This window comes from Python bivittatus, unplaced genomic scaffold (assembly GCF_059951505.1).
Source record: "Python bivittatus isolate LINGU-HERP-01145 unplaced genomic scaffold, Pbiv_v1 ctg000430_np1212, whole genome shotgun sequence".
NCBI lineage: Eukaryota > Metazoa > Chordata > Lepidosauria > Squamata > Pythonidae > Python > Python bivittatus.
In genome coordinates this window covers 512,409-582,179 of record NW_028277071.1, presented here as the reverse complement: position 1 = coordinate 582,179, position 69,771 = coordinate 512,409, and the positions used below count along the sequence as shown (strand labels likewise).

At 40.8% G+C, this 69,771-nt stretch overlaps 11 protein-coding genes across 12 annotated transcripts in view; 1 reads left to right on the top strand and 10 right to left on the bottom strand.

Moving 5' to 3' along the window:
• The window catches only part of LOC103054063 (olfactory receptor 6E1-like), an 8,307-nt gene extending 2,263 nt beyond the window's left edge, over positions 1 to 6,044 (bottom strand). Inside the window, exons 1-2 of one of the 2 annotated variants that reach the window (XM_088144171.1) lie at positions 5,554 to 6,044; positions 356 to 482 (exon numbers count right to left, since the gene is read on the bottom strand). In XM_088144171.1, the coding sequence (XP_088000297.1) occupies positions 356 to 405 (50 nt within the window). In that variant the 5' untranslated portion in view covers positions 406 to 482; positions 5,554 to 6,044. The remainder of the gene's footprint in view (positions 1 to 355; positions 483 to 5,553) is intronic. The other variant, XM_088144172.1, reaches the window with a different exon arrangement.
• A 4,552-nt stretch (positions 6,045 to 10,596) lies between these two features.
• Positions 10,597 to 11,987, bottom strand: LOC107326765 (olfactory receptor 6E1-like). The gene has a single exon (XM_088143908.1). It carries the CDS (start codon positions 11,539 to 11,541, stop codon positions 10,597 to 10,599), a length of 945 nt encoding a protein of 314 aa, XP_088000034.1. The 5' UTR covers positions 11,542 to 11,987.
• A 4,041-nt stretch (positions 11,988 to 16,028) lies between these two features.
• LOC148215219 (olfactory receptor 6M1-like) lies at positions 16,029 to 21,318 on the bottom strand. Its single transcript, XM_088143907.1, has 2 exons — positions 21,150 to 21,318; positions 16,029 to 16,849 (listed from the first exon to the last, which is right to left on the bottom strand). Exons 1-2 carry the CDS (start codon positions 21,316 to 21,318, stop codon positions 16,029 to 16,031), a joined length of 990 nt encoding a protein of 329 aa, XP_088000033.1.
• A 1,736-nt stretch (positions 21,319 to 23,054) lies between these two features.
• LOC148215218 (olfactory receptor 6C65-like) lies at positions 23,055 to 23,993 on the bottom strand. The gene has a single exon (XM_088143906.1). The coding sequence runs from the start codon at positions 23,991 to 23,993 to the stop codon at positions 23,055 to 23,057; it is 939 nt and encodes a 312-aa protein (XP_088000032.1).
• A 4,231-nt stretch (positions 23,994 to 28,224) lies between these two features.
• On the bottom strand, positions 28,225 to 29,178 carry LOC103054634 (olfactory receptor 6E1-like). The gene has a single exon (XM_007444826.2). It carries the CDS (start codon positions 29,176 to 29,178, stop codon positions 28,225 to 28,227), a length of 954 nt encoding a protein of 317 aa, XP_007444888.2.
• Positions 29,179 to 32,017: 2,839 nt separating this feature from the next.
• Positions 32,018 to 32,971, bottom strand: LOC103054871 (olfactory receptor 6C3-like). Its single transcript, XM_007444827.2, has one exon. It carries the CDS (start codon positions 32,969 to 32,971, stop codon positions 32,018 to 32,020), a length of 954 nt encoding a protein of 317 aa, XP_007444889.2.
• A 7,662-nt stretch (positions 32,972 to 40,633) lies between these two features.
• Positions 40,634 to 41,608, top strand: LOC148215217 (olfactory receptor 6J1-like). Its single transcript, XM_088143904.1, has one exon. The coding sequence runs from the start codon at positions 40,634 to 40,636 to the stop codon at positions 41,606 to 41,608; it is 975 nt and encodes a 324-aa protein (XP_088000030.1).
• A 556-nt stretch (positions 41,609 to 42,164) lies between these two features.
• LOC107326375 (olfactory receptor 6E1-like) lies at positions 42,165 to 47,080 on the bottom strand. Its single transcript, XM_088143903.1, has 3 exons — positions 46,151 to 47,080; positions 43,852 to 43,923; positions 42,165 to 42,224 (listed from the first exon to the last, which is right to left on the bottom strand). The coding sequence occupies exons 1-3, from the start codon at positions 47,078 to 47,080 to the stop codon at positions 42,165 to 42,167; spliced, it is 1,062 nt and encodes a 353-aa protein (XP_088000029.1).
• A 2,586-nt stretch (positions 47,081 to 49,666) lies between these two features.
• On the bottom strand, positions 49,667 to 50,611 carry LOC148215216 (olfactory receptor 6E1-like). The gene has a single exon (XM_088143902.1). The coding sequence runs from the start codon at positions 50,609 to 50,611 to the stop codon at positions 49,667 to 49,669; it is 945 nt and encodes a 314-aa protein (XP_088000028.1).
• A 5,729-nt stretch (positions 50,612 to 56,340) lies between these two features.
• Positions 56,341 to 57,288, bottom strand: LOC148215215 (olfactory receptor 6M1-like). Its single transcript, XM_088143901.1, has one exon. The coding sequence runs from the start codon at positions 57,286 to 57,288 to the stop codon at positions 56,341 to 56,343; it is 948 nt and encodes a 315-aa protein (XP_088000027.1).
• Positions 57,289 to 62,971: 5,683 nt separating this feature from the next.
• LOC148215214 (olfactory receptor 6E1-like) lies at positions 62,972 to 65,354 on the bottom strand. The gene is made up of 2 exons (XM_088143900.1): positions 64,459 to 65,354; positions 62,972 to 63,002 (listed from the first exon to the last, which is right to left on the bottom strand). Exons 1-2 carry the CDS (start codon positions 65,352 to 65,354, stop codon positions 62,972 to 62,974), a joined length of 927 nt encoding a protein of 308 aa, XP_088000026.1.
• Positions 65,355 to 69,771: the final 4,417 nt, after the last annotated feature.

Sequence of the window (69,771 nt, the reverse complement as noted above, 5' to 3'; positions counted from 1 at the left end):
TTCACACAACATAGCTGGGTGACTCAGCAGCTTCTCTGGGTTTAAGACTTATCCTGCTGCACCAGCAGAATAGGATTAGTCTCAGTTGAAAAGGAATAATTCTTGATAGCTTCCTTGAACAGGCTGACACTTCCAGCTGCTATTTTTGGTACTTTTGAACAAGGGAAAAATATGGAAAGAAATATAAGAAAAAGAATCTGTGTGGCCAGATTGGAAATGTCTGTACTATAAATAGATTGATTGATTCTGTGCCATCAAGCCATTTTCAACTCCTAGCAACCACATAGATAGATTTTGTTTATGATGTTCTGTCCCTAAACTGGTCCCTCACTCTCTTCCAACTGAGCCCATCTACCTTGCTTCTGGTCGTCCTCTTCTTCTCTTTCCTTCCACCTTTCCCAGCATTAGATCCTTCTCCACGTCTTCACATAATATGTCTCTCCTTTGTTTCCTTTCTTCCCTATGGATCTCTTTTCTTGTGTCTGCAATGGGATAATGTACTTAGAGTGACCCCAATATTTGCAGGGCCACTCTATGACAATACCTTCATGCTGGTTAACCCCTCCCTAGCATCTTGCCATGAGGACAAAGAGCGGAGATGAATTCAACACAACGCTAATCCAGAGTAATTTCGGACTAATGAAATCTCCAACAAAGTATGCATAATCCAGGTATGTTGGTCATGCAAGTACAACCCATGTGCTTACAAACTATGATCCAAAGAAACTTGATTCAGAAGTAAGTTGTCATATTAGAAATCCTTCACTTAAGGATTAACAGACATTAATTAATTAATTAATTAATTAATTAATGATTTACACACATTAGAAATCCTCTACTTAATCTACAGATCTGGAACTCTGCAACAGTTTCTTGGTTTTACAGAGCAGAATTAAGGCTCGATACTCTTGACTCAAGCATTAAAACATTTTTAAAATCCTGACCATTTGCAATTTACATTAAAAATATTCATGCCATTTTCATGAACCCTATGTTATGTCATCATCTTCTTTCTGCCAGTGAAACTGTCTTGTACTTTATTAGACTAGGTTGAATATGTTACAAATCCAAAACAAGGCGAAAACATCTATCGAAGTTTTACCCTCTCATTCAAATTCTGGGAAACATAATCTTCACCATCCAGAATGCCTTTGAGAAGACTCTTGGCTTATAGATGTACCCTGGGCAATTTTGCTGCACATACCTGTACATACCTTCCATATCTTTTCACAGCAGTGAACATAGAAGTAACCTCTTATAAGCAGTGGGGCTAGTTACTGTTTTGAAGCATATGGTGCAAGAGGTGTTAGATATTTCCCTGTGAAGATACCCCAAGGAATTCTCAAGGAAAAAAAAAATGTACTGTGAATTGCAGAAAATGTCCTTTACACATTCTCTCTCTGCTTTCTCTATTGATGTAGAATCCAAACACTGAGACCATCGCAGTGCACATTTTTCCCATGTATTGTGCTTCATATTGGCCTCAATCATGCAATACACCACCCTTGGTCTGCAATAAACCTAGTTTTGGAACTTGGTGTATTGCAAAAAAAAAGTGGGTTTTTTTGTGTTAATATGTGTGAAGTCTACCTGTGTGATTTGTACTCAATGGTTTATTTTTGGAGATTTTGGGTGAGGTTAGGCAACTATAACTTTCCAACATTCTATCTTAATCCAAGATAAGTGGAAAGTTTAATTTTAGTGAAACTGTCCAAGAGAATTTGACACACCAAGCCTATTTGATTACCATTTTAAATTTGCACATGTAAACTACTTCTCCTTCTCCTTCTCCTCCTCTCTCATTCTAACATCTTTCCTTTCCTTTCCTTTCCTTTCCTTTCCTTTCCTTTCCTTTCCTTTCCTTTCCTTTCCTTTCCTTTCCTTTCCTTTCCTTTCCTTTCCTTTCCTTTCCTTTCCTTTCCTTTCCTTTCCTTTCCTTTCCTTTCCTTTCAATACATAATTAACTGAGGGCTGCTTTGGACTAATTAAATCTCTGATAAAGTATTCTTACTCATCACCTAGGTATGTTGGTTGTGCAGATACAACCTGTATGCTTATAAACTCTGATCACAAGGAACTTTATTCAGAAGTAAGTTGAAAGAGTTCTGTAGGGTGCATTCCCATGTAATGAGTTACAGTGACAGAATTGCAAAATATGAGGAAAAGCCAAGAAGGTGAAAAGTTAGAATAAGAGAGGTCCATCTCTTGTTCTTTTGCAAGAGTACAAAATTATTCTTTCACTGGGAGCTTCTGGGATCTATTTTAGAGTTCCTACTCTAAGCTAGAGGAGAAGGTGATGGTTCTCTCATCCACATATCGACTATTTAGATTTGGCTGAGAATAGTCAGATCAACCAATGTTCGCTAACTGTTTCCAATGGTTTCCTTGTCATGAGATACATTTCCCCCTCCACAAATAGTCTTGGAAAGCCTCCCTGACCTTCTCATTCCTTAGAGTGTAATAAAAGGATTCAGTAATGGGGTAACCATAACAGTAAGAACTGCCACTGCTTTCTGGACACCCCAAGACTGGCCCTTGCTGGGCAAAGAGTACATGAAGATGGTGCTGCCATAGGAAGCAATTGTGAGATGAGAGACTCAGGTTTCCAGAACCGGGAAAGTATCTATATCATTGCAAGAAAGCTTTACCATTGGAGCCTAGTCAGAGAAGAAATGATAAATTATTTCTTAGAGGCCTAGAAGGACAGTTGGCACAAGAGAAAACTTGGCCCCAAAGTACTAATGAAAGCACCAGTCCAGCAGCCCAACATCAAACTCATACAAACACAGCAGTTCAGGATGATGGCATAGCCCAGTGGGTGACAAATAGCAAAGGCCATCATGGCAATCAGGACGATTTCATAGGTACCAAGGAAGGAATAAGAACAGCACTGAAAGAAAGGGATAGTTTTGTTTAGGGAAACCAGGTTCACCAGCATCTTGGGAATGACTACAAGGACAAAGAAGATCTCCAAACAGTTTCTGCAGAGGAAGAAGTATTTGGGGGTATGGATAAATTTCTTGAGATTGTACTTCTTTTTCTTTCTTCTGCCACAGGGACTTTGGGAAGTGTTTCCCTGGATCCCTTCTGACAATCATCTCATTCTTCTGCACTTAAAAATGTTTCAGCCCCTTTTGCCTAGGTAATGGTTCCTGCATATTTCCGTCCAGGCCATCTACAATCCCTTTACTTTGCTGATCGTGGTTTGCAGTTCTCACTAGTGCAGTTCTCTTGGCCCCATGATCAACAGGGTGTCAAGGAAAGGAGGGAGGGAAGGAGGGAGGGAAGGAGGGAGGAAGGGAGGCAATTTTTTTTGTTTTTGTTTTTGTATACATATATACCTTTTGTTAACCAAAATACAGAGCGGATGGTTTATTAACTGGTTATAATATAAAGGTTATATTTTAGAGGAATCTGTCTTTAAAGAAGCAACAATTAAAATGTTTTGCTAATCATATTCCATTAACCTTTGCTTTGCACTTTTTTTTTAAATAGAAGCGATCCTTGTATTAATACAGGATCATTTTTAAATACATTTTTAATACAACCAATTTTAATGCTTTTTTAACGCAGGAGATCAGTTTGAAAACAATATTTTGACATCTCTGTTGCTGTCTCATGTTATGATCTTCTGTCTCGTAGCCATAATCTGCTAAGTGAGTAGGACAATCCAATTTCATTGCTCTCCATGCAGGCCTGGGTACAGCCCAGCAACTGGACAGGTATTTTCCCCTCCTTCTCTTCTAGGGAGATTTATTCCATTGCAAGCAACAGGAAGACATTCATACAGATCAGATTTCTGCTTTGGGAGTGTGATGGAAGGTTGAAGAGCCTCGTACATCCAAATCTTATGTTTTCCACCCTTCCCAGATTCAGAATATGTCACATTTTTTATCTTTGGAGTTTGAAAGTTTCGAATACAACAGTGAGTCACTAGCCAAAGTCTACAAGATCTATTTCCCTACTTTCTTCTTACGGGGGGGGGGGGGGGCATATGAGCCCACCAACGTCTTCACAGAGTCATTTTAGTAAAAGAAGGCAACCACCAGATTTCCTGAAGTATGGAAATCTCCTCCCATGACATTCAGGGAGCGCAGCCAAGTGCGAAGCTTAACTAGTATCTCAGGCTTCCTGCTTCTGATGTAAGGATTTAGAGCAGATGTAAATTCTATCAAGAATGAAGAATTCATTAAAGCTTTAATTTTAGATCAGACCCACTGGCATTAATGGCTATTCCTGAATAGTCATTCCTTCTGTCCCCTTGATTTGGCTTCCTGATATCTAAGCATTAGAGCTGGAACCAACCTTGTGAGGATTGTTACAGGTACTCAACCTGTGGATAGGATGGCCGTCTTAGTATGGAATCCCAAATCTGTTAGCTTCCACGGAGGTCCATGTGAATTCAGTGGCACTTAATGTTTGTAAGTAGATATAAACGCCACCATTCTTGGAATAGAATCCGAATCAAAAGGGTTCTACCATGCTGGATGTGGTACCAGAAGCAGAGCAGATTCTTCATACCAGCTCTGCATATTCCAAAACTTCTCTGCAGACCCAGGAAGGAAGGAAGGGCTGGGAAAACTAATCTCTCAAGGCAAAGTGCTTCCCATTGATGTCAGATGAAGTCCATTTTAATGTTCTTTATTACTTACATTTGTGTGTTCTTTGGTTGCCATTCATGGAGAAGGTGGCAATGTCATTAGGACATTCTGAATGCCAAACTAAGGGCATACCTAAAAATGCAAATCCTATTTCATATATACTATGCACACACAATTTATTTTTCAATCAATTTGGGCAACCCTAGGCACAAAGATGAAAGTCCCTAAATGCAGATGCATGCCAATGGTGCTATTCTTCTCAATGTGGAAATGAGTTCCTCAGGCAGTCCTTGAAGGCCTCCTTGACCTTCTCATTTCTCAGAGAATAAATAAAAGGATTCAATAGTGGGATACTAGCTGTGGTGAAAACTGCAACTGCTTTTTGGACACCTCGTGAACGTCCTTTGCTGGGTATAGAATACATGAAGATTGTACTGCCATAGAAAATGCTAGCTACTGTAACGTGAGAAGCACAGGTGGAAAAGGCTTTCTTTTGACCTTTAGTGGAGTCTATCCGTAGGATGGTAGAAATAATATAGAGATATGAAAAGCCATTGACAGATAAGGAGCTGAGCAACATGACTGAGGAGAGAAATGTCTCAAAGTCCAAGAGCAAGTGCACATTCTTGCTGCAGGAAAGCTTTATAATTAGGGCATAATCACAGAAAAAATGGTCAATGAGATTAGAGCCACAGAAGGAGAGATGGAAAAGGAAGGACATTGGAACAAAAAGGAGAAGGAATCCCCCAACCCAGCAGCCCAGGACCAAGAAGAAACAGAGACGTTTGCTCATGATGATGGTGTAGCGCAGTGGGTAGCAGATAGCAACATAGCGATCAAACGCCATCACAGCAATCAGACTATTCTCACAGATACCAAAGGAGAAGTAGAAATAGCATTGGGCAATACATCCCCCAAAGGAAATAGCTTTGTTCAAAGAAATCAGACTTACTAGCATCTTTGGGCTGACTGTCAGGACAAAGAGGGTCTCCACAAGAGAGAGGTTGCAGAGGAAGAAGTACATAGGGGTTTGGAGATGCTGATCAAGGCATACCAGTGCAATGATGGTGAGGTTCCCAGTTAGCGTGAGCAGAAAAACAATCAGCAGCACCCCAAAAAGGAAACATTCCAAGGGCTTAGAAAGTTGGAAACCAACTAAGATGAACTCCATCACCTCCTCTGTGATGTTGGGAGAACTCAGTTCCATTGCCAATGTGAGTCTGAAGGGTCTTGTAGCATCAATTCCTGTAATTTCGATATCATCCCCATGGAAAGTTCAGAACAGATTGTCAGAAGTCAAGACTTTTTCAGGATATAAACTTGCAACTGGCCACATTTGGAAGGACATTAATTTCTGTGCAATTTTTAGCCCGTGTCTTGTCATACTTTTCCATATGATGAAACGCCACCTACAGTCACATGCTGGTGATTTGGGAGATGATATAAATTGTCTAAATAAAATACATTAATAAATAAATACAATCACCGTTTCCAATAAATTGTATTGTTTAAAAAAAGTCCCAAAATGTATAGCTGACTTATCATTTTTTCCCCCCAAAAAAACTATTTCCATATGAAGTGTACCTAACCAGCACATTATTTCTTTTCTTAGGTAATTGTCCTTATTTTTTGACACAACAGGTTCCTTTCATGGTTTTAAAATTCAAGTTCCCAAATATATGCTCTTTCTACACCCTGCTTCAAACTGTTTTTTAGTTCTCTACCTCACTGAAAGTGTTGATGGCAGTAGACTTCATTCATTTTTACTATTTGTATTTGAAGGGTTTTGTCAGACGTCAAAATGCTGTCAGCATATAAGCTTGTTACTGGCCACCTTTAGAACATGAAGGACATCAATTTCTCTGCAGTTTTTAGCCCAGGTCTTGACATGCTTTCCCATATGATGCAACGCCGCCCAGGGTCACTTGCTGGTGAGGTGGGCAGCTACATACGTTTTTTCAATAAATAAATATTTTTTTTTCATTGGTTTTATCTCTTTTAATGTAATTATTGACTGTTTTAGCCTTGTTGAGCTCCATCCAGAGTCACTTGCCAGTGGGTTGGGTGGCTATATAAATTGCATAAATTGCATGAATTAATTAAATAAATAAATAAATGTGATCACAGTTCCCAGGCAGTAGACTTCATTCATTTTTACTTTTTATGTCCTCATTTTCAGCCACCTGCATTTTGATCTTCTCTGTAAAATATCAAAAACAGAGAGAAAAATTAAACATGCTTTCTGTTTGGTTGCTGCTTGGCATCCACTGATCTTATCGGCTGGATATCCTGCCTTTATCCTCTTTACAAAATGGAAGTTGAGGCTTGGTGTATATTGATATATCCAAGGATCAAGTAGTCTGAATGTCCTTTTAATTACATCCTTTGGGAATAATCGTCCATCAAGTAGGAGACCTTCTTATGATTGGGTGCCCTCTACTGGCTTCTGCTAGAAGGGCAGTCTGCAGTGTTACATATTTTAGAAGAAGCCTTCGGTAGACCAGCAAGTGTGAGCACCTAGCTGACCATGTCTGGGGTTTGAATTGAAGTAGGGTCACATCTGGTTCAACCAGGGAATCCCCAAGGGTGGTGTCAAAAATACATTCTGGAAAAAGTAGCGGTATGCCACTTCCGGAATGGTGCTGAGACCCTACAGGAAGTCAGTAGAGGGCATCCGATCACAAGAACATCTCCTACATGGTGGACAATTATTCCTGAGGGATGGTGTTAAAGTCAGTTCACCCTACTCAACATAGACCAAGCACAGCTCAGCCTTCATTTTGTAGACAGAATGAAGGCAGGATATCCAACCAATGCAGTGAACAACTGCAAAACAAATCTACAAGCAAGGGGGAAAAACATGCCTTCAGTGGGCCAGCAAGCATGAGCACCTGGCTGACCATGTCTGGGGTGTGAAATGAAGTGGGGTCAGACCTGGTAAGTTGTTGGGGAGCAACCAGGGAATCCCCAAGGGCAAAGTCAAAAATGCATTCTGGAAAAAGCAGTGGTGTGCCAGTTCTGGAATGGTGCTGAGATACTACAGGGACATCTGATCACAAGAACTTCTCCCAACCATGCAGAATAATTCCTAAAAGATGCTGTTAAAGCCAGTTCAGCCTACCTCATCTTCAGATATCTCAGTATAAACCAAGCAGAGCTCAGCCTTCATTTTGTAAGCAGGATGGAGGCAGGATATCCAACCAATGCAGTCAACAGAGGCAAGAGAAATCTACAAGCCAAGGTGAGGCATGGGGAGCCTGTCTCATTTTCTCCACGTTCTTGATATTTCACTGAGAAGATCATGAAAATGCAGCCGGCTCAAGATGGTGGCACAAACAGCATCAATGAATGAAGGCAACCGCCATCGACTCTTTCAGGTAGATAAAAACCGAAGCAGTGCGTAAAATGAGCATTAGGTTTGGGAAGTGGAATTTGGAAAAGAAGATGGGAAACAGGTCAAAAGATAAAGATAATTACCGAGGAAAAGAAAAAATGTACAAGTTACTAGATATTCTAAGAAAATGCTTGTTTGGGGGAAATATGGGAAAAAGTGATAGATCACGTATTTTTGGAATGATTTTTAAAACCATAAAAATAATTTATTTCTGGTCATCTTTATTTAGGAAGCCATTGTTCAGCAGGCAAAATGTTGCCACCGTTGTGGTTATTTAATGAACAAGAGTTGAACAAACAATATCATAGTAGGATGTGTGAGCCCCATCACTGAATGAATGAACTTGTTTAACATAGAATCTCGATATAATACCACATTATTTCTAGGTAATATGGTTGGAACTCAACTGACTTTCAAAGGCCTCTTCCCAGAAATATTCTCCTTATATCACTATTTAGGACTTTGTGACTAGGCAACAAATTTGTCTATGAAGCATGTACCTTCTGGTTTCATACTCTGGAATAAATAGGAATAGTGCTCTGGATATGTTTGCTCTCCCCTCACAGTCCTCAGGAGAGCTCCGGTGAAGCTGCTGCCACCTCCTCCTCCTCCTCCTCCCCCTCAGCTGACCTGCAGAACAGCCTGCCACTTTGCTGGTGGGAGGTGGAACAAAGAGAGCTGCAGACCATGTGGAAAACTGCACCCCCGTTCCCCATTCTGGCATGCCCTCAAGAGTCCCTCCCTCAAGGGAGGAAGAGGGGATGCCCATTGACCACAGATGCCCATTGACCACCAGCCAGCCCTACCTTGCCAGCAGGCATCCAAGTCACTCCCTCATCCTTCCCTCAGTGCCACCGCCATTAAAAGATTTCAGATTTCTACCTGATTTCCAAAGCAGCCAATCACCACTCTCCTGTTGGGCCTTGCCGCCAGCCAATTGGGTGCAGGGGACAAAGAGAATTGGGAAAGAGGTCAGGGATATGCCTATGATGATCACATGACCTGGTCTGACCGTGGCAGCATAATAGTGGAACAGTGCTGAAGCGGCCACAAATTTCCCAAATTTCAATCCCATGGGAGAAATGGGTCCCAGATTTGGGACACATTCTGTAAGTTAGCCCTTGGTTCAAAAATTGTTGCCCTATGATGCACCATTTCTCCCAGGTGAAGGTTACAGACACAAGAGTTTTAGTAATATATAGATGTGAACAACAAAAAAAGACATTTTATCATGTTGGTGGATATGTAAAAAAGCTAGAAAATTCTGAATTAAAATACCTACACTGATTAAGAGGATTTTAAAGATTAATATATAATTGAGACCAGATGTTTTTCTTTTGGGATTGATGGAGAAACAGTTGGAAAAAAGTCATGGAACTTTGTTTTTGTATATGAACACTAGCAAGATTAATTTATGCCCAAAGATGGAAAGATTTGGCACTACCCACAATGGAGGAATGGTTGGTGAAGATGATTGAACTTGTTGAGATGGCTAAATACTCTTCTAAATCTTGGGTGGTTCTTCTCAAACAAATTAGGAGATACTGAAAAATATCATTTGAACTTCTGTATGGAAACTAAATGCCAGTATTTACCTTAAAGAGAAGATGAAAACAACTGCACAATTTTCTCTAATGTGCTTCTTAATTCAACCTAGAGACACAAGGAATCCAAAACTCTTTGCATTGTTAGTCATTTCAGCAACTTCCCTCTTCTTCCAAGCTATCCCATTTATTGGGATACCAAAAGGGGTCTAATAGTGACAACTGCAAATCATGATGAGCAAAGAAGGGAGGGAGGTCTTCCCTACCATCTTTCCCCAATATGTCAAAAATAACACTGGACAAGTTATAGACAGTTCCTGGGAAAATAGATGCCTTGATTAAACAGTGAGAACTCTCACAAGTTGGTATGAATAAACCAGAAATTCAAACCAGCCAGAATTTCCACATCAGCAACATTTTCCAGCCCTGGATGTCTTGTTTTATACCTTCACCTTGGATTCTCCCTTATCTTCAGGTTCATCATTGAGGATCATTTCCTAGTGATTTGCCATAACCAAAGAGCCCCATCCTTCACATCTCTCCTTTTGATTGGAATAGTAAGAATGATCCCTATATTCATTACAATTCACATCAAGAGTAAAAAATAACATTCGGTTTTATGGTATTGAGTTGCAAACGTTACACACACAGGGCCAGTATATGAAACACCTTCAGGCAGAAAAAATAAAGTCAGGAAATGATGGCTGTATGTTCCATTCAGAAGAAGAGAAGAGCTCTGAGGCTGCATTAGGTGAAGGGCTCATGCATGCTGGGTCACAGTGTGCAACCAGATGTGATTGGTAAACTCGCCCAGGAGGGGGTGATTGTCTCCTTCCATTGTTCTTCACTAGCAACCAGTATTTCAGGCATTCTGTCTTTGATAGCAATCAGACATTTCAGGCCCTGATCATCCCATTCTCTATGTATTCTCAAGTCCCTTTGTAAAACCATCTCACCTGGTGATCATTACTTCTGACATCAGCACATGGCATAGCTTCAAAATGCAGTGTAAGAAGTTAAACCTGAACATCTACTTCAGAACCATAGCAATAACAAATCATCTGAATTTCTTGCAGAACCCAATCCATTGTCTCAGTTCAGCCCTCAAAGCACCCTGCATCTCTCTGTTCCTCAAACAGTATATAAATGGAACCAGAAAAGGAGCCACAACAGTATTCAGAAGAGCCAGTATTTTGCCGAAGTCTAATTCACTGGTGCCTTTTGGCATGATATACATGAAAATGCAACTGCTGTAACCAATGGAGACCACAGTTATGTGAGATGCACAAGTGGAGAAGGTCTTCTTCCTCCCTGTAGCTGATGGGATGTGCAGAATTGTGCAAATGATTTTGACATAAGACACAATGTTGACACTTAAGGTCCCAAGCAGAGAGAATGTGGCAGTCACAAAACAAATCAGTTCTAGGAGCCTGGTGTCAACACATGCTAGTTTGATTAGTGGTCCAGAGTCACAAAAGAAATGGTTGATGATGTTAGGGCCACAAAATGGCATCTGAAATAAAACAGTGGAAGGAACTAGGATTAGCGATAACCCCCCAGCCCAGCAAGAAAGTACCAATAATGAGCAGATTTGTCCATTCATGATGGTTGAGTAGTGAAGAGGGTTACAGATTGCTACGTATCGGTCAACAGACATTGCAGCCACTAGAAGAAACTCAGTGGTGCCAAGGACAAAATAAAGAAAAAACTGTATGAAACAGCCAACGAAAGAGATGCTCTTACTGCCAGTGGCTATGTTGGCCAGTGCTTTGGGAATGATGGTACTCATATACCCAATCTCTACCCATGCCACATGTCGGAGGAAGAAATACATTGGGCTATGGAGTTGGGCATTCAACAGTGTGATAATAATAATCAGCATGTTTCCTATTAATGTCAAGAGATAAATCCCAGACAGGAGGAGAAAAAGGCCAACTTCAAATTGGTTGTTGTCAGTCAGCCCCAACAGTATGAATTCCCTTATTATGGTCCTATTTGCCATTAACTCATTCCTAAAAAAGAGTGAAAGGAAAATTAATTCCAGGGATCCAGTTTTTTAGTAAAATATTTCAAATGGGCATTATTTCATTAGTTTTCATTCTTTGCATTAAAATCAAACAGAAGGTTAAATAATTATGGTTTGAATCAAACCAAGATACTTCTAATATGATGTTCTACGTAGGGTAATTCTTGTATGTACTCTAATTCCAGTTGTGGTTAATCCAAGAGGAGCTAAGAGATGATCCCCCATGTTTTAACTAGCCCAAAACAATTCATCCTTGTGAACGTGCAAAGTTCTTTTCCTGCATGAAGATTGTCTGATTATTTCACCTTTGCCCAGTGTTCTCCAGACACTTCACCTTAAATGGCTTCACATTCCCTTTCAATATCTTTAGATTAATCCAGTGTTAACTGGCAGATTGAAGGACATTCCTAAAGCGTTTTCACTGATCTCATGGAAGCTCTACAGAACAGAGCAAATTTAGAGTAAGAAGAGGTTTTGGAAAATTTCTAGTCCATCCACCTTCTCACTGTAGCTGTTAGTAGGCAGGATACAATAATAGCATTTTTGACTCTCCATGTCTCTGGAGCCTTCTCATTTTGCTAAAGAGAAATCCATGAATCTACAAACGCCATTAGAACTACATTTCAATATCCAGTTTAGTGTAACAGCTAATGAGTATTCACCAGCTTTCCTTCCTTGCAACTGTGCTAATGGATATTAAGAAAAAAAATTGGTACTTCAAATTCACAAAGTTTAATGCCCCCCTCAGAAAAGGTAACTCCACCACTGTTAACAAAGTAGTTGCATTTAACACAGCACAGCTAGTCAAATGTGTAGCTACTCCTCAGTCCAGATACATCCTGCTGCAAGAATGGTAGATCAGCTGCATCCTTGGATAGCTTCCTTCGACACACTATGGATTCTAGTCCCTTTTGGGAATTTTTGAACCAAAAAAGTGCAGAAAAAGAGCTGAGGAGGCAGATAAAGTTGGTTTCTATACTAGACACAATCAGAAGAACCCTTCTTCCTGTAGCTTCTCTGTCCTATGTCCCCACCTCCCACTTGTAGCTGGAAAGGCATTAAAAGAAGGATGATGGTCCTAGAGTGACATCAGTTTTGGGGGGCCACTCTATGACATCATCTCTGTGTTGGCAGCATGAAAGAAAAATTAACCTTCTCTTCAACCTCTTGTCCTGTTTGGACAACCCATCAGAGAAGGAAGATTGGTTTAACCCAGTAGTAATCCAGGGCTGCTTGAGAGTAAAACTGATCTTCCTTCTGATCCCAGTGTTGACCAAGTTGTAGCTGCTCTAATGACACATTATTCTCACAATAGAGGGGATTTTTCCCAGCCTGGTTTTGGGTCATTTCTCCTTCTGTCATTTTATCAGGTGCTTCCAAGGAGTCAGCATGAGGGCAATCTGTCCTGCGAAGAAGTGCATTTGATTTTCATTGATTTCTAAGGGTCTGTCAGTGCCGTGGGACCGAAGGAACAGTGTAATTCAGGAGGAAGCTTTCTTTCAGAGGTGCATCTCTGCCCAAGCTGCTTCTCTCGATGCTCTTCCCTTGCCGGATTGGATCAGGGCAACTGAACAATGGATCAGCCACACTGTGCCTTTCGGGGTTCAATTCAGGAACCAAACTTAATTATAAATGGGAGAGTGGTGAAAAGACAACAGAAAGACAACTGCCCGATTTTCAATCAGCCAATTTCTAAACATGACCTTTCATAAAGTGTTCTTCCAAAATAAGGCTGAATAAGAGATATAAGTTAGACATTCAGATTTCCCCAACCATTTACAGTCAAAATCTGCATTTCTGAACTGCATCTGGAAATAAACATGAAAATAATTCTGGTGTTTTCATCTCTACAATATATGTTCATCAAAGAAATCTAGCCCAAGGGTTTCTTTAAAAAATAATAGTGATTATTCTAAATAATACCAAGTGCCATTGCACCTAGTTTTAATGTGGTTTATATGTGGCATGGAGTAGGCATTTATGGTTTATGGAATAGTGTAAAGGGGAACTTCTGCCAATTGTGGCTTAATTTAAAAACGATTAAAGCAAACATCATTTGGAAGTAATTTCTACTGAGTCCTGTAGTGTATTCCCATATAAATGATTGGAACCAAATTTAATTTATTTTTACTTCTAAACCAGTCCTAAGCATTACACATAAGAAAGTGCCTGACTTAATCAACCCCTTTTGGACTCTGCAAACCATTTCTTAGTTTTACAGAGCAATTTTACAGCCCACCACTCTTGAGGACCACAGGCATGAAAAATTGGCAAAAATACTCACCCCTTGCTAACTGCACTAAAAAATTATTCATAAAATTTTCTAGATCTCTTTCTAAGTCAGTTTTTGGGAAGCATCACATTCTCCATTCTCAATGCTTTGAGAAGACGCCTTGCCTGCTTGGCTCAGAGGTGTGTCCTCTGTGCAATTTGGCTGCCTTCTTCCTCCGTATCTTTTCATGGCAATGAACCTGGAAGCAACCTCTTATAAACAATGGAGTTAGTTCCTGTTTGGAAGCATATGATGCCAGAGGTACTTGAGGTTGGCTTCTGAAGATACCCCAAGGATTTTTCAAGGAGCAAAGAAACGTATTGTGATTTGCAGGAAATGTCTATCATGCATTCTCTGTCGGCTTCCTCTACTGAGGTCGAACCCAAAGGCAGAGAAAACCATTGTGTGCATGTTCCCAATGTATTGTACTCTATATTGGCCTCTCTCGTGCAATACACCAAGTTTTGTTGTGGGTTGCTTTTGCCTTAACATGTGTGAACTCAACCTTTGTGATCTGTACTCCATGGTATAGAGCTTGTTACTTTTTGAAACATAAAGTGTAAAAGGTGTTAGCTCTTTGGGGGTGATAATTCCCAAAGGGTGATATCTTTGCTTTCTCACAGAACAGAGAAACGGAGGAGGAGGAGGAGGAGGAGGAGGAGGAGGAGGAGGAGGATTCCTAGCATTTTTCCTGCATGTGCAAGGTCTACTTTTTTCTGATCAACCAAATCTTGAGACTTCGGCTGCGACAGGAATTGACCAACTGGCTTGTCTTCTGAGCCTGACATTGGGGCCTGAGAGGGAATGACTGGCCCAACGTAACCCAGGGGGCTTTCATGCCTAAGGAGGGACTAGAACTCCTGGTTTCTGGACTAGACCAAACTGGGTCTCTATTATGCACTGTATTATGCCATATAGAAAATACCTGTGTGGTATAAGAAAGTCATCTGCACCATGGTTCCTCTATCTGCTTCCTGAATGGCTACTCTTTTGGAATCCAGACACCCAAGGAACCCTAGTGTGCATTTTTTCCCCACACAATGCCCTCTATATTGAACATCAGATGCAATTAAATATTAAATAACAATTTTTTCCTCTAGTGGTATCTTGGAGTGATGGGAAAGACCTCATTGGTGGTTTGGAATGTCTAAGGTGACAACTTTTGGGAGAAATAACTATATCAAAGATTTTCATACAGTACGTCTAGGAATGGACTGACCACTTCACAACAGTGGTAGGTAAACTCCCCTAGGTTTCAGCTGTTTGTTTACATTTGTTGAATATAAATGCCATCTTCCTGCAATAGAAAAGTCAGGATTGGCTGGATTTTTAATCGCACTAAATCAGTTTTCTAGTTGAACACAAAATTTCATCTTGACCGTTAATGATTCCCAATTTTTCCACCTGTTTCTTTCATCCTGTCCATCCATGTGGCTGATGTTCCTTTTCCTACACAGCTAGGAATAGTGGAAGGAGCAGCCCTCCCAGGAAGCATTGAGACACCGGTGTTGTGGGCTTCAGGATTGGAGAAAGAGTGAAAAGTGGGGTTGTGTTGAACTATTGGGGGTGTATGACCCAGCTGGCATTTCACAACATATATAGGAATGGATTTATATCACTTTCCTTCCATTGCAGCCCTACTACGATGAGCCAACAGTAATTGATCTGTGTTTGGACATGTCTTTTCCTCCCAACCACCATATTCACATACCTCTAAATATCCATGACTATTTTTCACCCCTATTTTTGCTCTATTCTCCATTTGCAGGTGTTTCTCATACAACTCAAATAACAATTGGGAACAAATCAGATTATTAAAATCTATATCAACTAAATGTTTCTTTTAAGTGTTTTAAACAGCATTGGTACTGTGACACAAAAGGGCATTTTTCAAAAGGGTGTTGTGACAGTCTCACATCACCTGGGTGAAAATAATTTCTTTCCTTGCATACTTACACACGCCTTTGAAACTCCATCACCAGATACATTCCTCTAATAGAGACTTAGAAAGTCAGATAAAAGCCAAGGAGAGTGAAAGGTTAAACAAGAGATGCTGAGATATAAGGAACAGTCAAACAAGAATTTCAGTCCCAATACAGGAGAATTCCAGTATTGGTCCTCAAAATCCAACTCTATTTAGATTTGTTTGAGATCAGCCAAGGTTGGCTAAGTGCTTCCAATGCCTTCCTTCTCACGAGTTATGTTTTTGCCTCCGCAGACACTCTTGGAAAGCCTCCTTGATCTTCTCGTTCCTCAGAGTGTAAATAAAAGGGTTCAGTAATGGGATAACTACAGCAGTAAGAACTGCCACTGCTTTCTGGACATCCCGAGACCGACCCTCACTGGGGAAAGAGTACATGAAGATGGTACTGCCATAGAAGATGGAAGCAACTGTGAGATGAGAGGCGCAGGTTGAGAAAGTCTTCCTATGGCTTCCACTGGTCTGCATGCTCAAAACAGTGACAATTATGTAGAGGTAAGAGACAACAGTTACACACAAGGAACTGAGCAACACCAGAGCAGAGAGGATAGATTCCAGAGCCAGGAGAGTATCTACATCATTGCAAGAAAGCTTTATCATCGGAGCATAGTCACAGAAGAAATGGTCAATAACATTAGAGCTGCAGAAGGACAGTTGGCTCAGGAGAATCACAGGCCCAAAATTATTAATGAAAGCACCAATCCAGCACCCCGATATCAAATTCACACAGACACGGCCATTCATGATGATGATGTAGCGCAGAGGATGACAAACAGCAATGTAGCGATCAAAGGCCATCACAGCAATCAGGATGATTTCACAGGTACCAAGAAAGAAATAAGAATAGCACTGAATCATGCAGGCTAAGAAAGAGATGGATTTATTCAGGGAAACCAGATCCATCATCATCTTTGGTGTGATTGTCAGAACAAAAAGTATCTCCAGGTAGGAGAGGTTGCAGAGGAAGAGGTACATGGGGGTTTGGAGGCATTGGTCCATGACCACCAGAGGGATAATCATGAGGTTCCCAGCTAAGGTGAAGAAAAACACAATCAGAAGCAATGAAAGAAGAAAGAGTTCCATGTTCCTTGGAAGTTGGAAACCAATTAAGATGAACTCTGTCACTTGTGCCGTGCTGTTCTGATTCCTAGATCCCATCGTGAATTTGCTGGTGGAGAAGGATGGAGCGGAGGAACAACCCAGTGAAGAATGGTACAATTAAAAAAATTTTTTTTTTTCTCCTCCCAAGTTCAAATCTGAAGACTTCTTGCAGAAGAGCACGAGAAACAGCCTCCTGAAGGCCATAGAGCTTGACATAGTTCATCATGCCTCTTCTCATAGAAACATACCAGCGTTGAAATCTCTTCTCCCAAGCAGGAGAAATTGAGAACTTTTCCTCACAATGTGACTCTGCAAAGGAAGTCAGTTTAGTTTGATCACTGCTTCTTAGGCACTAAATACAGGTGTGGTTTTTAATATACAAGGAGTTCTGTTGAGAAGGAAGGATGGAAGGATGGAAGGATGGAAGGATGGAAGGATGGAAGGAAGGAAGGAAGGAAGGAAGGAAGGAAGGAAGGAAGGAAGGAAGGAAGGAAGGAAAGAAGGAAGGAAGGAAGGAGGGAAGGTTTACTTACTTCTATAATTTATTTGTGTGTATATTAAAATGTTAATATATTGTATATCAAGCACAGCATAAATTCATTGGAAGTGTATTCATTTCTAATTTCATATTTTCTAAAAAATCAAACAATCTCAATCTTCCAACTAAACTTAAAAGAAACACTTCAAATTTCAAACTTTATTAACAGTGCAACATCAAACTCATACAAACACAGCAGTTTGGGATGATGGCATATGATGAGAGACTCAGGTTTCCAGAACTGGGAAAGTATCTATATCATTGCAAGAAAGCTTTACCATTGGAGCCTAGTCAGAGAAGAAATGATAAATTATTTCTTAGAGGCCTAGAAGGACAGTTGGCACAAGAGAAAACTTGGCCCCAAAGTGCTAATGAAAGCACCAGTCCAGCAGCCCAATATCAAACTCATACAAACACAGCAGTTCAGGATGATGGCATAGCCCAGTGGGTGACAAACAGCAAAGGCCATCAGGGCAATCAGGACGATTTCATAGGTACCAAGGAAAGAATAAGAACAGCACTGAAAGAAAGGGATAGTTTTGTCCAGGGAAACCAGGGTCGCCAGCATCTTGGGAATGACTACAAGGACAAAGAAGATCTCCAAACAGTTTCTTCAGAGGAAGAAGTACCTTCTTAAGAGTGCAGTAATATGCACTACAGTATAAATTCCATCAAATATTGTAAGATCTATTTCTGGAGAGCTTTTACAATCTAGTGCGGAAGAATGGAAGTAGGTAGATCCTATTTTCACTCCACATCCTAAACTTTCAGCAGAAAGATCTCGTGTGTGAACTTCCAATTCACTACTGTTTAGACTGGCATTCTGTTGGCTGTGCCTACACAAAGGATAATTATTTCTCTATAACACGAACTTCAAACCCTTAGCAGTTGATTAATTCCGAGGCTACAAAACCTTTTCTTCACAACCAGATAAACAGAACATTAAAAAAAAATCTAATTTGAGATACTTCCTTGGAGATGTATCAGTGCCTTAATAGGTTTCCGAGGGACTAAAATCTATAAATTAATGTATTAATCCTGATGGCTTGAAACTTTAATGACATTGGGCCTGAGAGGCAATTTTTCCTAGCTTGCAGTGCATAATTTCAGCCCCATAAGAGTAACAAAACATAAACACACACACAAATGAATGAGGGTCAATTGAGCAAGAATGCTAAAACCCATCGTAACATAAGAAGACACCAAGGGAAGAAGTTATTTCACCTGATGCTGTGAAGAGAAGGAAGATAGAGCCAGGCATATTTCTGTAGGGAGGAATTTCCATGGACACTCTTCTTCGACCCAAAAGCCCTGTTATGGCCTTCAGAGATCTGATGCAGAAGTCAGGGATCCTAGTCCTAAACCAAATAATTCCTGATAAATAGGGTGTCCGGAAAGAATAGGGAGCCGATGAGATCAGTTTGTATATAGGGGGTTCAGGATCTTCTTTCTCCATGTTGGTTTAAGATGCAAACCAGAGAAGCATTTTGGAGTTACTGTTTTCATCTTCTCTCTAAAGCAAACATTTTAATCTCCTGAAATTCAAGTATACATATCTAGAATATGAACAGAACATCAATACTGGGATACTGGCCATATACACTTCCTCAATAAATAAATAATTAATGCATTTAAAAAATCCATGTTAATATTATGTAAGTAAGAAAGAAAAAATAGAAGATAACAGGTCAGAACTATATATCTCAATAGTCAATCATTACCTATCATCATGATCATGATCATGATTATCATCATCACTTTAATAGTCTTTCCAGATTGATCAAGATATGTTTCATCCTCTGAGAACACAGTATTTGAATTTAATCAGTAACCTTTTCCATAAGTGCAGTAGACCATAACTTGGCAAAGTGTTTAATAATAGGTTATCTAAAACATCCCATTTCTGAGCCATTATTGATTTAGCAGCCAGGACTAAGAATACAATAAGCTGCTTTTTGTTCAGTTTCATGTTTTAGCATGTGGTGGAATACATTTAGGTGGCATTCTGAACTTCAGATGGCCAAACAGTCATTTTGGCCTAAAGTAGACCTTCTCGGGTTAATATATGCAACCACATTGCCAGAAAACATCTAACAGTGAAATATCCAAAGCACTGTTTCTACTTATTCTAGAGTAAAAAACCAGAAGGTTGGAGTGCATGCTTGTGCTCAGATGCCCTCTGCTGACTTCTTGCAGGGTCTCCGCACCATTCCAGAAGTGACAGACCTCTACTTTTCCAGAACGTATTTTTGACTCCACCCTTGGGGATTCCCTGGTTATTCCTCAACAACTTACCAGGTCTGAACCTACTTCACTTCACATCCCAAACAAGGTCACCTAGGTGTGCTCACACTTGCTGGTCTACCAAAGGCTTGTTTCTAAAATGTGTAACACTGCAGACTGCCTTTCTAGCAGAAGCGAGTAGAGGTCACTCAATCACAAGAATGTTTCCTACATGATGGACGATTATTCCTAAAGGATGCAATTAAAATGACATTCAGCCATCTTGATCCTTGGATATATCAATCCAAACCAAGCCTCAGCTTTCATTCTGTAAAAAGGATAAAGGCAGGATATCCAGCCGATAAGATCAGGGGATGCCAAGCCAACCAGGCAGGAACCAAACAGAAAGTACATTTAATTTTTCACTCTATTCTTGACTTTTCACTGAGAAGATCATCAAAATGCAGGTGGCTGAAAATGAGGACATAAAAAGGAAAAATGAATGAAATTTACTGCCATCAACACTTTCAGCTAGGTAAATAACTAAAAAACTGTACCTTTCAAGCAGCCTGTAAAAACAGCGTATATCTTGGGAAGTTGAATTTTAAACCCATGATATGAATCTGTTGTGTCAGAATATACCTCCGAAAAGAACGAATGTACAAGTTATGTAGGTTTCCTACAGATTTGGGGGAAAATATGGGGGGAAAATGATACATCAGCTATGCATATTTGGATTGTTTTTTAAAACAATATAATTTACTGGGAATTGTGATCACAGTTATTTATTTATTTATTTTATTCATGCAACTTATACAATTTATTTAGCTGCCCATCCCACCAGCAAGTGGCTATGGGGGGAGCTCAACAAGGCTAAAACAATCAATACCTACATTAAAAGAGATAAAACCAATGAAAACAAAAATATTTATTTATTGAAACAACTTATGTAACTGTCCATCTCACCAGCAAGCAACCCTGGGCGGTGTTTCATCATATGGGAAAGCATGTCAAGACCTGGGCTAAAAACTGCAGAGAAATTGATGTCCTTCATGTTCTAAAGGTGGCCAGTAATAAGCTTATATGCTGATACCATCCTGATGTCTGACAAGACCATTCAAACTCACGTTGACCATGGAACTGAGTTCTCCCAACATCACAGAGGAGGTGACGGAGTTCATCTTAGTTGGTTTCCAACTTTCTAAGCCCTTGGAATGTTTCCTTTTTGGGATGCTCCTGATTGTTTTTCTGCTCATGCTAACTGGGAACCTCACCATCATTGGACTGGTATGCACTGATCAGCATCTCCAAACCCCTATGTACTTCTTCCTCTGCAACCTCTCTCTTGTGGAGACCCTCTTTGTCTTCACAATCAGCCCAAAGATGCTAGTAAGCCTGATTTCTTTGGACAAAGCTATTTCGTTTTGGGGATGTATTGCCCAATGTTATTTCTCCTTCTCCTTCAGTACCTGTGAGAGCAGTCTGATTGCCGTGATGGCGTTTGATCGCTATGTTGCCATTTGCTACCCACTGCACCACACCACCATCATGAGCAAACATTTCTGTGTCTTCTTGATGCTGGGCTGCTGGATTGGGGCATTCCTTCTCCTTTTTGTTCCAATGTCCTTCTTTTTTCATCTCTCCTTCTGTGGCTCAAATCTCATTGACATACCATGGTGGACGTGGTATGGACCAGGAGCTTTTAAATGGTTTAGAAGTTGGACCGGGGGCTGGGTATGGGGGGGCCCCCTCTTGCTCCCCTCCTGAGAGATGGGAGTGGGCTGGGGGTGCTGCTGCTGATACCCAGATATACATCTCTGATGATGCTGTTGCGGGGCTGCAAGGGCCTGGAGGCCGTAAGGGTCTGGATGGAGGATGAAGGGACTTCAGCTCAACCCTGGCAAGATGAAGTCGCTCTGTGGTTTTGGCCCCCCAGGGTCTGGTGACTCTGGTATTCTCTTTGACTCTGGACAGTGTTGCTCTCCCCCAGACCGAGCTGGTGTGCAATTGGTGGGTCCTCCTGGACTCACGGCTCCTGCTTGAAGAGCAGGTAGCAGCTGTGGCTAGGGGGCCTTTGCACAGATCTGTCTTGTGCGCCGATTGTACCCTTTCCTGAATCGGGAAGCTTTGCTCACAGTCACACATGCCTTAGTCACTTCCCATTTGGATTACTGCAATGCGCTTTACATGAGGCTGCCCTTGAAGACCACTCAGAAGTTACAGCTGGTAGAGAATGTAGTGGCACACACAGTATTGGGTGTTCATAGGTTTGCCAATGTTACACCTCTATTGTGTGAGGTGCATGGGCTCCCAGTTTCCTTCTGGTGGAATTCAAGGTGCTGGTTATCACCTTAAAGCCCTTCATGGCACGGGATCCAGTTATTTGTGGGACCGCCTCTCCCTAAGAATATCTGCCCATCCCACTAGATCAGATCCTACTGTCTTTTCCGTGGCTGCTCCCACCATATGGAACACCCTCCCGCTGGTGATTCAGCAGGAACCCACCCGTTTGGCCTTTTGGAGGGCCATCAAGTAATTCTCTCCCCATGCCACAGACATATGAGTTCCTTTTTAATGTGCAAAATTAAGATGACTTTCATACAGAAGGCCCTGTTCCAATTTGACAGGCTAAATTCCCTGAAAAGAGACAACACTGTCTGGAAGCTTCCTGTAAAGCAGAGAAAAGCTGCTATTGTCTCCAAACAGAAACAAGCAGTTGCCCTAGAGAAACACATCAAAATCTATGTATAGATGTATTGAATGTAGCAAAACAAATTTGAAAAAAATGACACATATCCCCTGCATTAAAAAAAAAAATCCTTTAGAAATATGACATTGAAATCACTCAAAGCCACTTACTATGACTCCACATTTCCTGGCTATCTATGTGTTTCATCCCTATCTCTCTCTATATCTTGATCTTGATCTCATTCTCAATCTCTATTGATCTCTGTCATCTCCATCTCCATCTCCATCTCCATCTCTCTGTGCGTCTATATATCTATCATATCTATCTATCTATCTATCTATCTATCTATCTATCTATCTATCTATCTATCTATCCATCCATCCATCCATCCATCCATCCATCCATCCATCCCACCATCCTTCCACCTAGTTACAGTACCTGTTACTGAAATTTTGTTTACATCCCTTACAGTCAATGAGACTATAGAAAGAGTGGGTCTTTCAGGGTCAAAGGAGCATCATTAGATTTTTGCTGCACAATGTTTTTATTTTTATACTTAACAGAATTATATACTGCATAATCCCACTTTCGTCAGCCCAGAAGGGTTTTCAGAAAAAACCTAGGTCCATAAACATCAAATTCAGGTTTTTTTCTTGTCTTCTCCTTTCAATTATCTTGAAGTAACTCATATTTTATGAGTGGTCCTCTTGCAGTTGAAGGCATCTTTCAAAGCATCTTTGACTTGCTTGTTCCTCAGAGTGTAGATAAATGGGGTCATAAGGGGACAAACCACATTGTTGAGAACAGCCACTGCTTTGTTGAAATTTTTCCTTTCATCTTCCTCTGGTACGATGTACATAGAGATGCAACTGCCATAAGTGACAGAGACCACAATGATGTGAGCAGCACAGGTGGAGAAGGCCTTTTTTCTTCCTGACACAGATGGAATGTGAAAGATGGTGGAAATTATCATTATGTAGGATACTGTGGTGATTGCCAAGGTTCCCAGAAGTGAAAAAGCAGAAAGGATGAAACCAATGAGCTCCAGGAGATTTGTATCCCCACAGAGAAGTTTCAGCAGTGGTTTATTGTCACAGAAAAAATGGTCAATTGTGTTTGAGTTACAGATGGGAAGTTGTACATAAAGCATGATTGTACTAAAATCTATGGTGAATGCTCCAGTCCAAGAAATCAGTACCAACCAAGTACAGAAATGCTTGTTCATGATGGTAGCATATCTTAGGGGGTTGCAGATGGCCACATACCTGTCGAAGGACATCACTGTCAGTAGGAAAAAGTCTGTAGTCCCCAAAAAGAAATAAAAAAACAATTGGCTTATACATCCCACATAAGAGATAGTTTTCTTCCCCAATGCCAAGTTGATCAAGGCTTTGGGGATGACAGCTGAAGTGTATCCAATTTCCAAGACGGCGTAATTCCTGAGGAAATAATACATTGGTGTCCTGAGGTGGAAGTCCACAAGAGTGATAACAATGATCAGAGTGTTTCCAGCTATGGCCATCAGGTACATGATCAGAAAGAGAGCAAACAGAAGCCTCTCCAGCTGCTGATCTTCAGTAAACCCTCGCAGTAAGAACTCCTTCACCCTTGTTTGATTCTCCATGTCATCTCAGTTGGGAGCCAACTGCTGACATGAACCCTTAGTGAGTTAATTTAGCTTTCACTGTTGAAGAATCTGAAACTGGCCAAATATCTGGAATCACCAGTAGCACCAGTTACACCTTTGCAAAGCTGACATGTGGAAGAAGGAGTCATAATCTTTGGTTTGTTCCCTGTTAATAGATTGTCTTCTGCCCAGCTGTGGGTTCATGATTGTAGATATTTCTTCTTTGTCTTGAATTCAGATGGCCACATGCTCCCTCTTCAGCCTAACATGCCTCTTGTGAAAATGATGAACATTGACTGATGTCTGTGTTCTTTTCTCTGCTGCATTCTTGGCTGCTTTTTAGTATTGCAAGAGTTTGAGCATTGGGGAGAATCTTTCTCAGTCTATATTTGTGTATGCCTTCCACATATACTCATATCTGTCCTTTTTCTAAATTAACATCTCCATAGTTTTTCCCTCTCCTTGTACAAACACCAAGGTGACTTTCTAAAAGATTGTAAAATATACAAATACTTATCAAATTATTTCAACAAAGAATCTTCTTGTGTATAGAAGAATATCCAATCAGACCTTCAGCTCAGATCTATACGTGAAATACTGGATTAAGATACCAATAAAAGAAGAGGCAAAGAAAAACAGATTAGCATACAATGCTAGCTGTTCAGTATTATTAAACTATATTTGTGTGTCCATCTGATCCATCAAACTCTCCCATTCCACCTCCCTTTTATGCAGTTTTCAAGTCACGTTTTTGGGAACAAATGTTGATTGTAATACATGATCATGGATAGAGATGCTTTAAACTTGGCTTTTTTTTAACCTGGAAAAGATTATAAACATTTGGATCATATTACTAATAAACGGAAAGGTTTTGATTTCCCCTGTTGCTGTACATGTTGATTAAAGTCATGCAGAAACAAGGCTAGATTCTGAAGTCTCTTTCTTTGTGATCTATTAATATCAGAGCTTTTATCCAAGCTGTAGTTAAGACATATTAGGTCCAAAAATTTGTAAGTCAAAAAGGCAAGAGTAGCTGCCAGTCCTGTGAATCAACAAAGCAAGAACTGTTAGGAATCAAAAGGGGTCCTGAACCCACCCACTCCTCAACTTAACTTTGGATCCAGACAAGGCAGCTTCTGTCCCTCTAGCAAATGCCTGGCAGCCGAGTTGAGAAGGACATGCATAAATGTGGATGAGTGTGTATGTGAGTGTGAGAAAGAGCAAATGTCCACTGTAACCAGGAAAGTTTTGCTGTTCCTTTAAACTCACTGGGTCTCTGTGTATTCCGAAGAACCTGATGAGCCTCAGGGTTCAGTTGGAGAGGATCTGTGTGTGTCCCTCATTATTTCCCGGCTGTTGACCAGGGCTGTGTGTCTCGTGTGTTCCAGCCGCACCTATCTGGAAAACCCAGGTACAAAACAAGGGGGGCTTACAAGATCTGCGTGCCTCAACAGGCTGAGAGTGTGTGAGTGAGTGACCATAAGCCGAACCTGGGAGCGCCTGTAATACATCTTTCCCATGACTATAAAATCCCTTCTACAGAAACCATTTTATCCAAGCAGTAGTTCAGACATATTAGGTCCCAAACAGTTTAAACTAGCACCTTTTAACCACTTGTTTGTTTGTTTAATAAAAGGAGGTTTTAATCCAATTCTTTTTCAAAGTTTGCTCAATGAAACTAGCTCCATTTTCTTTTCCTTTCTTTCTTTTGGGTGGTAGTGGTGGTGGAAGCTTTTTGGAATCATTCTTGGAAAAAGAGAAGGAAAAAAGGTGATTGCTTCAAAGTTTGGACCACTTCTAGCTAAAATTAAAATGTTGCTCTAGGTATAGAGAACTGTTATTGCACTGCTATCCTGTCACTTTACACCTAGCACGATGGTCGGCAAGTTCCCTTTTCTTTCTTTTTTTCGCCACAACAACCACCCAGGAGGTAAGTCAATTCAGGGAGCTCTGTAGTCCAGTGGAGACTTGAACTTGGACTTCAATAACTGAACTATTTCACTACCGTATCAGAACATGCATTTGCTGTTAGAAGCGAGTAAAAGCAAATAGATCAGTACATGAACAAGAGAGGCTGCAAACTTTGACATTATTTAATTTTTCTTATATCTACCAACGGTGTCCTTCAACAATGATATGGAGCAGGCTCTTATTCCCATGCCTTGATGGAACTCAAACAGCCCCACCTCTACTGAATCTACTTACAGCTTCCATGAAGATTCCCACTGAATAGATCTGCAAATTGTTCCCAATCTGGGAAATATAAAGTACTGTATGTGAAGACTGAACATCATGTCTAGATGTCTCCCGAGATGATGCAGGCTCTGGAGAATGTCATTGTGTTAATACCTCGTTTCTAATTAATTTTCAATTAGAATTAAATGTTTCCATGGAGAGAAGTAAAGGCAAGAGTTGTCCCAAACCAGCAAGCAATGAATTCCTCTACTACTGAAGTGACTTGGATGTGATGGTCACTTCTACATCCTTGTTCCATGATTTATGATTTGATTATTCATATTTACATATTGCAATAGAAGAGAATATCTGTAGCTCAGGGTTGGACGGTGAAGTCCTTGGTGGTCTCTGAGTTGGTTGTTTGCTTGCAGAAGTTTCATTACCCAACTAGGTAACATCATCAGTGTAAGTGAGTGTGGGATTTTCTTCCATCTAAAACACTATTTTCTTTTTCCATTATGGTGCTGAAGTGGATGTCTGTTTGATAGGCTCACTTTGCTGGGAATTTTGAGGATGATGAGGATGGTGTATGGAGGTGTTTGATGGTCCTTGTCAGTTCAGTGGGTAGCCAGCCATGTTAGTACCAGTTCTCTGGGCCAGCAGGAGGAGTGGGAAGAGCAGCAACAGCGAAGGCAGGCAATGCAGTGGAGGGGACAAATCCTTGAAGGGGCCGATGGATCCCTGTTGACCCCTTCCTGGGCAGCAGCCAATCAGGACTGCTTTCAGTGGTGGCCCCTCCATTGCAGAGGCTCCTTGGTGAGCAAGATGCAGGCAGCAGAGCTCAGTGATGCTGTGGATCATCTGCCTTTGCTCCAGCTGATGGGTGGCACGGACTGGACTTCAGAGAACCCAGCAGCATGGCAGAGCTAGCAGCAACAGACTAGTGGCTTATCCCCTCATCCTCCATCTTGGGTGTCCACCACAGAGAGTACAGGGACAGTCTAGGCCGGCACAGGTCAAGAAAGTGGCGGTGGCCACGGGGTCCGTAGGAGTCCCAGTGGAGTGGAGGGCTCAGGGGCCTGGCACTTTGTGGCAGCGGAAGCAGAAGCAAGGCAGTGGGCCTGGGGGGGGGGGGGCTGCCTGGTGTCTTGCAGCTGCCGCTGAAGCGGTCACATGGTAAAGCAGCCATTTTAGTGGATTCCCTTCCTGTCTGGGAGGACCTGGGATTGAAGGTGCTGGCACCCAGATTGAGGACATTGGTATGGACCAGGAGCTTTTACATGGTTAGGAAGTTGGAGTGGGGGCTGGGTATGGGGGGGCCCTCTTGGTCCCCTCGTGTCAGAGATGGGGTGGGGTGGGCTGGGGGTGCTGCTGCCTATACCCAGATATACATCTCTGGTGATGCTGTTGTGGGGCTGTCCAAGGGCCTGGAGGCCATAAGGGTCTAGATGGAGGATGAATGAAATGTCTGCAAGCAAACAATGCAGCTTGGAGAGCACCAAGGACTCCACATATTACACTTTTTACCTTTTTGCTTCTGGCTGCTATTCTGATGTTATTCTCATTTTTCTCCCACTCTAAACTCTGTACCTTATGAAGGGGCCAGCTGGTTTCAGGCAAATTTCATAATTAAACAAGGATATAAATAGGTATATAAATATTCAGAAGCTTCAAAAAAGCATGTCAGTTTATCAATTTTTTCGTTTGCCAACTACAGTGTTGTTTGCTGCACAATGTTTTTATTTTTTTATTTAACAGTTATATACTCCATAATCCCTGTGCAGCATAAAAAGGTTTTCAACAAAAACTCAGTCCATAATCATCAAATTCAGAAGTAAAATAAATTAATTCACTATAAACTATTTAGCATAACAAGCACATCAGCATTAGAAGATCAGGCAAATTCAACCATAAATTATGATCCTATACTGAAATGAGAATGTTCAAAATGACTGTTCTTGGTCAATTTAGCCAGCTGCCAAAAAATGGTGAAATATTTGGCAGCCCTCCAAAGAAAAGGTCAGATGCACCAAGTCCAAGAGGGACAGAGTTTTCAGGGTTTCCGTGGACCTTTAGCAATGGCTTTGAACAGTCTAAATAGATCTTTCAAGGCTTCCTGAACTTGTTTGTTTCTCAAGCTGTAAATGAAAGGATTGAGCAGAGGGGAAACAATTGTGTTCAGGATAGCCACCATTTTGGCTAACTCCATTTTGCTGTCCTGGGCTGGATTGATATAAAGGAAGATGCAGCTCCCATAGGTGATGGAGACAACAATGAAATGGGAAGAACAAGTAGAAAATGCTTTCTTTCTACCTCTAGCAGACGGGATGCTCAAGACAGTTTTAATGATGTTGATATAGAACACCACTGAAATGGTCAAAGTCCCCAGCAATGAAAGAGAAGCAGTGATGAACCCCAAAAGTTCAAGAAGTCTGGTGTCCCCACACACAAGGTGGTTCAGAGGAGTGTTGTCACAAAAGAAATGGTCCAGGATATTTGAGTCACACATTGGAAACTGTAGGAAGACCACAGATGGACCAATGATGAAGAGAAAGCTTGCAATCCAGCAACAAAGCGTAAGGAAGGTGCACAAACTCTTTCTCATGATGGATGGATAGCGTAGGGGGTTACAGATGGCTAGGTATCGATCATAGGACATGATGGCTAAGAGAAAAAACTCTGTAGTGCCCAGATAGAAGTACAAGAAAGATTGTATCATGCAACCAACATAGGAAATATTTTTATTGCCCATTAGTAAATGTGACAAGGTTTGAGGGGTGACAACGCTGGTGAAACCAATTTCCAAGATGGAGAAATTCCAGAGGAAGAAATACATTGGGGTGTGGAGCCGGTGGTCTATATTAGCCAGAATGATAATCACAGCATTTCCTGTAATTGTCAGAAAGTAGGAAAAGAAAAGGATTGCAAAGAGCAGGAGCTGCAGTTTACGAGTGTCTGTGAAGCCAAGAAGTATGAACTCACTGATTCTTGTTTCATTACTTTTCATGGTGACTATAAAACTGGGATCAGGAAATTGATAGAAAATTATTTCTGTTAATATTAATGCTCAGATGAATAACTGTACATCTGCTTTGAAAATGCTACTCTGACTAGAATTTGGATGTGACGCAATTCCTTTAAATTAATGTTGTCCTGAAAATGACTCCCACATCTCTGGTTCCACAAGATAGTTTTCCCTTCTGAGGGGTTAAAAATATGTTCATGGCATAGAAATAGAAAAAGGAGAAAGTAAACCACTTGATGATCCCAGAGATCCCAGAGACCATGGAGACAGATAATTGGTGTTTTTTCTCTGTTGTGATGAGAATCAGTATATGGGCACCATGAACAATCATGGTTTATCATCATGGGCAGCAGGGTAGGGCATGGTGTCGTGTTGGTAGAAGGGATTGCCAACCTTGCAAGGTAGCCCACACAAGAAGCACCCCCAGAAGTAGTACCTCTAATTCTATTGTAAGGTTTCATTAACAGAATCTTGCAAGTCTGAAAGTGCATCTCTCCTCCCTTGGCCTTTACACTCCAAGAAATGATTGAGGGTCCCTTCTGAGATGTTTTCCACACCCACATTCCTTCTGCAGGCCCAGCTGCCACTTCTCTGACTGTTGTCTTGTCTCTGGATCTTCCTTCTGTCTCCCTAGGTCGTTCTTACATAGCATTATAGGAATTGAGGACTGTTTGGGCACCCCCAGTAAGGTGCATTATCAGAGCATTATCAGATGCTACATTCTGGCTGTAAAGGTCACAGGTTGATAGGCAATGCTTTCTTTCTCATTCCTGTGTAAAACAGAGCCTAGAACTTGTTTTCATTGGGGCTCTGTTGGGGAGACTTGGTTGCATCTGTCACCAAACACTTTGTTTCCATAATGAAGTGGGCATTTTCCCCATGACACCTTATATATGCACTTACGTGGGAGGGAACCACTGCTTTTCAAAACATGGGAGGAATTCAGAGGTACATTATGGGTTTGCTCAATCACTGAAGATTTTCCCATTATACTTAACAATTTGTGACATTCTATCTGCTCTTTTTCCCCAAATGCTGTAGAGTTTTAAACATTCCTGGCTTCAAACACAGCTTGACAAAATCCAGAAGCAGAACGCAAATGTAATATTTCCCATTGATGTTCTATATTGTGCAGGTGAATAATTTCTCCCCCAGTTTCAATACCTTTAAAATTTGTCTGTATTTTGCAGCCAATGAATGGACATGGATATATTTCAAAAGTTATAGAAAAATCTTACAAAATACTGTATATATTCAAAGAAGAATCTAATCCTTGCAATTCTACATTACACTGTCTTTTTTTTTTTTAAGTTCATTTAATCCATTGGCTTCCTAAGCGAACAGTTCTTTGCTTGTCTGAGAATTTATAAGATATACTCACATTTTATAATTCTTCAGTCTTGGAGCACTAAAATAGGGAAAGATCTTAGTCCAGAATGAACAAGCTAGGTGTCTCGGGATCCGTGTGTCCATGTATTTCCCTTGACCAAGGCTCACTTGAAGCCTCTTTGAAAATTGCTATTAAATGGGAGGTTGTGCTCTGGCTCTGATGCAAAGGCTAAAAGGTGACTGTGAGCATGTGCGGATATGAAGATAGCAGCTCTCTCTGAGTCCTTCTGAGAAATGCTTCTTTCCCTAAGACCTGCAGAAGGCAGGCAAGAGAAAATATTCTTTGCTTTAAGCAGCTACATTGATATCCCTGAGGGACTCTGTTTGGGGTTCTGAGCTAGAAAAAAATTGCAGGTCTCTTGAGCAACTTCTGCACCACCATAATCTGCTAAAGGCTGTAGAATCCAGATAGAAACTTTGGAGAACTTTCTATCAGAGTTATTGATCAAGTCCACATGTCGTTTCTTGAGTGTAAATCTTTCTTCTTTATTGAAAAACGTCTAGACTGGAGAATACGTAGCACTTCCTGATCTGAAACAAAATAGACTAGGTCTTACTTCTACTAAAGACGCCCTTCACCTAACCCAATTTTGCTTGTTCCATCCCAAATCTGCTTAACATGGGTACATAAATTAAATTTTATTATGTGTGCATATCTATATGTGTGTGTGTGTGTTTCTGCATGTACATACAGAAATACAAACAAGGCATGAAAATTGATAGGGTTTATGCTGTTTGCATTAATTTACATCACTTGTGAAATTTCATAATTGACCTTTAATGGACACCCAAATGCAATGGACAGGTCTCCTCCTCCCCTCTTGAGTTATTATATTGAGGTTTTACTACATAGATATTTACTACATAGATGTTTTTGCATTTGTAGGTGTTTGAATTCCAACATAGAGGAGAACATATGATTTGTTAAATAGAGAATTTTCACTGATGAATTTGTGGGTGAGATCTCATCTCTACATATCTTGGTAACATTTGATTTCTTCAGCATGGATACTGGGGGATTCTGTTGCATGTCCAGCCAGCTAATCAGCCATTACCTGATTCAATACCATTCCATTCCATCTCTTTTCACCACTAACATGGTCATGGCCATTAAAACATTCAGGCCTTCCAAGGAAATGCTCACCTTTTCTCCACAACCCCCACTTTTAAAAAATCTCTCTCTACTCTTTAGATTTAGGGAAAAGAAACAGATAAAGAAAACAGACAATGCCTATCTGTAACTTAAAATTAAAACCGCGTCTTGCAGACCACTCTGTGCTGGAGATCTTCCAAGGATATCCACTGAAATTAGTGGGTTCAACCACAGTGCTTTGTCAACATCAAATGCTACCCAAAACTACCAAATAACAGGTTATTTGGCAGCCCTCCAAACAAAAGGTCAGATGCACCAAGTCCAGAAGGGACGGAGTTTTCAGGTTTTCCCTGGACATGTAGCAGTGGCTTTGAACTGTCTCAATAGATCTTTCAAGGCTTCCTGAACTTGTTTGTTTCTCAAGCTGTAAATGAAAGGATTGAGCAGAGGGGAAACAATTGTATTCAGGATGGCCACTATTTTGCCGAACTTGGCTTTGCTGCCCTGGGCTGGGCTGATATAAAGGAAGATGCAGCTCCCATAAGTGATGGAGACAACAATGAAGTGAGAGGCACAAGTGGAAAATGCTTTCTTTCTTCCTGTAGCAGATGGAATGCTAAAGACAGTTTTAATTATCTTGATATAAGAAACCACTGAAATAGTCAAAGTCCCCAACAATGAAAGAACAGCAGTGTTGAACCCCAAAAGTTCAAGAAGTCTGGTATTCCCACAAAGGAGGTGCATCAATGGTGTGTTGTCACAGAAAAAATGGTCCAGGATGTTTGAGTCACACATTGGAAACTGTAATAAGAACAAATATGGACCAATGATGAGAAGAAAACTTCCAACCCAACAACCAAGAACAAGGGAGGTGCACAAACTCTTGCTCACTATGGATGGGTAGTGTAAGGGGTTGCAGATGGCTAAGTATCGATCATAGGACATGACAGCTAAGAGGAAGAACTCTGTAGTTCCCAGATGGAGATACAAGAAGAATTGTACCATGCAACCAACGTAGGAAATATTTTTATTGCCCATTAGTAAATGTGACAAGGTTTGAGGGGTGACAACGCTGGTGAAACCAATTTCCAAGATGGAGAAATTCCAGAGGAAGAAATACATTGGGGTGTGGAGCCGGTGGTCTATATTTGCCAGAACGATAATCACAGCATTTCCCGTAATTGTCAGAAAGTAGGAAAAGAAAAGGATGGAGAAGAACAGGAGCTGCAGTTTCCGGACATCTGTGAAGCCAAGAAGTATGAACTCACTGATTCTTGTTTCATTATTTTTCATGGTGGCTATAAAACTGGGATTAGGAAATAGATAGAAGAAAATTATTACTCTTAATAATAATAGTCAGACGAATAACTGTACATCTGCTTTGAAAATGCTACTCTGACTAGAATTTGGACATGACAGAAGTCTTTTAAATTAATGCTGTCCTGAAAATGACTCTCACATCTCTGGTTCCACATGACAGTTTTCCCTTTCTGGGGGTTAATAATATGTACGTGGCATAGAAGTAGAAAATGGAGATAGTAAACCACTTGATGATCCCAGAGAGCATGGAGACAGATAACTGCTGTCTTTTCCCTGTTGTGATGAGAGTCAGTATGTGGGCACCATGAACAATCATGGTTTATCATCATGGGCAGCAGGGTAGGGCATGGTGTATTGTTGGTAGAAGGGATTTCCAACCTTGCAGGTAGCCCACACAAGAAGCACCCCCAGAAGTAGTACCTCTAATCCTATTGTAAGGTTTCATTAACAGAATCTTGCAAGTCTGAAAGTGCATCTCTCCCCCCTTGGCCTCTACACTCCAAGAAACGATTGAGGGTCCCTTCTGAGATGTTTGCACACCCACATTCCTTCTGCAGGCCCAGCTGCCACTTCTCTGACTGTTGTCTTGTCTCTGGATCTTCCTTCTGTCTCCCTAGGTCGTTCTTACATAGCATTATAGGAATTGAGGACTGTTTGGGCACCCCCAGTAAGGTGCATTATCAGAGCATTATCAGATGCTACATTCTGGCTGTAAAGGTCACAGGTTGATAGGCAATGCTTTCTTTCTCATTCCTGTGTAAAATAGAGCCTAGAACTTGTTTTCACTGGGGCTCTGTTGGGAAGACTTGGTTGCATCTGTCACCAAACACTTTGTTTCCATAATGAAGTGGGCATTTTCCCCATGACACCTTATATATGCACTTACGTGGGAGGGAACCACTGCTTTTCAAAACATGGGAGGAATTCAGAGGTACATTATGGGTTTGCTCAATCACTGAAGATTTTCCCATTATACTTAACAATTTGTGACATTCTATCTGCTCTTTTTCCCCAAATGCTGTAGAGTTTTAAACATTCCTGGCTTCAAACACAGCTTGACAAAATCCAGAAGCAAAATGCAAATGTAATATTTCCCATTGATGTTCTATATTGTGCAGGTGAATAATTTCTCCCCCAGCTTTCAATACCTTCAAAAGGTTGTCTGTATTTTGCACCCACTGAATGGACATGGATATATTTCAAATGTTATTGCAAAATCTTACAAAATACTGTATATATTCAAAGAAGAATCTAATCCTTATAATTCTACATTACACTGTCTTTTTTTTTTTAAGTTCATTTAATTCATTGGCTTCCTAAGTGAACAGTTCTTTGCTTGTCTGAGAATTTATAAGATATACTCACATTTTATAATTCTTCGGTCTTGGAGCACTAAAATAGGGAAAGATCTTAGTCCAGAATGACCAAGCTAGGTGTCTCAGGATCCGTGTGTCCATGTATTTCCCTTGACCAAGGCTCACTTGAAGCCTCTTTGAAAATTGCTATTAAATGGGAGGTTGTGCTCTGGCTCTGATGCAAAGACTAAAAGGTGACTGTGAGCATGTGCGGATATGAAGATAGCAGCTCTCTCTGACTCCTTCCGAGAAATGCTTCTTTCCCTGAGACCTGGAAAAGGCAGCTAAGAGAAAATAGTATTTGCTTTAAGGAGCTGCACTGATGTCCCTGAGGGACTCTATTTGGGATTCTTAGCTAGAAAAAAAAAAAGCAGGTCTCTCATGTTACTTCTCCACCACCATATTCAGCTAAAGACTGTAGAATCCAGATAGAAACTTCAGAGACAATTCTATCAGAGATATTGAGCAAATCCACATGTCCCTTCTTGAGTGTAAATCTTTCTTCTTTATTGAAAAACTTCAAGATTGGTGAATAGCAGTTCCTGATCTCAAACGATATATACTGTGCCTTACTTCTACTAAAATCACCCTTTACCTAATCCAAAACATAGTTTGGTGGATCATTGGTCTAAGATACATTCCACTAATGAGCTATGGATCATTGTATCCTCCCAAAGCTTATCTTCAAAGTTATTTTGTTCCTTCGATATGATAGATGTGTCACTCCAGGGCAAACAATTTCAGATATACAGTTGTAAATATTGTTCTTCAGAATATCCTTTGGGGCAATACCTATATATACAAAGCAATATGTAATATATGATAATATTAGCTGCTCATTACAGGTTCCCCAAACCCCCATGTGATATGATGAAGCACCTAATTTTCCATTTTGTTTTAAGTCTAAAGAAAGAGGTTGCATTACCTCGATAACTTTGAGTTCAAAATATTTAAGAAGGGTCATATCTGGTTCCTATTTACAATACATGAGAGGCCACCAGAACATCTCAGAGCTCTAAGATTATCTGGGAAGTTTAAAACAAAATAAAAATCCTCAAAGAAAGCAATATCAAATCACTGCCCTGTTTTAGCCAGGAAACTACATGGATGTCTCCAAAAATTTGGCAGGATCAAGCTCAACTGGAAGGAGTTTTTGCTAATTTATATTCATCATTTCATGTGCTCCTGAGGAAGCTACTGAAGTTGTGAAAGAAATAGCACTGTCTTCTTGAGAAGTTTGGAACTTGGTGCTTAATGACTATCTCTTGGTCATGGTTGGGGGGGCCATCTGGCATTCAGTCCTACAAAGAGTTTTGGTAATATGAAACTCAGCGTAGAGAGAGAGGTCCATCAGAAATCGTCAACAAAGACTTTAGACTTTCTACATTCATTTAACTCTACTGTTTGTACGCACACAATAAACTATTGATTTTATGGGTATGTGATTTGTGAAAACAGCAACCTGGAATTGGTGAATTCCTGGGGAAAGCTTGTCTCCACATAACTCTTGTAACCCACCCCTCCTTGTCTTTCAGTAACTTTTGCTTTCTTCAGAATGGCCACTGGGGGCTTCCATTCAGGGTTCCAGCCAGTCATCTAGGCAACACCAGTCCATTCCATCTCTCTCCCACACAGTCAGAAATCCGTAGTCATGAACACGCTTGGGCCTACCTGGACAATTCTCTCCCTTCTCTCCCTTCTCTTCCTTCCCCACTTTTTAAAACCTTTCTGTGTACATTAGGCATGTAGGTATTCCTACAAATATTCAGCTTTCCCTGACCCTGCTCCTTATTTATTATTATTCAGCTGTTCCTAAGGCAACTGAGAAGCCATGTTTCTATGGTGCTTGAAGATGGCAGTCTCTGATTGAGGTTATCTTACAAGATCTTCTCTGACAGACAAAAATTTGTAGGTGCAGGTAGTCCCACAGATGCCCAGGACCTGAACCATGGAGGGCTTTAAAGATGACAACAACCTGCACCTGGGAGCCAAGTGGTAGCCAATGCAGCTCTGAGTTTCATGGTGTGCCATGAAGTGTACCCATAATTACTTGAACAGCTGCATCCTGGAACATGTGTAGTTCCTGACAGCTCTTCAAGGGAAGCCCAATGCAGAGAGCATTGCAGCAGTTGAACCAGGAGGTGACTAAGGCATGTATGACGTTGAGTAATGCCTTCCATTTCAGGAAATGTTGCAATTGATGCACAAGATAGAGCAAAAGCCCTTTTGGCCATAGCTGCCAAGTGCTCCTTAAGTAGGAGCTATGAGTCCAAGAGGTCCTCCAAATTGCAAACCACCTCCATTCAGGGAAATGCCACCTCATCCAGAGCTTCTAGTAGAATCTCACTAGAATTGAGAGGCCTTCAAACCCAAAGCCATTCCAATTTGCCAGGATTGAGCCTTAACCTATTCCTCCCTTCAAGTCCCAGACAGATTCTGGACACCACAACAGCACATTGAGAGCCTCACTTATTTGCCAGAAGCTGAGATGTACAGTTGGGTATCAGGAGCATGCTTGTTGGAGGTTGTAGTACTCTGCATATGTATCTCAGCAGTCTTGAAAGCGGGAATCCGACTTCAGCAGAATTAAGGAAGCAAGTTTTATTGCTCTAACACAAAGAAGATTTATTTCCAGGAAATACGTTATAAGGGTAGGCAAAGCCTAGCATGTAGCCAGCTACATCCAACTAGAATGAGAGTCCAAGAGCGCATGCTGTGTGCTGTGTATCTGGGAGGTGATCTTAGATTAGCAATATCTTAACAAAAATAGTCAGCAGGGGTGATCAAAAAAAGTCAAGATAGGGATCACGAGTACCTGACGGAAGTCACATCCCTGTGCATTTGTCTGGAATAGTGACACCTGTATAAAAGGGATGAGGCTTCAATCGTGTAGTCACAACCACACCATCCCTCCACACTCTTTTGGATAAAGAGCCAGAAGGAAATCCTTAATTCTCTTCCTACTGTCCCCTTGTGCTCAGGAGATCATGTGGTTCTGAAGAGTCCATTCCATTGGAAGTGGACCTCCAACATGTCTAACTTCCTTTTGGACACGTAGATGATCTACGTGAGGCTCTACTGCACACAGAAAAAGCCTGTTGTTAATATATGTGACTTTATATGTGGGTACCATTTTGTTCTATTCAACCAGCTATGGTAGACCAGAATAATGGTCATTTGCCATTCTTTCCTTTCGCGTTTGTATGAAGCTCCTGGTGAAGCTCTCTAGGCAAGACAAGAGAAGTGAATTCTTCAGCATCCGCTTGAGACCCAAATTCCCCTGACATTATATATCTACTTGAAAATGTATAGTAGATAACAATGAACCTCCCCAGGTGCCTTCATATAAATATCTCCTTAATACTTTTATTATAGGTAATAAAAAAATCAAGAAGCAGATAGAAAGCTTTAGAATGTCTTAATGAGCTTTATGTTATATATCATAATGTGTCAAAAACGTACTTCAATCCTTTTAACTTTGCCAACACTACACACATCCTGGAATAACAAAACCAATAAAGTTTTGCTCCTCCCCAAACCTATACTCCAGTAAAGGTGACTAGTCCTGAAAAAGAGACAAAATTCTGTGTCTATTTTATAAGAGTTAGAAACTAATTGATTCCACATTGGTGTATGAGAATTAGACCTGGATTTCTAATCTCCTATTCTCAGGTAAGGTTACTGAAGGTCAAAACCAATGAGAAAGATTAATACATTTGCTTCTTTCCTTTATTCCCTAGAAAATTAATTATCAGGTTAATAATTTGTAACAGGGAACTTTTAGTCCACAGAGACCTTTCAGTTTACTTTTGTTTTATTATAGGTGATAAACAAATTAAGAAGCAGGTAGAAAGCTTTAGAATGGTTTAATAAGCTTTATGTTATATATCATTGTGTGTCAAAAACTTACTACAATCCTTTTATATAGTCTTTCCTATGAAATGAATGGCAAAGATCCTGTATTATAAATCTCAGAGTGTTGACTCACACTATACAAAAATCAATGAGAATAATTAATTACAACTAACTAACATCTCATTAATTTCAATGAGTCTGCTGTAAATAGAACTGGATCTCCATCTATCCCAAATTAAGTTACCTTACTTTCTCATTACTGTCTCTTTTCCTGCAGTTTTATTTCTTACGCTTCCTTTGACGGAGGGTGCAAAGAATTAAAATAGAAAAATAGTTTGTTACTAGAGATAAATAGGAGACATTCATTTGCTCTGACAAATTGTAACTGGGAAACAGTCACCACACTGAAATCAGTCTGAATTATTTAACATCTGTTAATATGGTTTTGTCTTTGCCATTTTGCAAAGCCTGTTGAATGCTTGCACCAAACACAGTCTTCCAATGCCTGAGGTTTGCAGACTAGCAAACAATAGAAAAAATGAAGAGGAGAGGAAATCTGATTCTGAAGAGTACATCAGGCAAGTATAACCAATCATTTCACAAGGGACAATCACCGGAAAGAGAGGGCTGAAAGACATAGGCTACTCTATCAATTTCTCCTTCTCATTTATTTATTTTCCCACCCATCCATTTGTTATGTATGTCATTCTGCTCAAAAATTTCTAATTTATCTTCAAAATATAGTTTCGCCAGGAATTTTGTTAACACTTGAATTTAGGTATATATTTATTGTTAAGGTTGAGCGAGAGTGACTGGCTGAAGGTCACTCAGCTGACTTCATGCCTAAAGTTGGACAAGAACTCACAGTCTTCCCGTTTCTAGCCTTAGTGCTTTAACCACTAAGGTAGAAGTGTAGACCTTGTCTTAATTCTGTGTGGACTCAGCCATCAAGCCAAGCCACAATATGGCTCATTCCTTCAGGAATGTTAAGTTCCTCCAGCCTAGGAAAAGCTTTCCTGAATGCCAGGTAGAACGTTGACCCAAATGATGCAGCCCAGAAACCAAGGGGACTCCCACCTTTCTCTCCTGGAGTAGAAGTAGTTTTCCTCTCTGGGATCAGAGCCAGGGCTACAAAACTGGCAACTTAGTGTGTCTGTCTGTCAGTGGGTGAAGAACCAAAACAGATCCTGCCCACACAAAACATATGGGATACAGGAAGACACCACTGGTAAGTAGGGCATATTTGTTGAGATAAGCATGAAGAATTCAACTATTTTCTTTCCTTTTTGGATAAACTATTGCAGTATTCTTTATGGGTGTGGGTGTGTTTTGTGTTGTCTTTTTCTGTCTCTTAATCTCATTTTCTGAATTGTAATTCATATTCTATATTAAGCATTGCAAATCTATGAAGTATAACCATAGTTTAGCAGTGGCACAGACAGTTCTGAATGCCCCCAGGGGAGCCCATATAACACCGCTGTTACACGAGCTGCATTGGTTGCCAGTTTGCTTCCAGGTCCAATTCAAGGTGTTGGTCATCACCTTAAAGCCCTTCATGGCACAGGACCAGGTTATGTGAGGAGCCGTCTCATCCCCATTGTGGGGTCTGCAACACGACCCACTCGGTCCTGCAGAAGGGGCATGTTGCGGACCCCACAAGTCAAGGAATTTCAGCTAGCAGGGTCTAGGAAGAGGGCCTTTTCTGCCATGGCCCCCGATCTGTGGAACAACTTACCACCCGAGGTGCGGTGGGCACCCACTCTCACGGCCTTCAGGAAGTGTGTGAAATCTTGGCTATGCCAGATGGCCTGAGGGGTTGATGGGGGCTCGCACCATTGGAATTGGCTTGTGGAGTAATTGATTCTAACCCCCCCAATCATCTTGAATTTTAGTCTTTTTATGTATATAGGGTTTATATATATATATATATATATATATATATATATATATATATATATATAAATTTTTAATGAAATTAATGCGGCTATTTATATTTTTAACTGTTTTTGAGGTTTGATTTTAACTGTGAGCCACCCAGAATCACCCTTTGGGGGAGATGGCCAGCATATGAAAAAGAAAGAAAGAAAGAAAGAAAGAAAGAAAGAAAGAAAGAAAGAAAGAAAGAAAGAAAGAAAGAAAGAAAGAAAGCAAGCAAGCAACAAAGGTTTAACCGGAATCAAGACTGAGAAGAAACCCCTTGGTTTCCATGCTGAAAATCACCCTCTTAACCTGCTTTTGCCTCCAGATTTTATGTTAGTGGCAAATGGAAATTCTGAGAGGAAATTGTATGGTTTGGATCAGGAAGAATTACGAATGAGACTTGCAAAATTCAGTGCACAAGCAGCCTTTGGTGTAGTGAGTGTGTCTCAAGTTATAACCTTTGTTCTTTCAGGTGCTGTTCTTAAGAACCAGAAGAAAAAATTGAATGGAGAACCAAAGTGTGTCTGAATTCATTCTCCTGGGCTTTTCCATTGGCCATCCAGCAGAGCTCCTGCTTGCTGTCCTCTTCTTAGCCACGTACATTGCAAGCTTGGGGGCCAATATCATCATCCTCTGCATTATATTGGCAGATAACCGCCTCCATACCCCAATGTACTTCTTTCTTGGCAATGTCTCCATACTGGACATCTTCTTTACCTCTGTCATCAGCCCACAGTTGCTCAAGAATCTCTTCTCTGGTGACAAGTCTATCTCTTTTGCTGGTTGCATGACACAGACTTATTTCTATTTCTTCCTCGGGACAGTAGAATTCCTCCTGTTGACCTCCATGTCTTATGACCGCTATGCCGCCATATGCAGCCCATTGCAATATCATGCAATCATGAACAGCCAGGTCTGCATCCAGATGGTACTGGGTTGCTGGCTGGCTGGGTTCCTCTCTGTTCTTATTCCCATCATCATGATCAGCAGGCTATCCTACTGCAAGTCCAATGTCATCAACCATTTCTTTTGTGATAGTGGCCCACTGCTGGATCTGTCCTGCAGTGACATCCATCTGATAGAGTTGATGGACTTTGTGCTGTCTTCTGTTGTTATCCTCTGCTCGTTGGTCTTAACGCTAGTTTCTTACATATGCATCATCTCAGCAATAATTCGCATCTCCACTGCTTCAAGTCGGGCAAAAGCCTTCAACACTTGTGCTACACATCTGACAATCATCTCCATCTCCTGTGGCATCAGCATCTTTATGTATGTCACACCATCCCAAAAGGAGACCCTTGAAGTCCATAAGGTCCCTGCTCTTCTCACCACAATTGTCTGTCCACTTCTGAACCCTTTCTTCTTCACATTGAAAAATGATCTTGTGAAACAGGTCATAAGAGACATGTTGAGGCAAAACACAGAGCTGATTGCTCATAAAGTTTGGGGTGTGTGGAGGAAGAAGGACCAAAATAAGTAGGGAGACCATAGAGGAATGTAGAAACAGAGCACAGGGAAGGAAAGATGCATCTTATTCTTTGTGATTCTTTAACCTCTATGATGATGACAAGAATTGAAAATAACAGTCAGTTCCTTATGGGTATCCTGTTTATTAAAAGGAGAGGAACCCTCTCAGATGCAAATCCAATACTGAGCTGATTATACAAGCTCCAGTTGGAAAGTGATAGATTGACATAACTCAATGCCAATCTTTCCCTAGAAGTTTGCTTCTCTTTTGGGGTCCTAAAACCTTACAGATCATTGTGTCCTCTGATTCCAAGCTAATTGTTCTTTGTGAAGTTCATATGCGGAAATTACTTTCACCAGATCCTCCATTATTTTTAGCAGAGGCCCTGAAATTTCACATGTGTTGAGTATGGAGTTCTTGATCAAGGTTTTGAAGTCAAGGAGGCTACCTCTATGCGTTTGATTTCATCTTCTATATACAAAAATACACACACACACACACACAAACACACACAAATTCCCAGCCTCAAGTTGTATGAACTGTAGGCTATAAATGAGGTCCATTTGGTTCACTGAAGGTAGACTTTCATGCCCAAAATCCTAGGGAGGAATTTCACTTCTATGAAATCCTAAAACAATATGGCCAATAGTCAGCTGAAGAGTTATTTGGTTCCATTTTTTCCCTCAACACTGGTAATATTTCCATTTGGTGAAAAGAAGGGACTTCTTTGTCTTAGAGCTACCAACCAATGGATGTAGTTATATATGCAAAGTGTTGTTATTGTTTCAACATAATGGGGTACAACTTGGAAAGATGTGAGGGGAATGTTTTGAGGCACAACCTGGTTATGCAAATGTCATTACTTCCCAATGAAGTATGAGATGAATGCTGAAAAATGCCTCTCCAAACATAAGATGAACTCTCAATTTTTTGAATGCCAGTTGGGTTTCATGACTACAAATCATTCTTGAATGAAGATTTGATGTTGCCAGAATGGCAATCAATACATTTACTCACAATGTTATCTGTAAAGTGTTTGCTCCCCACCATTCAGTGGTCATCTGTGCCCATTTCCTTGGTCTCCGGTTTGGTGGGGTTGGTCTTGAGCATGGAAAATGTGATGAAGGTTGGAAGTCATTTCTTTATGTATTTCTTTTCTCTTTCTTTATTATATTCTTACTCTTTTTTCTCTCTTTTTTCTCTCTTTTTCCTTGCACTTTTTACTCATTCTCTATTTTTTTTTCATTCTTTAAGTTTAGTTTGTATTGATTTTATCATTATAATCAAAACTCTTAATTAAAAAAACCCTAAAAACTCAGCCCAGCCATAAAAGCATTCAGAAGGCCAAGAGATTATGCTGAGAGGTGAGCAGAGCTCGGGGAAAGCAAAACCAGAAATGATGTGCATGGAATAGGTGCCTGTTTGTTCTTTCAGAACCCCACTGTCTTTGTAGTCCTGACCCTTCACCTCATAGTTGCACCCTAATGGCCTCGCTGATCTCACTAGGCACATGATCTGTTCTAGCCAATGAAACACCTGGCTGCTATATCCAATCACATGCACATCCTAATTTACATCAATCTAGAAAGAGGGACTGTAATCCCACCCCTCTTTAGCCCTGTCTTTGCATCCAGCCCTGCCAACAAACCAATTTCTGCTTCAGTGTAACTCTGTCTGGATCTCTGGTTCAAAGGACTCCCTTTGAGGGAAGTATTTTCTACTACACAAACAATGTGTCAGAAAGGTGATGGCTCCTCTATTCACTGCAATATTAGGTTCCAATAATTGCATTGAATGGACCAGATAAACTTGGCTTGATAAATTTGAAATGACATGTTGGCATATAATCAATCAATCAATCAATCAATCAATTAATTAAGAAATAGGTTGGGGATAGGAAAGTCTGAGTTACTTAAGTCTACCTACAGCTGAGTCTGTAGCATGCTTTCCTCCATTCCAAAGAGAATAAATCAGGTATATAGCAGAACTGCACAGGTCAGAGACAGCAGCAGCAGCAGCAGCAGCAGCAGCAGCAGCAGCAGCAGCAGCAGAAGAAGAAGAAGAAGAAGAAGAAGAAGAAGAAGAAGAAGAAGAAGAAGAAGAAGAAGAAGAAGAAGAAGAAGAAGAAGAAAAGAGCTGAACTGAAAGAAAGAAACAATGGAGTATCAGTCTAACCAACTGGAGGTGTGTTACACAGAGGCATGCAAAGTTAGTCTTTTAGGCGAGGAAAATAAGTAAGTGTGCAGAGGACCCACCAAATGCCCCCCTTCCTCACAAGGCTCATGGGGGTGGGGTGGGGACAAGACAGCCAGCCTTCTCTGTATCAGCTCCAAATTTCTGAAAGTATAAGTAGGTCCCACAAGATTGCATTTCTGCAAGCGAGTCAATTCTGTATTACTTCAGTACAGGTTCAGTTTCAGCTGGTTGGATGTGGGGGGCCATCTTGGATCTTTAGTTTGACTTAGGATTTATAGTTTGACCTTCTTGTGATTGAATGTTGTATACTATCCAAAGTCCTTTGGGATTGGAGTAGATGATAAACACTGTAAAATAATTAATTCAATCACTTTAACTCTACTACTCCTAGTGATCCATAGGTTTATAGGTGTAGAAAGCCGGTGAGTGCAAAGCTGAATTCCAATACATTTGTCTTGATCAAATGTGTTCAAAAGGAGGTACTTGCTTCCAGAATATTAACTGGATCCTCTTCCTGTTCAAGTTAAAAGAATTTTGCATGAAGCAATGTGTCTCATCTTGTTATTCCATCTTTCAGCACCAGAGATCTTAGCCCTAAAAAAAAAAAAAAATTGGTGTTCTCCACCTTCACACCTTCCTTTCATGTTCATCAAATGATTTTCATAGTCACACCACTGAACTCACATTGCAATGGATCAAGGATATGAATTTGTTATCTCTTTTTTAAAAGTTTCTATCTCCCAAAAATGAGAAGAGAATGCAATATGTTAATACATTAATATATGGTCTAGATTTAATGAGAACCTTAAGGATTGAATTAATCTGATATTGTTAAGTAGAGTTATATGGATCACTTTTCTATTAACTAGTTGCTTTTTTCCCCTTTTCCCCTTTTACTTTATTTAACCCAGTATGTTATATCTAGGCTACCTTTTTCAAAAGTATAACTAGAATTATCTTTTTTTCTGTGGATGCTGTTGGGTTTTGTATTTCCCCGCCTTAACATTAAAAAAATACAATTAAATTTAATAAACGTGCATTCTACCTATTTCAAACTAGTGACATTGACCATAACTGGAATACTAAATTGTCTCTACGTAATAAGGAAGAGAGAATGATAGAATGGAAAAGAGTGAAGAAAGGGAAATAGAAAGGAGGACTATTGCATTTCAGAAGTGCCCACACTAAGATCAAAGTTTATTCCTTTACAGGTCAATGATGGCTTCCTCTCAAGATAACAAGCCTACAATAGTGCATATATCCATGGAGTTAATGCTCATCTTTTGCCTTCTCCCTCTAGCATTTCACATAATTTTGTAATCCTTATTGCAGAGATTTTAGTTCTTCTCTTGTATTAAGCCTCGGCATACTAATTTACCTACCACAAAAATGGAGTCAGCCTTTTAATTACTGATAGAGTGGAGAATATTTATTGGTAACCTTCTGGATACACTTCCTTATTTTAAGGTTTTGTTTTGTTTTGAAGCAACATTAAGCCCTTTTGGTCTTCCCATAATAGATATTTTGGAGAACATCCACCAAAATAGAAAACATTTCTCAAAATGGATGTGCACCATGTTATTTTGTGAGATTTGAAGTCTGCCATTGGTGGGAGCTCAAAATACCTCCTATGGGATCTCTCTTTATTCCCGTGATAACCCTGCAAGATGGAGGACAGTAGAATGAGGGAGAAGATCTGGCCCAAGTCTGCCAATGTTCCCATGGCTGAGGGTGGACCTGAACCTCGGACTTCACACTCCTGATCCAACCCCTTAACTTCTACATCAGACAGATATTCAGTGAGCTCACTTTCTGCCCAGGCTCAAGTTACTGAATCATAAGCACACCAACTGGCCCATTCACTCACCACACTAAGCCACAAAAACTTTTTCCAGGCTTACAGGTAAAAAAGCTTACAATGTTGCATTTATGCTACCTGGGAAGCAAAACTTCATCATCCTCTTCCCCAAAGAAGGCAACAGCAAGGTAAGGTATTCCCACATTCTTTCCCCAAAGCTAACACAGGTGTGTCAGTGAACTGATCTGCAGCTAAACATGACTTGAGTGAACTTTTTCATATGGTGCCTCTTTTCATTTGGTCCATATTAATTGGGCAGCATCTACAATGGTAACAAAGGATGAACAACGTTTTCTTCCAAGTCCCGTGTTTTTCCCCTGTCTTTCTTTTCTCTCAGTTTATCATCTTTATCATCTTAAAGATGGAGACATGGAGTCTATACGTTAAAGTCCAACCGATGTTGTCCATGCCGTTCCATTCATTCACATGTGCCTCAGGGAGCTCCTATATTGAAGGAGGCCACTTCCCTGATTAGAAGATGTTCATCTCCATCCACAGGCATCCTTCAAAGCTGTTTTCACCTGCCTGTTTCTCAGGCTGTAAATGAAGGGGTTGAGCAAAGGAGAGACCACATTGTTCAGAACACCAACTGTTTTGCTGAGGTCCAGCCCCCCACTTTGTGTGGGCTTCACATACATGAAAATGCAGCTCCCATAGGTGATGAAAACTACCGCAGTGTGAGAAGCACAAGTAGAGAAGGCCTTTTGCCTGCCCGTTCTGGAAGGGATGTGCATGACAGCAGCAATGATTTTAATGTAGGAAATGATTGTGATGGCTAAAGTCCCCAGGACGGTAAAGGTGGCCAAGAGAAAATCCAGCAGTTCAAGGAATTGGGTATTAGTGCAGGCAAGCTTGATCAGTGGCATGTTGTCACAGAAGAAGTGATTGATGACGTTTGGACCACAGAAGGGCAATCGAAACAACAGAATAAGAGGCATAATGAGATAAAGGAAGCTGACAGTCCAAGATCCTATCACTAACTGAGTGCAGAAGTGGCTGCTCATGATGGTTGTGTAACGGAGGGGGTTGCAGATGGCCACATACCGGTCAAAGGACATTGTGGCCAGAATGAAGAATTCAGTGGTGGCCAAAATGAAATAGAAAAAGGCCTGTGTGAAACAGCCAGCAAGAGAAATGGTGTTGTTGCCTGAGGCCAAGTTAAACAAAGCTTTAGGGATGGCAGAAGAAGTGAATCCTATTTCCAAAAAAGAGAAATTCCTGAGGAAAAAGTACATGGGGGTCTGGAGGCGACGGTCAACTAGAGTGATGTAGATGATGAGAAGGTTTCCCAGGATGGTTAAAAGGTAAGTGAGAAGGAGAAGCCAGAAGAGGAGGATCTGCAGCCATCGGATGTGGGTGAAACCCACAAGGATGAACTCAGAGACCACCGTTGTCTTGTTCGGTATTTCTGCCACTCCATTCTGAGTCATTTCTGGGGCAAAACTTTCAGAAAAATGGAAAAGTTCCAATGCATCCAGCCTTTCTTACAGACTATTGAAAAAAATGTTTGATTGCTTTTGCAGTGGTACTAATCAATAAGAAGAATTTAAAAAACAGGATGAATTGGAGAACTGTTAAACTGATATTACAGAAAACAGTAGTAAAAATGTCTACATGTATCAGTGGAGGAAAGAGTTGTTAGCAAGAGAAAGTGAATAATAACGCAGATTGGAGGGGGTAGGACAGAAACCTTTTTCAAGCCTTTTCCTCTCTTGTAAATGGAAAAAAAAATATATGCCAATGCCTCTGATGGTTTCCTGTATGTTCCTTCTGCAGCAATTCCCATTGTAATTAAAGAGGTTAATCTGTTAATGTGTTTATGGCACCACTGATTCGTCAGGGAATTCATTCCCTCTCTGTATGAAAAAAGTTCATCTGATTCTTCCAAAACCTGGGGTGTTCTCAAGCAAATTAGGTGTCGGCCCTCCAAGGCAGACCAAACGTGGAAACCAAAGACACACAAGCTAATACTCCTTTTATTATAAGGTTATAGTAACAGAATCTTGCAAGTCTAAATGTGCTTCCCCTCTCCCTCCCTTTATCTTTATAAGAACTACGGAGCATCATTTCTGAGACACTTCTGCTCCAGACTCAGATATTTTTTATCTGACCATTGTCTTGTTGTCTTGTTGATTTGTGCACCCCAACCTTGAGTGAAGGGATATTGAACGGAATCAAAATATTGATTCCATGCCAAAAATGTTATATCTCAGTCGTACGTTTGGAGGTCAAATGACATCCAAATGATGCTTCCTAAAAATGTTATTCTTATTTCCTTATTTACACACATGTAACACATGTCTATAAACTCTGTCTTCTAACCTCCCAGTTTCAACAGAAAATCTACTGCTCCAGCTATGTCTCTTAGTGCTCCAGTTACAGCAACATAGTCCTGTAAATTAAGATTCTGCAGAGAACCAATTTGTGCCATAATGTCTTTATGGCCATTTACACTTCTGAATCTACAAAACTCTCATGTCTTATTGTTTGTAACCTTCAATTGGGCAAAACTTACAGAATGTGTACAAAATTCAGGACCAATTACTCCTGTGGGATTGAAATGTGGGAAAGTTCTTGCTGATTCAGGTCACATGATGGTCATTTCAAGGCGCCTTGGAAGATTCCCACAAGTCAATGGGGAAACTGGTAGGAAGTCTAAACTCAGCTGTGGGAAGATGCATGGGTGGGGGATAGCAGAGAGGGAGGGAGGGAGGGAAGGAAGGAAGGAAGGAAGGAAGGAAGGAAGGAAGGAAGGAAGGAAGGAAGGAAGGAAGGAAGGAAGGAAAAGAAAGAAAGAAAGAAAGAAAGAAAGAAAGAAAGAAAGAAAGAAAGAAAGAAAGAAAGAAAGAAAGAAAGAAAAGATATTCAATGCTCCCTGTCAGCTTCCCACAAGGAAAGTCAAAGGGGAAGTCGGCCGGAAGCTGGACGTTGCTCCCACTCCCACTGCTTTTTTGCCCACCAGTGGTAATTCTGTTTCTCTGTTTAGGTATGGAAAAGATGTCCAAATGGGTCATGGGTTGTCTAGTGGAAACTAGATGTCTACAAATATTTCCTTCAAAGAGAAGATGAAAACAACTGCACAATTTTCTCTGATGTGCTTCTTATGCCAACCTGAAGACACAGGAGATCCCAACCTCTTTGCATTCTGAGTCATTTCAAGAACTTCCCTCTTCTTTCAAGCTGTGCCATTTATTGGGATAACTTCAGGAGTCTAAAAGTGACAGCTGGAAGCCATGGTGAGCAAAGAAAAGAAGGGAGGGAGGTCTCTCCTACCATCTTTCCCCAGTATGCCAAAAACAACTGTGGATGAATTTTTGGTAGATCGTGGGAAATGAGATGCCATGATTAAAGAGCAGGAAATCTTGTAGGTTGGTTTGAATTACCCAACAAATTCAAATTAGCTAGAATGGCAACATTTTCTAGCTTGGATATCACCTTGGATGGCATGGTTTTATGCCATCACCTTGGATTCTGTCTTATATTCAGGTTCATCAATGAGGAAAATTTCCTGGTGATTTTCCATAACCACAGAGCCCATAACCCACTTCTGTGACACCATAAGTGAATCATAGCAAAGCACTTTATTGTATTGTGTGGCATATGTCACATACAGTGCCAGTTTATGAAACATACTCAGGTAGAAGAAATAGTCAGGCTGTATTTTCCACTTTAGAAGATGAGAAGAGCTCTGAGGCTGCATTGGGTGAAGGGCTGATGCATGCTAGGTCACAAAGTACACAACCAGATGAGATTGGTAAACTCACAACTAGGACAGAAGGGTGATTGTCTCCTTCTATTATTCATCACTAGCAACCAGTATTTCAGGCATTCTGCCTTTGATAGCAATTAGACATTTCAGTCACTCATCATCCAATTCTGTATGTATTCTCAAGTCCTCTTGTAAAACCATCTCACTTGGTGATCATTACCTCTGATAGCAGCACGTGCCATAACTTCAAGATGCAATATAAGAACTTAAACCTGAAAATCTACTTCAGGGTCATTTCAATAGCAAATCATCTCAATTTCTTGCAAAACCCAATCCATTGTCTGAGTTCAGCCCTCAAACCATCCTGCACTTGTCTGTTCCTCAAACAGTATATGATTGGAATCAAAAGAGGAGCTATGACAGTATTCAAAAGAGCGACTATTTTCCTGTAGTCTGATTTGCTCATGCCCTTTGGCTTGATGTACATGAAAATACAACTGCTGTAAGTGATGGAGACCACAGTCATGTGAGAAGCACAGGTGGAGAAGGTCTTCTTCCTCCCTGTAGCTGATGAGATGCGCAGAATTGTGGAAATGATTTTGACATAAGACACAATGTTGACACTTAAGGTCCCAAGCAGAGAGAGTGTGGCAGTCACAAAACCAATCAGTTCTAGGAGCCTGGTGTCAACACATGCTAGTTTGAGTAGTGGTCCAGAGTCACAAAAGAAATGGTTGATGATGTTAGGACCACAAAATGGCATCTGAAATAAAACAATGGAAGGAACTAGGATTAGCAATAACCCCCCAGCCCAGCAGGAAAGTACCAGTAATGAGCAGATTCGTCCATTCATGATGGTTGAGTAGTGAAGAGGGTTACAGATTGCTACGTATCGATCAGCAGACATTGCAGCCAGTAGAAGAAACTCAGTGGTGCCAAGGACTAAATAAAGAAACAACTGTATGAAACAGCCAACTAAAGAGATGCTCTTACTGCCAGTGGCTATGTTGGCCAGTGCTTTGGGAATGATGGTACTCATATACCCAATCTCTACCCATGCCACATGTCGGAGGAAGAAATACATTGGGCTATGGAGTTGGGCATTCAACAGTGTGATAATAATAATCAGCATGTTTCCTATTAATGTCAAGAGATAAATCCCAAAGAGGAGGAGAAAAAGGCCAACTTCAAACTGGTTGTTGTCAGTCAGCCCCAACAGTATGAATTCCCTTATTATGGTCCTATTTGCCATTAACTCATTCCTAAAAAAGAGTGAAAGAAGAATTAATTCCAGGGATCCAGTTTTTTTAGTCAAATATTTCAAATGGGTATTGTTTCATTAGTTTTCATTCTTTGCATTAAAATCAAACAGAAGGTTAAGTAATTATGGTTTGAATCAAACCAAGATACTTCTAATATGATGTTTTACATAGGGTAATTCTTGTATGTACTCTAATTCCAATTGTGGTTAATCCAAGAGGAGCTAAGAGATGATCCCCCATGTTTTAACTAGCCCAAAACAATTCATCCTTGTGAACATGCAAAGTTCTTTTCCTGCATGATGACTGTCTGATTATTTCACCTTTGCCCAGTGTTCTCCAGATGCTTCACCTTAAATGGCTTCACATTCCCTTTCAATATCTTTAGATTAATCCAGTGTTAACTGACAGATTGAAGGACATTCCTAAAGCGCTTTCACTGATCTCATGGAAGCTCTACAGAACAGAGCAAATTTAGAGTAAGAAGAGGTTTTGGAAAATTTCTAGTCCATCCACCTTCTCACTGTAGCTGTTAGTAGGCAGGATACAATTATAGCATTTTTGACTCTCCATGTCTCTGGGCCGCCTCATTTTGCTAAAGAGAAATCCATGAATCTACAAACACCATTAGAACTACATTTCAATATCCACTTTAGTGTAACAGCTAATGAGTATTCACCAGCTTTCCTTCCTTGCAACTGTGCTAATGGATATTAAGAAAAAAAACTGGTTAGTTCAAATTCACAAAATTTAATGCCCCCCTCAAAAAAAGTAACTCCACCACTGTTAACAAAGTAGTTGCATTTAACACAGCACAGCTAGTCAAATGTGTAGTTACTCCTCAGTCCAGATATATCCTGCTGCAAGAACGGTAGATCAGCTGCATCCTTGGATAGCTTCCTTCGACACACTATGGATTCTAGTCCCTCTTTTGGGAATTTTTGAACCAAAAAAGTGCAGAAAAAGAGCTGAGGAGGCAGATAAAGTTGGTTTCTATACTAGACACAATCAGAAGAATCCTTCATCCTGTTGCTTCTCTGTCCTATGGTCCCACCTCCCGCTTGTAGCTGGAAAGGCATTAAAAGAAGGATGATGGTCCTAGAGTGACCTCAGTTTTTTGGGGGGCATTCGATGACATCATCTCTGTGTTGGCAGCATGAAAGAAAAATTAACCTTCTCTTCAACCTCTTGTCCTGTTTGGAGAACATCAGAGAAGGAAGATTGGTTCAACCCAGCAGTAACCCAGGGCTGCTTGAGAGTAGAACTGATCTCCCTTCTGATCCCAGTGATGACCAAGTTGTAGCTGCTCTAATGACACATTATTCTCACAATAGAGGGGATTTTTTCCAGCCTGGTTTTGGGTCATTTCTCCTTCTGTCAGTCTCAATTTCATCAGATGCTTCCAAGGAATCAGCATGAAGGCAAACTGTCCTGTAAAGAAGTGCATTTGATTTTCATTGATTTCTAAGGGTCTGTCAGTGCCGTGGGACCGAAGGAACAGTGTAATTCAGGAGGAAGCTTTCTTTCAGAGGCGCATCTCTGCCCAAGCTGCTTCTCTCGATGCTCTTCCCTTGCCGGATTGGATCGGGGCAACTGAACAATGGATCAACCACACTGTGCCTTTCAGAGTTCAATTCAGGGAACCAAACTTAATTATAAATGAGAGAGTGGTGAAAAGACAACAAAAAGATAACTGCTCAATTTTCAGTCAGCCAATTTCTAAGCATGACCTTTCATAAAGTGTTCTTATTTAGGGCTGAATAAGAGAGATAAGTTAGACATTCAGACTTCCCCAACCATTTACAATCAAAATTTACATTTCTCAACGGCACCTGGAAAGAAACATGAAAATAATTCTGGTGTTTTCATCTCTACAATATATGTTCATCAAAGAAATCTAGCCCAAGGGTTTCTTTAAAAAATAATAGTGATTATTCTAAATAATACCAAGTGCCATTGCACCTAGTCTTAATGTGGTTTATATGTGGCATGGAGTAGGCATTTATGGTTTATGGAATAGTGTAAAGGGGAACTTCTGCCAATTGTGGCTTAATTTAAAAACGATTAAAGCAAACATCATTTAGAAGTAATTTCTACTGAGTCCTGTAGTGTATTCCCATATAAATGATTGGAACCACATTTAATTTATTTTTACTTCTAAACCAGTCCTAAGCATTACACATAAGAAATCACCTGACTTAATCTACCACTTTTGGACTCTGCAAACCATTTCTTAGTTTTACAGAGCAATTTTACAGCCCACCACTCTTGAGGACCACAGGCATGAAAAATTGGCAAAAATACTCACCCCTTGCTAACTGCACTAAAAAATTATTCATAAAATTTTCTAGATCTCTTTCTAAGTCAGTTTTTGGGAAGCATCACATTCTCCATTCTCAATGCTTTGAGAAGACGCCTTGCCTGCTTGGCTCAGAGGTGTGTCCTCTGTGCAATTTGGCTGCCTTCTTCCTCCGTATCTTTTCATGGCAATGAACCTTGAAGCAACCTCTTATAAACAATGGAGTTAGTTCCTGTTTGGAAGCATATGATGCCAGAGGTACTTGAGGTTGGCTTCTGAAGATACCCCAAGGATTTTTCAAGGAGCAAAGAAACGTATTGTGATTTGCAGGAAATGTCTATCATGCATTCTCTGTCGGCTTCCTCTACTGAGGTCGAACCCAAAGGCAGAGAAAACCATTGTGTGCATGTTCCCAATGTATTGTACTCTATATTGGCCTCTCTCGTGCAATACACCAAGTTTTGTTGTGGGTTGCTTTTGCCTTAACATGTGTGAACTCAACCTTTGTGATCTGTAAATCATGGTATAGAGCTTGTTACTTTTTGAAGAGTGAGGTGCAAAAAGTGTTAGCTCTTTGGGGGTGACAATTCCCAAGGGGTGATATCTTTGCTTTCTCACAGAACAGAGAAATGGATTGTGCACTGTAGGAAATACACTTGTGGTGTAAGAAAGGCATCTATACCGGTCAGGCCCAGCCCAAGAACAACAATGAGGCAGTCCAGTCCAGTATAGTTCCTTTATTAGCCTGCACCCTAAAGACAGAATCTCGCCAGATGAAATCTATGCTAAAGCAACTAGTGGATATGCCCCGTGAGACTCTAGGAAGGGGCTAGCCTAAGCCTCTTCTTCCTCTTCTCATGGTCTTGCTGCGGGCTGAGAAAGCGCTTGCCCTGTGCCCTCTCCTGGAATGTACTCCCTCCCTCCTGATAGCCTTGCTCTTCCGTTCCGTTTCCTCCTCGCACATGCCTTCCATTACAATGCCATGGGTCCTCCGTCTGCTCTCTCACTGGCTACTGTTTTGGAATCCAGACATGCAAGAACATCTTTACGTGCATTTTTTCCACAGAATGCACTCTATATCAGCCTCTCTGATGTCATACACTGAATTTTGTTGTGGTTTAGTTTTCTCTTCACGTATCTGAACTCAACCACTGTGATTCGTAAATCATGGTTTACTGGTGGATCATGTTGTGGGAGCCTAGGCGATTTTCAATCTCCAGCCTGAATCCACTTTCCCAGGGGGAAGTTCAGTTTTATTAAAACTGTCCGATGGACACAGCCAAGCCCATTGGATTTCCATCATTTTGAATGAGCTTTGGAAATGTGCCCTTGCACGCGTCCACTCAAAATTGGTTTGAACAGAACTGATGTGTATTCTGTGATCTGAACGGAATGGATAATCAAATCAATCTTACAACTGGAATGGAGGCAGAGTTGCAAATCCCTTGCAAATAATTGCAAAATGCCTTGTGTAGGACAGGATTTCGATGGGTTTTATAACTGCGTGTGATATGCAATTAAATCCAAGTTAATATAGTTCTCAGATACATTTCTTAAAACAGCACTAGACGCAAAATAACGAATGTGTATCAAGTCTGGAGTATTGTCTTTCAAACATCAGATGCAGCTGGCTTATTTATTTATTTATTTATTTATTTATTTATTTCCATTTTTTGAATTTAGACACCACCCATCTCCTGAGGAAGTGACTCATACATTACAGTTAAATGTCAGTTAAATATTAAATACCAATTTCTGTTCTAGTGATATCTTGTAGTGATGGGAAAGACCTCATTGGTGGTTTGGAATAGCTAAGGCGACAACTTTTGGGAGAAATAACTATATCAAAGATTTTCATGTGCCCAGGATTGGACTGCCCATTTCATTATAGTGGTAGGTAAACTCCCCCAGGCTTTAGCTGGCATTGGTTCAATATAAATGCCATCTTCCTGCAGTAGAAAAGTTAGGATTGGCTGGATTTTTTGTCACACCAAGTCAATGTTTTAGTTGAACACAAATGACCATCTTGACCATGAATGATTCCCAATCTTTCTACCCACCTCTTTCATCCCATCTGTTCTGTTTCAAGGTAGCAGACCCAGTTGCCAAGGAGCAGAAGCAAGCAAATTGCGAAACAAAGACTTATCAAAGTCAAGTACTGTTTGTAGTCCGAGAAGCAAAAGAGTAGTCTAATTACAATGCCAGAAGTCACGAAGTGAAGTCACGTAGTCAGCCAGTCCAGAAGTCGGGAATTCAGGATGCATACAAGAGATGAGCTAGTTTTCAAATGGTTGCTTTCCAACAGAGAGCGAAGGCAAAGCAATTCCGTCAATCTCTTGGCTGGCAGCTGGCTGCAATGATTCAGGCCTCACCCTTTGCCTTGCGAGGAGTCTCCTCAATTGACGCTGCTCTGTTCACCTCTGCATGTGTCTGGACCTGGGGCTTGGGGGTTGTGCCTCATCATCTGACTGCTCCAGCTGATCATGAGATGCCTGTGCCTGATCAGCTGGAGCAACATTGCCGGAATCAGATTCAGAGGCAGACTCTGAACCATGGCTCATGACACCATCCATCCATGTGGCTGATGTTCCTTTTCCTACACAGCTAGGAACAGTGGAAGGAGCAGCCCTCCCAGGAAGCGTTGGGACACCGGTGTCGTGGGCTGCAGGATTGGAGAAAGGGTGAAAAACAGGGCTGCGTTGAACTATTGGGGGTGTATCACCCAGCTGGCATTTCACAACATATATAGGAATGGATTTATGTCACTTTCCTTCCATTGCACCCCGGCTAGGATGAGCCAACAGTAATTGATCTGTTTTTGGACACAACAACTTACTTTTTTCCTCCCAACCACTATACTCACATACCTCTAAATATCCATAACTATTTTTCACTCCTATTTCTGCTCTATTTTCCATCTGTAGGTATTTCTCATATAAGACTTTATTTAGTGATTTATTTATTTATTTTATTTATCAATGAAACTTGTATGCTGCCCATTCCACTATACAAGTGCCTTAAATCACAACTGGAAACAAATCAGATCATTAAAATCTATTCAACTAAATGTTTCTTTTAAGTGTTTTAAACAGCATTGGTACTGTGACACAAAAGGGCATTTTTCAAAAGGATGTTGTGACAATCTCACATCACCTGGATGAAAATAATTTCTTTCCTTGCATACTTACACACGCCTTTGAAACTCCATCACCAGATACATTCCTCTAATAGAGACTTAGAAAGTCAGATAAAAGCCAAGGAGAGTGAAAGATTAAACAAGAGATGCTGAGATGTAAGGAACAGTCAAACAAGAATTTCAGTCCCAATACAGGAGAATTCCAGTACTGGTCCTCAAAATCCAACTCTATTTAGATTTGTTTGAGATCAGCTAAGGTTGGCTAAGTGCTTCCAATGCCTTCCTACTCACGAGACATGTTTCTGCCTCCGCAAACAATCTCGGAGAGCCTCCTTGACCTTCTCGTTCCTCAGAGTGTAAATAAAAGGATTCAGTAATGGGGTAACTACAGCAGTAAGAACTGCCACTGCTTTCTGGGCATCCCGAGACCGACCCTCACTGGGCATAGAGTACATGAAGATGGCACTGCCATAGAAGATGGAAGCAACTGTGAGGTGAGAGGCGCAGGTTGAGAAAGTCTTCCTAAGACTGCCACTGGTCTGCATGCTCAAAACAGTGACAATTATGTAGAGGTAAGAGACAACAGTTACACACAAGGAACTGAGCAACACCAGAGCAGAGAGGATAGATTCCAGAGCCAGGAGAGTATCTACATCATTGCAAGAAAGCTTTATCATCGGAGCATAGTCACAGAAGAAATGGTCAATAACATTAGAGCTGCAGAAGGACAGTTGGCTCAGGAGAATCATGGGCCCAAAATTATTAATGAAAGCACCAATCCAGCACCCCGATATCAAATTCAAACAGACACGGCCATTCATGATGATGGTGTAGCGCAGAGGATGACAAACAGCAATGTAGCGATCAAAGGCCATCACGGCAATCAGGATGATTTCACAGGTACCAAGGAAGAAATAAGAATAGCACTGAATCATGCAGGCTAAGAAAGAGATGGATTTACTCAGGGAGACCAGATTCATCATCATCTTTGGTGTGATTGTCAGAACAAAAAGTATCTCCAGGAAGGAGAGGTTGCAGAGGAAGAAGTACATGGGGGTTTGGAGGCGTTGGTCTATGACCACTAGAGTGATAATCATGAGGTTCCCAGCTAAGGTGAAGAAAAACACAATCAGAAGCAATGAAAGAAGAAAGAGTTCCATGTTCCTTGGAAGTTGGAAACCGATTAAGATGAACTCTGTCACTTGCGCCGTGCTATTCTGATTCCTAGATCCCATCGTGAATTTGCTGGTGGAGAAGGATGGAGTGGAGGAACAACCCAGTGAAGAATGGTACAATTAAAAAAAAAGTTCTGCCTTCTCCCCCCAGGTCCAAATCTGAAGACCTCTTACAATAAGGCACCAGAAACAGTCTCCTGAAGGCCATAGAGCTGGACATATTTCATCATGCCTTTTCTCATAGAAACACACCAACATTGAAATGTCTTCTCCCAAGGAGCTGAAATTGAGAACTGATGCTCAACTTTCCTTCAGAATGTGACTCTGGACACGAAGACAGTTTTGTTGGATCACTGATTTTCCAGACACGAAACGCAGGTGTGGTTTTTAATAAAACAAGGAGTTCTGAGGAAGGAAGGAAGGAAGGAAGGAAGGAAGGAAGGAAGGAAGGAAGGAAGGAAGGAAGGAAGGAAGGAAGGAAGGAAGGAAGGAAGGAGGGAGGGAGGGAGGGAGGGAGGGAGGAAGGAAGGAAGGAAGGAAGGAAGGAAGGAAGGAAGGAAGGAAGGAAGGAAGGAAGGAAGGAAGGAAGGAAGGAAGGAGGGAAGGAAGATTCCCGTACTTCTATAATTTATTTGAATATATATTAAAATGTTATTATATATCAAGTACAGCATAACCTTCACTGGAAATGTATTTATTTCTAATTTGCATATTTTTTTAAAAAAAATCAAACAACAGTCTCAATCTTCCAACCCAAGTTAAAAGATACGCTTCAATTTTCAAACAGTATTAAGAGTGCAATCATGTGCAACACGGTATAAATTCCACCTAACACTTAAGACCTATTTCTGGAGAGCTTTTACAATCTAGTGCATGTTTATCTGAAATTAAATACATTTACTTCAATAGGATCTTCTCTCAGGTAACAGTGTGTAGGATTACAGCTGAAATGACTTTCTGAAGCATTTTACTAAACTCATCAGTACTATGATAATAAGATTTTAAAAATGAGAAATCAAACACTACTCTCTTGTGGATTTTATCTCCATTTCAAGTGATATTGTCTTGCTGGCATTGTTGCTGTTATGCACTCTTCACTCAAATTATTTATTTTCACATTGCATGTTGAAATACTCTCTTTGATATTAAAGCTCTAGCATGCTGAACTATATAGAGAAGAAAGATATATTCAGCAGAATATGCAGAGGTGAAAAGAGTATGGAAATGGCACCAAGGGAAAAGTGAGACTCCCCCAAAACCATGCAGGAACTCTTAACTTACCATGCGTGGATTTCAGTTTCTCTATCAGTACAAGTAAAACATACTTTCCATAAGAGATATTCTTTTAAGATACGTAGAGCTCGCAGTAATAAGGTAAAACCTCATGGGTGACATTGATGTAGAAGTGGGTCCTCCCCCCTGCACTTTCTTCTGTCAATGGAAATTTGCATCCTTCACCTTTGAAACTCCCAGCGCTGTTGGCTCTCATTCCTTGTTGACTGATGGGAGGAATCTTCATCTCAAACCTTTGTTCAAGCATCATATGACTATGAAGTACATGTCCTCTTCCTGAAGCCTATGTCTCCTGGAAGGAAGAACCAAGCTGGTCCTCCGGGACTGAAATTTTATAACATAAGAATTACTCCCAATGACCCCCAAACCATGAAACATAATTACTGATCCTCATTGTCTGTGCTACTTCAAGCAACATATTGGAAGCTATGAAATTCTGTACCATCATAGGCAGTGAAGTTCTCCTGCTTGTACTGTTGACAAGTGGCCCTAGAAGTCATCCAGGACAAATGAGCATTCAAGGTGACCTTTTCCCAGTTTAGGGTCTCCAGTTTTAGCCTATACCTCCTCTTATGACTTCCTCTTGGCCATATCTGCTCCAGGCGATGGGAGGTAAAGGCCACCAGACTGATTCTGATCTCTGGAGGTTCCTATTGCTATCTCTGAATCATGCCTAGGCATGATGAAATACATGTTTTATCTGGAAGCACCTCAAGAGTCCTTCTTGTATGGAATACGTGAATTAGGAGAAAATACTGGCCTGGAAAATGGAACTCTGGGAATTAACAGTGTCGTTAATGAGAGGTCTGGCTATACTGTGAACTTTAAAGCTTTAGCAGCTGATTAATTCCAAGACTACAAAGCCATTCCTTCACATCCAGATAAACAGAACAACATTAGAACAAGCCTAAGTTTAGATCATTCCTTGGAGACACATCAGTGCCCCAATAGGTTTCTGAGGAACTGAAATTTATAAATAAGGTATTAATTCTGGTGGCATGAAACTTTAATGACATTAGGCCTGAGAGGCAATTTTTCCTAGCTTGCAGTGCATAATTTCAGCCCCATAACAGCAACAAAACATAAACACATACACAGATGAATGAGGGTCAGTTGAGTAAGAATGCTAAAACCCACCATAACATAAGAAGACACCAAGGGAAGAAGTTATTTCACCTGATGCTGTGAAGAGAAGGAAGATAGAGCCAGGCATATTTCTGTAGGGAGGAATTTCCATGGAGATTCTTCTTCCACCCAAAAGCCCTGTTATGGCCTTCAGAGATCTTGTGGAAAAGTCAGAGATGCTACAGTATTTCTAAACCGAATAGTTCTTTAACATCATTATTTTTGCTCAGTTTGTTATTTTTCCAAACTTTGGTTTATTTATTTGTTTTATTTATATTTGAAATTTAGATACCGCCCATCTCACGAAAAGTGACTCTGGGCAGTTCACAATAAAACAACAATAAATATCAATTTAAATACAATTAAAACAATATAAAATACAGTAATGATAGAATAAAAGCAGACACATACACAAATAATAATTGCTTCCAAGATCTTGATGATCAGTAAGATGTTAATATATGGGAGCACCTTCAAGGCACTAGCCACCCCCAGGGTTAGTTGCCCCTTTTTTCCCCCCACGCCAGTTGGCAGAGCCAGGTCTTGACTGCTTTCCAGAAGGACAAGAGAGTTGGGGCCTGCTGGGGGAAGACTATTCAATAGGGTGGGGGCCACAGCAGAGGAGGGTCTCTTTCTGGACCCCCAAGTCGACACTCTTTCATCGAAGGGGTCTGCAGCATACCCCTCTGCCTGACCAGGTAGGATGGGTAGATAGAATGGGGGTGAGACTGTCCCTCAGATACCTGTTCCCATGCCATGTAGGACTTTAAAGGTGATAACCAACACCTTGAATTGGATCTGGAAGCAGACTGGCACCCAATGCAGCTCACCCAGCAAAGGTGTAACATGTGCCATCCTTGGGGCACCTAAAATTGCCCATGTCACTGGATTTTGAACCAGATGAAGCTTCTGGATACTTTTCAAGGGTAGCTTCATGTAGAACACATTGCAATAGTCTATGCGGGAGATGACCAGGGCATAAGTGACTGACTGGTGGGACTCCCAATCCAGGAAAGGGCATAACTGATGCACAACACGTAGTTGAGCAAAGGCCCTCCTGGCCACAACTGCCAGCTGATCTTTGATCAGGAGTCATGGGTCCAGGAGGACCCCCAGATTACACACCAGGTCTGTTTGGGGTAGCGCAACCCCCTCCAGAACCAAAGATGGTAAACTTCCAGATATAGAGGATCCCCCAACTCACAGCCACTCCGTCTTACCAGGGTTCAGATGAAGACTGTTGCTCCCCATCCAGACCCCCACAGCCTCCAGGGACCGCGAAAGGGTAGAAACAGCATCACTCACATCACCTGGGATGGAGATCTATATGCAGGTATCATCTGCATATTGATGATACCTCATTGCATGGTGGTGGATGATCTCACCCAGCAGTTTCATGTAGATGTTAAAAAGGAGCGGGGAAAGTACCAAACCCTGATGCACCCCACAAAGAAGGGCCCGCGGGCTGGACCTCTCGCTCCCTATCACCACCGATTGGGACCGGCCTTGGAGGAGGGCGATGAACCAGCACAAAACTATCCCACCCGCCCCCAACTCCCCAAGCCGACCCAAAAGGATACCATGGTCGATGGTATCGAAAGCTGCTAAGAGGTCAGGAAGAGCAAAGATGGATGCACTACCCCCATCCGCTCCTGCCAGAGATCATCCAAAAATGCGAGCAATGCTGTTTCAGTCCCAAGTCCGGGCCTGAAACCCGACTGAAAAGGTCCAGATAATCCTTTTCATTCAGGATCCTCTGGAGCTGCAATGCCACCACCTTCTCAACCACCTTCCCTAAAAAGGGAAGGTGGGAGACTGGACAAAAATTGTCCAGTAAGGTGGGATCCAGTGATGGTTTCTTGAGGAGGGGGTGCACCAGTGCCTCTTTAAAGGCCACTAGACACACTCCCTCTCTCAAGGATGAATTCACCATCACCTGGACCCACCCACACATTACCTCCCAAGCTGCCTTAACCAGCCAGGAAGTGCATGGATCTAATTGACAGGTGGTGGCATTTACAGCTTGGAGGACCCTGTCCACTTCCTCAGATCCAACAGGATCAAACTGTTCCCAGATAACAGGATAAGTATGTACCCCAGTCATCTCCACAGGCCAGGCCACATGCTTGGCATCCAACTGGGATGTATCCGAAAGATTTTATCCACCAGATGCCCAGAAAATTCCTCTGCATGGCCCTGTAGGTGGGTCACTGGACCCACCTTTCCCAGAAGAGATTGATCTTAAACTGGGCTGCTGGGTGGCATTCTGCAGATGCAGTAAGAGCGGAGAAATATTGGTGTTTTGCCACTCTTACCACCACAAGGTAGGCCTTAATAGTGGCTCTAGCCTGTGTTCAGTTGGATTCGGACCTTGTTTTCCTCCAGCGGCACTCTATATGTCTCTTAATTCTTTTCAGAACCCTCAACTCCTCCGTAAACCAGGGGGAGTATTGGGCTAAATGGGTCAAGAGAGGTCACACGGGTGAAATCTTGTCCAAGTCCTCGGCCACCTTCCTATTCCAGGTGGTGGCCAGGGCCTCTGCTGGACCGTGCAGCAGTTCCTTGGGTTTAGTCCCCAGCTCCCTCTGGAACTCCATTGGGTCCATCAGTCGCTGGGGGTGGACCAATCGAATGGGTCCTGCCTCCCTGCAGAAGGGGGTGGCATAGGAGAATCTCAAGGCCACCAGGGCATGATCAGGCCATGACAGGGGGGACAGATGTAATTCCCCCTTCGGATCACATTGCCACTGCTCAGAAAAGAAAACCAAGTCTCGTGTGAGGCCACTCTCCTGAGTCGAGTTGTGAATAATTTGGGAGAGGCCATCTTTATCCTGTGCCATGTTTTTTAGGAATTTTTTTTTTAAATACGATCAATTTTAATGCTTTTTTAAATACATGAGATCAGTTTGAACTTACTGACATCTCTATTGCATTCCAGTATTGTCACTATCTTTCTCATAGCCGTAATCTACTCAGTGAGTAGGACAATCCAATTTCAGCGCTCCCCAGGCAGGCCTGGCTACAGACCAGGAAGCAAATAGGTATTTTTCCCCTCCTTCTCTTCTACGGAGATTTAATCCATTGCATGGAGGATCTGTAGGAACACGTTCATACAGATCAGATTTATGGTTTGTGAGTGAGGTGGAAGATGAAGAGTCTCTTGCATCCAAATCTTATGTTTTTGACCCTTCCCAAATTCAAAATATGCCCCATTTTTTATCTTTGCAGCCCTCAAATTTCAAAGACAAAAATCAGTCAATAGCCAAAATATACAAGATCAATGTTCCTACTTTTTTCTCATGGAGGAAAAAAGGAAAAAATCAAATCAAGCCACCAAAATCTTCACATAGTCATTGGAATCAGCTTTGTGAAGCTTTGTACAGATACTGTATTTGTGGATACCGTTACAGGCTTCATATGGAATCCAAAGTCTGTCAGCTTCCATTGAAGTCCATTCAATTCAGTGGCACTTAATTTTTGCAGGAAGATATAAATGCCAGCATTCTTATTACAGAATCAGAATCAAAAGGGTTCTACCACGCTGGATCTAGCACCAGAAACAGAATAGATTCTTCATACCACCTCTGCATATTCCAAATGTTCTCTTCATACCCCAGAAGGAAGGAAGGGATGGGAAGACTAATCACTTAGTGCTTCCCACTAAATTATGTTTGGAGGTCAAGTGACATGAAAAGGACCCTTCCCGAAATATGTTATTCTTATTCCCCTATTTATGTGATATATCCAGCTAATTTGTCTATGAACTCTCCTTCTAACTTCCCCATTTCCAACTTTATAAGAGACAATTGCAATAGAAAATTTAGTGTTCCAGTTACATAGTCCTGTGAATTAAGATTCTGCAAACAACGAGTTTGTGCCAACATGTCTGTCTGGCCATTGGAACTTCTGAATGGAAACTAAATGTCTACACATATTTCCTTCAAAGAGGAGGTGAAAACGACTGCACAATTTTTGCTGATGTGTTTAACTGAACCTGAAGAGACAGCAGATCCCAAAACCCTTTGCATTCTGAGTCATTTCAAGATCTTCCTCTTCTTTCAAACTATCCCATTTACTGGGACACCAGAAGGGGTCTAACAGTAACAACCACCAACTATGGTGAGCAAAGTAAAAGAAGGGAGTTAGGTCATGAGATGCCATGATTAAAAAGCAAGACATCTCAAAGATTGGTTTGAAATAATCAGCAAATTCAAACTAGCCAGAATTTCCTCACTGGTAACATTTTCCAGCCCTGGATATCGCGTTTTATGACTTCACCTTGGATTCTCTCTAATCTTCAGATCCATTATTGAGAATGATTTTTTAGACGTTTTCCATACCCACAGAGCCCCATTCTCCCCTTCTGTTCTTCTGCTTGGGGTAAAACTGCAAGAACAATCCCCATGTTCATGATAATTGACACTCTAAATAAAAACAAAGGCTGCAGTGGGTGAAGGATTCGTGCATGCTAGGTCACACAGTGTACAATCAGATGTGTTTGGTAAACTCACAACCAGGACAGGAGGGTGATTGTATCCTTCCGTTGTTCCTCACTAGCAGCCAGCATTTCAGGCATTCCTCCTTTGATAGCAATCAGATGCCTCAGTCCCTGATCATCCCATCGTCTATGTATTTTCAAGTCCCCTTGTAAAACCATCTCACCTGGGGATCATTACAACTGATAGCGACACATGACATAGCTTAACAATGCAGTGTAAGAAGTTGAACCTGGAAATTTAGTTTAGGGTCACATTGATGGAAAGTCATCACAATTTCTTGCAAAACCCAATCCATTGTCTCCATTCAGCCCTCAAAGCATCCTGCACTTGTCTGTTCCTCAAACAGTATATGAAAGGGATCAAAAGTGGAGCCACAACAGTATCCAGAAGAGCCACTATTTTGTTGAAGTCTAATTCGCTGGTGCCTTTTGGCTTGATGTACATGAAAATACAACTGCTGTAAGTGATGGAGACCACAGTCATGTGAGAAGCGCAGGTGGAGAAGGTCTTCTTCTTCCCTGTAGTTGATGGGATTTTTAGAATTGTGGAAATGATTTTGACATAAGACACAATGTTAACACTTAAGGTCCCAAGCAGAGAGAGTATGGCAATCACAAAATCAATCAGTTCTAGGAGCCTGGTGTCAACACATGCTAGTTTGATTAGTGGTCCAGAGTCACAAAAGAAATGATTGATGATGTTAGGACCACAAAATGGCATCTGAAATAAAACAATGGAGGGAACTAGGATTAGTGATAACCCCCCAGCCCAGCAAGAAAGTACCAGTAATGAGCAGATTCGTCCGTTCATGATGGTTGAGTAGTGAAGAGGGTTACAGATTGCTACGTATCGGTCAACAGACATTGCGGCCAGTAGAAGGAACTCAGTGGTCCCAAGGACAAAATAAAGAAAACTCTGTATGAAACAGCCAACGAAAGAGATGCTCTTACTGCCAGTGGCTATGTTGGCCAGTGCTTTGGGAATGATGTTACTTGTATACCCAATAGCCACCAATGCCAGATGTTGGAGGAAGAAATACATTGGGGTATAGAGTTGGGCATTCAGCAGTGTGATAATAATAATCAGCATGTCTCCAATTAATGTCAAAAGATAAATCCCAAGCAGGAGGAGAAAAAGGCCAACTTCTAATTGATGGTTGTCTGTCAACCCCAACAGTATGAATTCCCTTATTATGGTTCTATTTGCCATTAGCTCATTCCTAAAAATAGAGTGAAAAGATTAGAGATTACTCCATGGCTTCATTTTTGTTTCAACCACATGTTTCAAATGAGTACCATTTCACCGGCTTTGATTCTCAGTAGCAAAATCAAATGGATAGTCATTGATATTTATTTATTTATAAATCACATTTATACACTGCCCATCTCACTATACAAGTGATTCTAGGTGAATCACAAATAAAAGCTATAATAAACAAATAAAAGATATAAATAAGAAGTAACGGTTTGAATCCAACCAAGGTAATTCTAGTCATCAATTTAACAAAAGCTAAGAAGCCACACCATATTCTTACCTGTCCAAATTGATTCATACTTGTAGTCATGCAAAAATCTATTTTTTCATGTTTAATGTATCTGATTATTTTATCTTTGCTCAATGCTATCTCTGAGAAGGCTCCACGTTCCCTTGCATTGGAAGAAAATTCACATAGAGCTTTTACTTTTCTCATAGAAATTCATTGAATTTTGCTAATATGGAATAGGAAAGCAGTTCCAAAAACATATACTCCAACCACCTTCTCACTCTACCAGTTACTTGACATGACACAAGTGTAGCATTTTTATGGGGGAAAGCCTTACAATAATATCATGACTACTATAATGGCCAGTGAATATTAACTAGCCTTTTACCTATATAACTGTGATAAGTAGCTATTTCTACTAATCATGGGTTTCAAATTGATAACATTCCAAAGTTCTGAAGAAAAGGCGATCCAATCATTGTTCTCAATGTTGCTGCATTCACACAACGTAGCTGGGTGGGTCAGCAGCTACAGTACTCTGGGTTTAAGACTTATCCTGCTGCACCAGCAGAAAAGGATCAGTCTCAGTTGAAAAGGAATAATTCTTGATAGCTTCCTTGAACAGGCTGACACTTCCAGCCACTATTTTTAGTACTTTTTGAACAAGGGAAAAATATAGAAAGAAATATAAGAAAAAGAATCTGTGTGGTCAAATTGGAAATGTCTGTACTATAGATAGATTGATTGATTCTGTGCATCAAGCCATTTTCAACTCCTAGCAACCACATAGATAGATTTTGTCCATGATGGTCTGTCCCTAAACTGGTCCCTCAACTCTTCCAACTGAGCCCATCCACCTTGCTTCTGGTCATCCTCTTCTTCTCTTTCCTTCCACCTTTCCCAGCATTAGATCCTTCTCCAGAGAGCTAGGTCTTCATGTAATATGTTGCTCCTTTGTTTCCTTTATTTCCTATGGTCCTCCTTTCTCATGTCTGCAAGAGGATTCAAAGTAACAGAGATAATGTACCTAGAATGACTCCAATATTTGCAGGGCCACTCTATGATAATACCTTTCTGCTGGTTAATTCCTCCCTAGCATCTTCCCATGAGGATAAAGAGGGAAGATGAATTCAACACAACACTAATCCAGAGTAACTTCAGACTCACGAAATCTCCAGCGAAGTACACATAATTCAGATATGGTAGTCATGCAAGTACAAACTATGTGCTTACAAACTATGATCAAAAGAAACTTGATTCAGAAGTAAGTTCCAATGAATACTCTAGGGCATGTTTCCATATGATAAATTATATAACTGCAAACAAATTTACTTGAGTTTTGTTTCTAAACCAGTCCTAAACATCAAACGTTAGAAATCCTTTACTTAATCTACCAATCTGGAACTCTGCAACAATTTCTTGGTTTTACAGAGCCAAGCATTCAAACATTTGTAAAATGCTCACCATTTGCAATGTACATTAAAAATGTTCATACAATTTTCATGAACCCTGTGCTATGTCATCATCTTCTTTCTGCAACTAAAACCATCTTCTAGTTTATTAGACTAGACTGAATATGTTGACGAATCAGAAATCAGTCTGCAGTGTTACATATTTTAAAAACATGCCTTCACTGACCATGTCTGGGGTGTGAAATGAAGTGGGGTCACACGTGGTAATACAGGTGGCTGAAAATGAGGACATGAGCAGTAATAATGAATGAAGTCTACTGCTGTCAACACTATCAGCTAAGTAGACAATGAAAAAACAATGTACCTCTGAAGCTGTGTTTAAAATCAGCATATATTTTGGGAAGTTGAATTTGAAACCCATGATCAAAATCTCTTGTGTTGAAAAATAAGGACAATTACGGAAGGAAGGAAGGAAGGAAGGAAGGAAGGAAGGAAGGAAGGAAGGAAGGAAGGAAGGAAGGAAGGAAGGAAGGAAGGAAGGAAGGAAAGAAAGAAAGAAAGAAAGAAAGAAAGAAAGAAAGAAAGAAAGAAAGAAAGAAAGATACACATGCAAAAAAAATCTACCAAAAAAAAAAAAATCTGCCTCATTTTCTCCACGTTCTGAGAAGATCATAAAAATGCAGCTGGTTCAAAATGGCGACACAGACAGCATAAATGAATGAAAGCAACTGGCATCAACTCTTTCAGGTAGATAAAAACCGAAGCAGTTTGTAAAATCAGCATATATTTTGGGAAGTTGAATTTTGAAAAGAAGACGTGACATAGTTAGGTCAAAAGATATGGACAATTCCCTAGGAAAAGAAAGAATGTAGTAGTTAGTATGGATTGTAAGAAAATGCTTGTTTGGGGGAAATACGGGAAAAAGTCATGCATCACAAATTTTTGGAATGATTTTTGAAGGAATAAAAAAAATATATTTCTGGACATTTTTATTTAGGAAGTCATTGCTCAGCAACCAAATGTTGCCACGGTTGTGGCTATTTAATGAACAAGAGTTGAACAAACAGTATCAAAGTATGATGCGTGAACCCCGTCACTGAATGAAAGGACTTGATTAACATGGAATCCAGATATCATACAACAGTTTTCCTAAGCAATATGTTTGGAGCTCAACTGACCTTCACAGGAGTCTTCCCACAAATACCGACCCTCCTTAGATCAAGAAGTAGGACTTGGTGACTGTATGGAACGAGGCAAACTTTGGTTTCCTACTCTGGAAGAAAGAGAAACAGTGCTCTGGACACTTCACTCTCAGATCTTTTCTGGCAATAGATCAACATTGTGAGAAGATCTACTTTGGGCCAAAATGTCTGTTTGGCCCTCTGAAGTTCTGGATGAAACCTAAAAATCTACGGTCACATGTGAAAACGTGAAACTAAGCAAATAGCAACTTATTGAATTCTTAGTCCTGGCTGCCAGACCAATCATGGCTGGAAAATGGCATGTTTTAGAGGACCTATTATTAAACAATTGGTTTGTCAAATTATGGCCTACTGCTCTTATGGAAAAAGCTACAGATTGAATTCAACTCCTGTCTTCCCAGAGGGCGGATCACGTCTTGGTCGATCTGGAAAGTTTATTACATTTATGATGGTGATACTAATAATACACCATGATTGATGATTGAGACGTATTGTTGTGACCTGTTATCTTCTATTGTTTCTTTCTTCCTTATGGAATGTTAACATGGATTTTTTTTAATGAATTGTTTGTTTGTTTGTTTGTTTGTTTATTTATTTATTTATTTATTTAGGAAGTGTATATGGCCAGTATCCCAGTATTGATGTTCTGCTCATATTCTAGATACGTATATTTGAATTTCAGGAGATTAAAAAGTTTGCTCTAGAGGGAAGATCAAAACAGTAACTGCAAAATGCTTCTCTGGTTGGTACCTTATACCAACGTGGAGAAACAGAAGATCGTAAGCTACCTGTATAAGAACTGATCTCATTAACTCCCTAGTCTTCCCAGACACACTATTATATCAGTGGGTCAAGAGCCCTGTAGTAGTGAGAAGTGAGTCATTCTGGAGGCAAAGACCCGGTTAAAAGGGTGATTTTCAGGATGAAAACCAAGGGGTGTCCTCCTAGTGTTGACTGAAGTCAAACCTTTCCTGGTTATGCTTCATAGATTTGCAATACTCAATATGGAATGTGAATTACAATGCAGAAAATGAGATTCAGATAAAGAAAAACAGCAAACACCCTGCCTCCCACTTAGAATAATACAATCAATGTGTTGTAAAAAGAAAGAAACAACTGTTGAATTCTTTATGCTTACCTCAACAAATATCCCCTTCTTACCAGTGGCATCTTCCTGTATCCCAAATGTTCTGTCTGAGCAGGATCTGTTTGGCTTTTTCACCCACTGACACACACACTAAGTTCCCAGTTTTGTATCCTGGCTCAGATCCCAGAGAGGAAGACTATTTCCATACCAGGAGAGACGGGCGGGAGTCCTCCTGGTTGCTGGGCTGCATTGTTTGGGTCAACGTTCTGGCTGGGATACAGGAAAGCTTTTCCTAGGCTGGGGACCCCCAAATTAACATTCCTGATGAAATGAGCCATATTGTTGCTTGACTCGATGGCTGAGTCCACACAGAATTAAGACAAGGACTGTGCTCCCACAACATCACGAACAAATGTCCCAACATCATTCTAGCCTAATCTGG

Coding starts and splice junctions, on each gene's coding strand:
- LOC107326375 (XM_088143903.1), bottom strand. CDS start 47,080: ATGACTCAGAATGGAGTGGCAGAAATACCGAACAAGACAACGGTGGTC. Junction 43,924..46,150: donor TGAAAACAGCTTTGAAGGAT/GCCTGTGGATGG, acceptor AGAAATTTGGAG/CTGATACAGAGAAGGCTGGC. Junction 42,225..43,851: donor GTGAGGAAGGGGGGCATTTG/GTGGGTCCTCTG, acceptor ATATTGTTTTAG/GATTTCATAGAAGTGAAATT.
- LOC103054634 (XM_007444826.2), bottom strand. CDS start 29,178: ATGAAAAGTAATGAAACAAGAATCAGTGAGTTCATACTTCTTGGCTTC.
- LOC148215215 (XM_088143901.1), bottom strand. CDS start 57,288: ATGGGATCTAGGAATCAGAATAGCACGGCGCAAGTGACAGAGTTCATC.
- LOC148215214 (XM_088143900.1), bottom strand. CDS start 65,354: ATGGCAAATAGAACCATAATAAGGGAATTCATACTGTTGGGGTTGACA. Junction 63,003..64,458: donor AGACAAGTGCAGGATGCTTT/GAGGGCTGAATG, acceptor CAAAGCTGATTC/CAATGACTATGTGAAGATTT.
- LOC148215217 (XM_088143904.1), top strand. CDS start 40,634: ATGGAGAACCAAAGTGTGTCTGAATTCATTCTCCTGGGCTTTTCCATT.
- LOC107326765 (XM_088143908.1), bottom strand. CDS start 11,541: ATGGCAAATAGGACCATAATAAGGGAATTCATACTGTTGGGGCTGACT.
- LOC148215218 (XM_088143906.1), bottom strand. CDS start 23,993: ATGGAGAATCAAACAAGGGTGAAGGAGTTCTTACTGCGAGGGTTTACT.
- LOC103054871 (XM_007444827.2), bottom strand. CDS start 32,971: ATGAAAAATAATGAAACAAGAATCAGTGAGTTCATACTTCTTGGCTTC.
- LOC148215216 (XM_088143902.1), bottom strand. CDS start 50,611: ATGGCAAATAGGACCATAATAAGGGAATTCATACTGTTGGGGCTGACT.
- LOC148215219 (XM_088143907.1), bottom strand. CDS start 21,318: ATGAAAAAAGAAGGACATTGGAACAAAAAGGAGAAGGAATGCCCCAAT. Junction 16,850..21,149: donor CAATCAGACTGCTCTCACAG/GTACTGAAGGAG, acceptor TCTTCACCTTAG/CTGGGAACCTCATGATTATC.